Source organism: Bufo gargarizans, chromosome 2 (assembly GCF_014858855.1).
Source record: "Bufo gargarizans isolate SCDJY-AF-19 chromosome 2, ASM1485885v1, whole genome shotgun sequence".
NCBI lineage: Eukaryota > Metazoa > Chordata > Amphibia > Anura > Bufonidae > Bufo > Bufo gargarizans.
The window spans coordinates 307,197,268-307,269,356 of record NC_058081.1 but is presented as its reverse complement, the minus strand read 5'-3'; the positions used below and the strand labels follow the sequence as shown (position 1 = coordinate 307,269,356).

Below are 72,089 nucleotides of genomic sequence, written 5' to 3'. Positions count from 1 at the left end.
CCGGATATCAAAGAAATATGCGAATATAGCGTAGGTCGCTCCTTTCAGAGTCATTTATGGCTACCGAGTAAAAAAGCACAAAAAGGGAAAGAACTAGACCCCATGCTGAAGGAAATAGAGGAGACATTGAGGGACCTGAGCAAAGATCTAGCCCCTGTACCGTCCCCCCTGATGCCTGCAAGCCTAATTCCAGATTTATTGGGACTCACAAGGGAAAACATCCCCGAAATTTGGGCATCCATATCACATATCAGAGTAGGAGACCTAACATCAGACTTAGAGCAATCAATAAAAGAAGGGATACCCGAACCAATTAAACAATCCTCAGGATTCTTCCTAGCAGGATCACATATTAGAGCTGTGTGTGGGAGAGTGAAAGAAAGGTACGCTTTCCAGAGACCGCTGACCGAGTTTGAGAAACTGGTGACCACGCCATTACACAAGCAAAGGAAAGTCTTGATGCTCTACCCTTTGGTGGAAGGTCGGGGTGAGACCCTAAAACCACCATATTTACTAGAATGGGAAAGAGAACTGAAGACAGTTTTCACAGAACAGGAAGCACATGGCTTCTCATTATGTGTGCGCCTTCAGGAAAACCATTTTAAACTTTTCTCTCTGTGGCACAGAACCCCAGACTTCCTCTTTAATAGAGGATTGTCTCCTATTCGGCTGTGTTGGAGATGCGGGGGAGAAGTGGGATCACTGTCCAACATCTGGTGGTCGTGTCCTTTAATTACACCATATTGGGTGGGGATGAAGTGATAAAGAAGATGATTACCTCTGACTTTAAGATCACGGTAGAGATGGTGGTCCTATCTAAATCATCCAGCCAGTACTCCCTGTCAAAGCAAAATATAATAGCACATCTCATAGCACTGGTTGGATGTCAACCCCCCCCCCCCCCCCTCCCTCTGTACAAGAATGGAGAGCAAAAGTGAACCAGATATGCCAATTTGAAGAAATGACTAGTTGGCTGAACAGGAGCTATGATAAGTTCCTGAAGATATGGCAACCCTGGAAGTCCTTGGAGAGCAATGAGGGATAAATCCAGAACATATGGTGAAATTACACCAAGCATCACTGGCCACGACTTCAGATGCTTGCCCCCCCCCTCCTCCACTCTATACCTCTTTCTTTCGTCTTACCTGAAGAGGCAGTGGCCCTCTTTGGAACTACTGACACTTGAGTCAGGGCAATATCAGGAGAATGACACCCCCCCCATCTACTTCTCTTTTTATTTTTTATTTTATCATTTCTCTGAGTTTCTTGTTAATTGTTTGTTATGTATCAAGCATCGATCAATGGTGACATAGTGTCTATGTAAACCACATATGGGCCTGTAAGGCTTCGTTCACATCACCGTTCGGCTTCCCGTTATATTCTTCTGTCAGAGGATGAATAAAACGGAAAATAACGGCTCCGTTTAAAATCCCATTCACTTGTATTGATTGCATAAACTGTCCGTTACACTCCGTTTGGCACCATTCCGTCATCTGTACGTTAATTTAGATGGAAAAAAGAATCCTACATGCAGGACTTTTTCTCCCGTCTTAGGCTACTTTCACACCTTTTCTCCCGTCTTAGGTGCGGATCCGTCTGGTATCTGCACAGACGGATCCGCACCTATAATGCAAACGTTTAGATCCGTTCAGAACGGATCCGTTTGCATTACCATGAACAAAAAAAAAAATATATATTTTTATTTTTTTTCTGATCCGTTTTGACTTTACATTGAAAGTCAATGGGGGACGGATCCGTTTGAAAATTGAGCCATACTGTGTCAACGTCAAACGGATCCGTCCCCATTGACTTACATTGTAAGTCTGGACGGATCCGTTTGCCCCCGCACGGCCAGGCGGACAGCCGAACGCTGCAAGCAGCGTTCAGGTGTCCGCTTGCTGAGCGGAGCGGAGGACAAACGCTGCCAGACTGATGCATTCTGAGCGGATCCGCATCCACTCAGAATGCATTAGGGCTGGACGGAGCCGTTCGGGGCCGCTTGTGAGAGCCTTCAAACGGAACTCACAAGCGGAGCCCCGAACGCTAGTGTGAAAGTAGCCTAAAATAACGGATTCCTAACGTATCCGTTACTTTTTGCATTGTAGTCAATAAGTAACGGATTGAAACGGAGTACATTGAATGTGATCCTGTATGCACTCCGTTATTCTGTTCCGTTTTTAGTTCTGAGCATGCTCAAATGGAAAAGTCTTCTGTCTGCAAAAGTTCTCTAGTGACTGAAAAAAGGACATGTGACCGTCACCTGACCCTCCCAGCGACCATTTTAAAAGCTAGTAGATGAGATCACACTGCAGAAAGCATTTCTAGTCAAAAAAGTAAGTAAAAAGTTTAATGCAAGTTTAAAAAAGTGTAAAATCATGTTCCTCTCAAATGTATTGCAGGATAGCATGAAATATTTGCATATAGGAATGTCAGCCACATCTGTCCACATCCACAGCAATCCATTGAATACCATGGACATAGTACTTTGCTTTAATGCACAGTACTATGTTATGGCTCTGTGACCATACTGTGAACTGCACACGATGGGTTCACAATACATAAGAACAGAGCCCGTGCACTCCATTTTGCGCATGTTTACGTGCAATTTCTGATCAGTGCCTCCACTTTAAAAATGGTCGTATTGGGCATATAGCATACACATTCATGACAATCGCTATGCAGCCAGATGTTAGCTTGTCTGATGAATCTACACACCTAGTTTTCAGTTTGCAGGGATGCTCAACCTGCGGCCCTCCAGCTGTTGTAAAACTACAACTCCCACATCGCCCTACTGTAGGCTGATAGCTGTAGGCTGTTCGGGTATGCTGGGAGTTGTAGTTTTACAACAGCTGGAGGGCCGCAGGTTGAGCATACCTGATATACAGGCACGCTTATTGGAATCAATTGCCCAATGTGACAAAAGTTGTCCTGAATTTTTTTTTTCATGCCTACAATATAGCTTGCTATCCTGTATGTGCAATGTACGCAGTATGGGAACAGGTCTGTGTTCCTTCTTTGCCATCATGACACGTGTTGAATAATTGATGTCAATTTTTTTATTTATCTAATTACTAAAATCAATTCTGACGATTTTTTTCAGAAATGTCACAAACCAGCAGTGACCACACTACCCCTCCATTGGAGATTGTGGTAAGTAGACAGATTCTTTCTCTGTCTATCGGTCGTTTCTCTGTCTGTCTCTCTCTGTATATCGCGCTCTGTCTATCTATTTCTGTGTATATATATATGTGTATATATATATATATATATATATATATATATACATACACCTACATAATTAATTTTTGTCACACAATATTTCAGGAGCAATCATCATCTAGCGGGTCACAGGATGAAACGGAGAGGACACACTCCCAAATGGAGACAGTATGTATTTAGAAAATGGGGCATACTATACCCTAAAAATAGAGGTATAGTGGGCACTCAAATATCCGGATCTAAGTATTGGGTACAACAAATTTATTATGATAGACAAATTATCAATCTACTACATATATTAGAATAAAAATAAAAATAAAAATAAAATTTGCAGAATGTTCCCAAGTATATGACAGTAAGGTTTAAAAGTCATAAGATATTCCTAAAAATATATAAATAATAATAACAGTATAATACTCCTAGAGGTTATTAATATATATTCACATTCATAGAAATCCCTTTAAGATCTTGCCGCACTATTTGTGCAATTAATATATAATATAAACTGAGTTTTGGCAATGTTCTATCCGTATATATATCTGTAGGTCTCGCTTTTATGGAAGATTATGGTGGTGGTTATTCAGGGGTTAGTGCTATGCAGTATAGTAGTTTAATTTAACTCACTGCTTGATGTTCGTTGATTTCTCTAACTTTCGTGGCGTCCCACTACTGGTTAGATCACTCACCCCTCTTCTTATAAGCTGTCCATATAGTGCGCTTCCATTTAGCGGTAATCTTGAGATGTCCGCGAGGTTTCCTCTTGGTCTCTGTTAAGCGTCCCACGTGTAGATGGTTTGTCACGTGATCGGAGCTTCAGAGCGCTTGTCACGTGATCGGAGTTTCAGCACGTCACGTAACCTAGTTCCGGTGTAGTCAGCTTAGTTCAAATTCCGGAGGCGGTACCAACCTCCGTTTACACAGCTTTCTGGCGATATTCTTATTGCTTTTCCGCACAGGTTTATTGCTGGTTATAAATAAGAGACGTCTCGTTGCTTTAAGGATCTCATCCACTCCCGCTATACGCGTTTCGAGGTTACGAACCTCTTCCTCAAACCAGCTACTGAGGAAGAGGTTCGTAACCTCGAAACGCGTATAGCGGGAGTGGATGAGATCCTTAAAGCAACGAGACGTCTCTTATTTATAACCAGCAATAAACCTGTGCGGAAAAGCAATAAGAATATCGCCAGAAAGCTGTGTAAACGGAGGTTGGTACCGCCTCCGGAATTTGAACTAAGCTGACTACACCGGAACTAGGTTACGTGACGTGCTGAAACTCCGATCACGTGACAAGCGCTCTGAAGCTCCGATCACGTGACAAACCATCTACACGTGGGACGCTTAACAGAGACCAAGAGGAAACCTCGCGGACATCTCAAGATTACCGCTAAATGGAAGCGCACTATATGGACAACTTATAAGAAGAGGGGTGAGTGATCTAACCAGTAGTGGGACGCCACGAAAGTTAGAGAAATCAACGAACATCAAGCAGTGAGTTAAATTAAACTACTATACTGCATAGCACTAACCCCTGAATAACCACCACCATAATCTTCCATAAAAGCGAGACCTACAGATATATATACGGATAGAACATTGCCAAAACTCAGTTTATATTATATATTAATTGCACAAATAGTGCGGCAAGATCTTAAAGGGATTTCTATGAATGTGAATATATATTAATAACCTCTAGGAGTATTATACTGTTATTATTATTTATATATTTTTAGGAATATCTTATGACTTTTAAACCTTACTGTCATATACTTGGGAACATTCTGCAAATTTTATTTTTATTTTTATTTTTATTCTAATATATGTAGTAGATTGATAATTTGTCTATCATAATAAATTTGTTGTACCCAATACTTAGATCCGGATATTTGAGTGCCCACTATACCTCTATTTTTAATTTACCTATATTTCATATGTGGTTTGGGTGAACCACAACTTAGTGAGAGCACCAACCTATATTGGCAGGAGGGGTGAGCCACTATATATTTCCATACTATACCCTAATACTAAATACTACTTCAACACTAGATAACACTAGATAAAAAAAAAAATTTGATTGTTTTATAGGAATCCAGCCAAAGACAACATTCAACAGATTTGGGCAGTACTCGTACTGAGGAGCCAAGCCAGGTATACTTGAATAGCAATGGAAAGAGACGCTAATAAAGTTTACAGCACAATAATTTCGAACCATTTCTATTAACTTTAGGATGAGGCAGTCATTTCTCCTCCAACAACAATACCACGTGGCCCAGTACCTAGGGGTCGTGGAAGGAGATCTCTTTGTGGAGGTCATGCCCGTGGTCGCCGTGGGACTGTGAGTATATATTTGCTTCCGTTATTGATGTTCTATCTCTGCCACTCCCGTAGTGGTGAAACTACAACTCACACCATGTTCTATTCTTACATTTGATGTTCCCAGAACACATATGAAGTGTGCATCCTGGAAGAGTTTCACCACAGCTGGAGTGTTGGCGGTTTCACATCAAACTTCATTAATAATTATCACTGTCTATAGGGTTCCAGAAGCCAATCGGATGAGGATGTTCCAACAAACATCCATTTTGACCAGGAACTCCTCATCCATCTCGTGGAGGAGAGACCGGCACTATGGGACCAGTCCCAGCGGCTTCATGCGGACCACATAGCAACCCGGCGTCTGTGGTCGGAAATTTTCAAATCCCTATTGGAAAACTGGGAGAATCTGAGTGCCCGTCAACAACAGGCTTATGGTGAGTTGATTACAGTGCCAACAGAACCTCTGATGTTATTTGCATGTATAATAAATAAGCATTTTAATTCAATAGGGGAGATCATAGTGATTCGGTGGAGGTCCATGAGGGATCGATTTATCCGCGACCTCCACACCGAAAGAAATATTCAGAGCGGTCAAGGAACAGTCGGGCATACCACTACGCTCCCCTGCTACAGTTCCTGAGAAGGTCTGCAGAAATGAGGCAGTAAGTATTCCACTTGTAGTTTAATATTTTGTGATTACATTTTGCAAAGGGCCCAAAAATTTTTTTTGTTTTTTCTCTTTGTAGGACTCACTCAAGCACTCTTCGGCCCCTGGAAGAGGACACAGAACAGGCTGCTGGAGCTTCTGTCAGGGAAAATCCTATTCCAGAAACAGACGATCCCCTACCTGTTCCATCTGCCCCTATGGAAACTGCAGAACATCAATTAGACAGTGCTTTTGCAGGAGTACGTAGGAGGCGTGGAACAGGTAGGAGAATATTTACGGAGCTAGAAGACCTTGCAAAAATTGTAAGGGACAATTTGAAGAGAGTAGAGGAAAACATGTTTAGGAATAAGGAGGACGCTGGAGGGGGCGGGGCGGCCGGATCCCCTTACTCCTAATCCGAGTTTTCTTTTAACTCTTGCTCCGTGGATGGATCGTCTGTCTCTGGAACAGAATTTTCAATGTCGAATGGCATTGACGCAAACAATGTTCAATTTTGTGCACCACCCCCCAGCCCAGACATATCACCCACCACCCTCTTTTCCCACACCACAATTCTATGCCCCATCCCAATACTACGAACCTTCAAATACCTCCTTTAACAGACCGCAGTCTTATGGCCCATCGTATTATCCTCCTTCCACTTCTTTCACCACTTGCCAATCCAATCCCCCCTCTCGGTCCAGTACTCCAACCTATACTGCGGGTGGTGTTTCTCCATCTTTCTTTCCAACTCCTCACACTTTTACCACTCCATCTACTTCACATTCACCCCATTCATCTCAGGTGTCTGACAGTCATTCACTACACACTCCACGGCCCCCGACTCCTGCACAACATTCAACATCTGCCGATACTTTTATGAGTGCCTTGATGGAGTATCACGACACTGACAGAGGCTCCAGCAGTCCCCAAGGTCAATAAAGTGGATACCACAAAAAAAAATAACTCATGTTTGCACATGTTCATGTTTGCCCATGTTAGGCAGTTTCGACACTGTTTTCCCCATTTGGGGACTGTTATTTTATATATTTAATAATATATTACTGAAACCAAAGTTTTGAAAGAAATTTTATTATATGCAAAGAGTAAACATTTAACGTTATAAATATTTGAAGTTGTTTTTTTTATAAACTAACAAAACAAAATGGTATGTTAATATTATTTGAGATAGATAGGTATACACGTAACACCAAAACACTGTATTGCAAAGACATAATGGGGTAAAAAATGTTATAATCAAGTGATGCAGGCACACCCACACACAGCATCATAAACTTGTAGCATGGACGAGTAGTTTAGATCATTTGTTCCTGCCAAGGAACTGAACCAGCAGGGGACGTAAAATATTGAGCAAAGCTGTCCCGCAAACGGTTAACTGCCGTGGTTGAACGCGGAACAGTAGCGTTTTCTTGTGCATTGTCTGAGACTGAGGGCCCAGATTCAAAACTCAATGGTTCATGTGTTTGGCAATAGTTATGCAGAATCACACAGGCTTTTATAACATCGTCAATAGAGTCTGTTTTCAATTGAATAGGTCTGGTGAATATTCTCCATCGGTTGGTCAGTATACCAAATGCACATTCGACCATACGTCTTGCCCTTGTGAGTCTGTAATTAAAGATTATTTTACAATCATTTAGTCCACGGCTTGCATAAGGCTTCAACAGATTACATGACATTTGGAAGGCCTCATCGCCAATCAACACAAATGGCATGTTAGGTTCAGTTCCAGGCAAAGGACGAGGATTGGGGAAACTAAAGTTACCAGAGTATACTCTTTGTCCCATATTACAGTTCTTGAAGACTTTAGAGTCATTGGTCCGTCCGAAGGCCCCAATATCCACAGCCACAAATTTGTACTGCGCATCCGCAATAGCCATCAAAATTACAGAGAAGTATTTTTTATAGTTAAAAAACAATGAACCACTACCCAGAGGTTTTAAGATCCGAATGTGTTTCCCAACGACGGCTCCTAGGCAGTTGGGAAATTGAGTTATCTCATAAAATTTGGTCGCTATTTCTGTCCACTGTTGTGTTGTTGGGTGTGGAATATAATCCTCACCAAGCAGATCCCAGATTGCTTTACATGTGCCTTGTACTATGTAGGAAATGGTTGATTTACGCAGCCGAAACTGGAAGTGCAGACTTGATAGACTTTCACCAGTGGCAAGAAATCTAAAATGAAAGGAGAGACAATATTAAGGTTTCTGTTTGCTCCAGAAATCAATACCATATTTTAAAGTATTATTAGAACATCGCAACGTTAAACCACGGTCTCCCTAGCTCATGACAGTCTACTGTTAAAGTGGAGGGGTCACAGACACTTTTGCTTGAACATCATATTGAAGCTCATGAAAAAAAAAGTACAGTAAATAGGGAGTAAAAGTAAATTTACCTTAGGGTAACCATTAAGCGTTCTTCTGGTGACACGCTTCGCCTGAATTTGGTATTCCTTCGACGTAGACGTTGTTGAAGTTTCTGCACAAGATGGTCAAAGCTTGACACACTCATACGTAGATAATTAAAAAAAAAATCAGGGTGACGGCGAAGATCTTGATATAAAGTGGAGAATACTCCTCTTGTGTATCGTGCTGAGGTTATTGGATGAACCTAATATCTTCTTCTCTGTGATTGTAATTGCCTTTGTTTCCATTTCATCCTTAGGATAAAATAATCCAACGAAAAAAACAGATCAGCCGGCAGCATTTCAAGCTTATAATCCCTAAACAGCTAGAACAGAAATTGTACAAGGACATATCCATGTATATATACTGTCTGAAAGTGGGAGGAAACTAATGACAGATATAAAAAAAAAAAAAAAAAAAAAAAAAAAAATTATCCGTCAGAAATATATAAAAAACTGATAAGAACGGAATGCAAACGGATACATTATGTCCGTTTTATAACGGATCCGCCTGGTCTTTCCGTTAAATTAACGGAACATATGTTGTCAGTTAATGTCCGTTGGCTTTCCGTTATTGTAATCATTTCCGTTATTTAAAACGGATTACAAATAGAACGGAAAGCCAAACGGTGATGTGAACGAAGCCTAAAACAGTGTTTAATGTCTATACAATAATATGCTATAAGGTCATTTTTCTTTGTAACACAAGACACTAGTTTTCATGTTAAAGTTTTTTTTTGTATGAAAATTTAAAAATAAAGAATTTACAAAAAAAAAATGAGTCAATGGTGTCCATTTTCTATTGTGCCATATTGTGTCAGTGATCCGTTTGCCTCCGCTGCGTTTTGGTGTCCGCCTCCAGAGCGGAATGGTGACTGAACGGAGGCAAACTGATGTATTCTGAACGGATCCTTATACATTCAGAATGCATTGGGGCAAAACTGATCAATTTTGAACCGCTTGTGAGAGCCCTGAACGGATCTCACCAATGGAAAGTCAAAACAAGGAGTTGTAATTACACTCACTTCCGAGACAACGTGTAGTGTAATGAAGAGGATGTAGCGCTCGCATGGACAACTGGTCTGCGGGGGGGCAGGTGTCAGACAGATACGACATTGATAACCTATCCTGAGGATAGAAGACAAACGAGAACAAGCAACACAACGAACTGCCAAAATTGGTGCAGGCCGGAAATAGGTTATCCTGGTGCATTCAGTGAACTGCATCAAACATGGCAACGTTTCAACTATATCCATTCTTTATCAAGCCCTTGATAAAGACCGGATACAGTCAAAACGTTGCCGTGTTTGACGCAGTTCACTGTATAACCTACAAGTATTGGATGAGTGCTGGGGCTTTTTCCTATTATACTCTCCTGAGAATGGATCATCATTATAAAACCCCTGCACAACCCCTTTAACGGGTCATTTTTACTGCAAAGTGAACGCTGTAAAAATGAAACCCCAAAAACAATGCCGGCACTGCAACTGTCACGGATTTTGGTGGCTGTCCCATGGTCCCAGGGGGGCTGAGGTATGTCTTCATTTTAAATGTCTGCAGTGGTGAAGCAGGGAGCTGTCCGCTCCCTGCTTCACCATCCATTAGCCTGAGCTCTCCAGACCGTGTCTGCTGGGCTGTGCAGGAGGAGCGTGCAGACTGGAAATCATGGGGAATCGTGCTGTGCGCTCCTCCTACACAACCGAGCACCAGCAGACAGGATGCATCTGTAACCACTTCTTCACCCTGCTACTATCTCTAATGGGCTAACCTGAATGTCATCTGTGTATTTCTATCCAGGTCCTTTATATGGTGCAATGATAATATTTCTAGGCAACTATTTAATTAAATGTAATTTACCTGGTTCACCAGCAGGCAGCAGCAAATATGGCAGAGCTGTACTTAGGTAGAATGGAGCTTTCCATTCCATTCTAACCCCCTCTGTGGAGACGTGGGCTAGCCCTATTTCCTGCAGGAAGGGTGGGGACCAGTTAGTTCCAGTCTAGTTCACCCCCAGCTAAGGGAGGGGTGTGCAGGGGAACGTCTCTGCTAGACATGCCCACGCCAGCTAGAGCACCTTAAGCTCTGCTGGCCATAGAGGCCAAAACTTAAAGCCTCAGGAGCCAGGAGGAAAGTACTCTGGCATAACCTAGAGTCAGACTACAGAAGAAGCTGAGTTATACAGCCAGCCTGTCAGTACAGCAGAGTCAGAAAGAAACAGATGTAGCAGAGTGGAGTTTGCCTGCCAGTTTTTTTTAAAAAATAATTGTATATTTATTAAAGAGTGAAGAAATGACAAAGCATATCCACAACAGATCTATGCACATTAGTACAAGGCATGAGGCATAACATACGAAGCACCAAATTCACAGTAACCTAGGCAGTAATAACATTCAGTAATATTCCACAACAGAAAGAGGAATGTCAATCATTAATATGACAATAAAGGGCACAGAAGAAAAATATACTGCGTCTGTCTTTAATTAGTCCATTATAGGACCACTGAATAACAACAAGACAAGGGTAACGACAAGAACAAAGACACAAAAGGGAGGGGGGGGGGGAAGATACACTAATCTCAGCAGCTCTCTAAGGATGTCTCGTAGCCCAGTAAACGTCCCAGGGATCCCATATGGCATTGAAGAGAGCAATTTTGTTCTGAAACATAGCCGTAGAGTATTCCAGGGTTCGGACTTCCGTCACCTTAGCGTACAAATCAGAAACCCTGGGTGGTTCGGGGCTTTTCCAACATCGAGGTATTAGACAACGGGCTGCTGTAAGTATCATTAGTAGCAACTTAAGTGGGTGTTTTTTAACTTGACGAGGTACCACATTGAGCAGGAAGGACATAGGGTCAGGCTGGATCTCCAACGCAAAAATATCACTTAGAAGGGTGCCCACTCCAGTCCAGTAGGGGCGTATCTTGGGACAGTCCCAATAGATATGAGGCAGTGTACCCCTATGTAACCCACACCTCCAGCACTCACTCGGAACTACAGGATTCATTCTATGAAGGAGGTCAGGAGTGTGGTACCAATGCATCAAAATTTTATACTGGTTCTCCTGATGTAGTACCGCCATTGAGGATTTCCCTGCCCTCCTCCATATAAGGCGCCACAGTGTGTCCGGTAGAGTCATCCCCAGGTATTCCTCCCACCGAACCATGTAGGAGTGCCGTTGGACCCGATCAGGAAAGGGGTACAGTAACATGGAATAGATTTCAGAAATCAAACCCGTCGTGTGTACCCCTTCCCTACAAAGGCGTTCAAAGGCAGTCGGGAGGGAGACGGTAACCCCCGAGAAAATGGACCGGGCAAAATGACTGATTTGGATATGAAAGTAATTGGAGGAGGGGGGGAGACCATATTTAGTCTGGAGGGTCGAAAACGACAAAAGCTCCCTAGTGAAGGGATCCACAATATCTGCAAACCTAAACACCCCTCGTTGGAACCATGGTCTCGTCGTGGAAGATTAGCGGGGAGGTTAGGGTGATATAGAAAGGAGGTCATGGCGGAGTGGGTAGACACTAGAGGGAACCGACCACTACACAGGTGCCATATGGATCTAGTGCAGGCCATGGGTCCTAAAAGATCCCTATTTGGCAGGGCGCTATGAGATCCCGACCATAGCATAGAGTTGGGATGAATCGGGGCTAGCCAGAGTCTTTCTATCTGGACCCAGACAGAGTACGGGTGCAGAGAAGCCCAGGCCGTGACATAGCGTAGTTGGGCTGCCCAATAATATTTTGACAGATCAGGCACCCCTAACCCACCCTGTTGCTTACTTGATAGGAGGACTGACCTTGGGATTCTATGATGCTTCCCGGCCCAAATGAATCTAAGGAGCTGAGATTGGGTGGATCTCAGGTCCCTAAGGGGAACTGCAATCGGAAGAGTTTCAAAGAGGTATAGTAGCTTGGGCAAAATCGTCATTTTAGTCGCGGCAATGCGTCCCAAGAGAGATAGCGGGAGAAAGTGCCACTTATCCAGTAGACCCCTAATTTCTGCGTACATGCGAGGGAAGTTGGCTTTATAAAGATCCCCATATCGGGGTGTAAGATCAACACCCAGGTATCGCAAGGAATCCCTCTTCCATTGGAATGGGAAGTTCACCTTAAGAGAATTATGGGATTTTACTAAAGTATGACGTAAAGTCATGATTTTATTAAAGACACGGAGGCGAGTATTGCTTTAACCTTTCTTTACTTCTACCATAGCAGCAAAGAGAGAAAATGGTATACAAAAAAGAAACCATGGTAACAGACTCCTCCCCCTTATCCCAGTATATCCTTCCTTGTCTGTCTGAGCTCTTCCTCTTTCTTTGTGTCTCAAACAGCGCTGGTCAACCGGAACAACAGACGCCGAAACCACCGGGTAACGAAAAAACCCCTTGAACTCGTCGGCTTGGACCGCCACAACTGGACCTCCGACCGGAACTGTGTAACTCTAAAACATGAAGCCGTAAGCCTCTCAACCTAGGAAAAAGGAAATAAGAGAAAAACCTTCTAAGAGCATAATCCAGTGCATTAGAAACATAGGATCCACTAGTTGGAAACACAGTAACAACTTTAAAATTCTGACCATACGGTAAATCAACAAAACATACTTACGTCAAAAACCCCAAGGGGTGGGTCCAGGGAGGGCAATACTCGCCTCCGTGTCTTTAATAAAATCATGACTTTACGTCATACTTTAGTAAAATCCCATAATTTTATAACAAGACACGGAGGCTCCTATTGCTTGTTTAAAGCTGAGCCACTATAGAATCAAAAGCATGCGAAGCCGGTCGGAAATAAAACTCCCGGAAAGTGGAAGATCTGGACCAATCCGCCAATCTCATAACATCCTCCAAACGAGCCCCAGATAACGTCATGGACGTAGCTGTCGCACTGCGGACCGAATGTGCCGTGAAGATAGACGTATCAATCCCGGAAAGGGATAGAATCCACTTGACCCAGCGAGATAACGTAACACTGGTAACCGGAGCAAACGGGCTGCGAAACGAAATGAATAAGTGGGGGAGAGAAAGAGACCGCAGTGGACGGGTTCTGTCCTCATACTCGCGTAAGCACGCTACAGGACATAGCTGTGGAGAAGTCGGAAAACGGGGGTAAGAGACCGACCGGATACTGGTTTTCGTGCGACGGGAAATGTTAAAGTGGACCCCCTCCGGGGTGAAGGATCTGGCGTCCCAATCCAAAGCACGCACATCCGAAACTCTCTTACAGGAGATTAAACAGAATAAAGTGACCAATTTGGCCGATAACTGACGTAACGACAATAGCTCATTTGAGGGCCAACTGACTAGAAATTGCAAGACATCCGACACATCCCAGGTAGACGAAAACCGTGGCCGAGGTGGTCGGGCCAAACGTGAACCCTTGAGTAAACGACAGACCAGGGGGTGTTGACCCGCTGGACGGCCGTCGAAACCGTTGTGTCTGGAGGAAATTGCTGACCTAAAGACATTGATGGTGCGGTAAGCCTTCCCTGCCTCAAAAAGTGAGGATAAAAAGGCTAAGATGGAATTGACAGGGGCCGTACCGGGATCCAGAGTCCGGTCGACGCACCAGCGAGACCAAGAACCCCAGGCGGCTCGATAAGCCCGTCTCGTCCCGGGCGCCCAAGCGCAGTCCAATAAGAACCTAGCTGTTCCTGAAAGTCCAGCGCCTCCTCCTGGACTCCCGATATCTTGCAAGCTAGGAGGCGTAGCGACCCGTTCTGCAGGAGTGGGTGAACTTCTCCTGCAGGCCCTTGGAGTAGTGACACCTGAGTGGGAAGGAGAAACGGAAAGTCCACTAGAAGTTCCAGGATCTGAGGGAACCAGGACTGGGTTCTCCAAAACGGAACAATCAGAACCAGGTTCGCCAACTGCTGACAAACCTGAAGGAGCACTCGTGGAATGAGCGCGAAGGGAGGGAATGCGTACATCAACGCTCCTCCCCAATGTTGAAGCAGAGCGTCCACTGCCTCCGCCAAGGGATCCGGCCTCCAGCTGAAAAACCTGGGCAGTTGGGTATTCAAACGGGAAGCGAAGAGGTCGACTGCAAAGGGACCCCACAGAGAAGAAATAGCAGAAAAAACCGTCTCGTCTAACTTCCAGTCGCTGGAGTCCGATATGTAGCGAGAACTCCAGTCCGCCAGAGTGTTGTGAAGGCCTGGAAGGTACTCGGCCACCACAGAGATGTTCCTGTCGAGACAGAATTCCCAAAAATCCTTCGCCAAATGGGTCAGAACCACCGACCGTGTGCCACCCATACAATTGACGTACCTGACCGCAGATATATTGTCCATGCGGAGCCTGATGGCTGAGCTGACCACACCATTGGCAAAACTGCGAATGGCAAACGACCCTGCTAGGAGTTCCAGGGCGTTGATGTGAAGATGGGATTCTTCTGGAGACCATGGACCGCCCGTGGACACACCACTGCAATGTGCTCCCCATCCGTGCAGGCTCGCATTGGATTCTATGATCAGATCCGTTTGGGGACCCACGATCGCTCTGCCATTCCACACTGACAGGTTGTGGATCCACCATCTCATCTCGTCCGTCGTCTCGGCATCTAATGAGACCAAATCTGCGTAAGAGGCCCCCGACCGAAGGTGAGCAATTTTGAGGCGCTGCAACGCACGATAATGGAGGGGGGCTGGGAAAATGGCCTGTATTGAGGAGGCCAGAAGTCCGATTATCCTTGCCAAATGCCGCAACGACATCTGAGGTAGGCGTAGAGCATGCTTCAACTCCTTGCGGATAGCCTTGACTTTCGAGAGTGGAAGACTGAGGGATAATTCTTCCGAGTTCACCTGGAAACCCAAGAACTCTATGGATCTGGAGGGGGTCAAACAGGATTTCTCCTGGTTGACAATGAACCCCAAGTCGGAAACGAGCGTCACCGTCAAGTGGAGGTGTCTCAACAAGAGAGCCCGTGATTGGGCCATGATCAAGATATCGTCCAGGTAGACGATCAGACGAACACCTCTGCTGCGAAGCCAAGCCACCACTGGGCGCATGATCTTGGTAAAGCACCAGGGGGCGGAGGACAGGCCGAACGGAAGGCAGGTGAAGCGCCAGGCCTGACCGTTCCACAGGAACCGCAGCAGGTCTCTTGAAGAGGGGGACACTGGGACCGTGAGATAGGCGTCTTGGAGATCTATCTTGGCCAACCAATCGCCTGGAAGGAGCAGATCCCTCAAAAGATGGATGCCCTCCATCTTGAAATGTCGGTATTGTACAAAATTGTTCAGGGCTTTCAAATTGATCACCGGGCGCATCTGGCCCCCTTTCTTTTGCACCAGGAAAATACTGCTGATGACACCCCCACGATTCTCCGGTGCGCGTTCGATCGCGCCTTTCTGCAGAAGATCCGACAATTCCCTCTGAAATTGGGACCGTGCCGCATAGGACAGTGGTACCGTAGGGGGGGCTGGGATGGAGCTCGGATCGGCAATCAGATCTATTGTGAACCCCTGCACAGTAGAAAGGACCCATTGGTCTGAGGTTATGCCTGACCACACATGAGAAAAGAATCGGAGTCTGCCCCCGACTAAATGGTCTAAAAAAGGAGGGGGACGAAGAACATAACTTACCGAATGGTCGACGGGAGCCTGGATTCCCTCGGAAACCTCGTGACCTGAAGGGAGCGCCTCGTGAGGGAAAAAAGGACGGCTGATGTCTCTGATCCTGGAGGGATGCTCTATAATTAAAGGAGCCTCTGCCGGAACCTCTGGCATGAAAGTTGGAACGGCCGGACAGTCGGCCCCTAGCACTGCCGGCCCTGTTGGAAAAACGCCCTTGAAAGACTCGACGCATCGAAGTCTGGGCTTTATCAAGAGCCGTAAAAGCTCCTACATATTTCCCTAGCTCTTTAATAAAAGAGTCGCCAAAGAGCAACCCCTGGGCGTCCTTGCCCGCTTCAGTCAATGCCAAGTTCGAGAGCTTTGGCTGGATCTTAATTAGTATTGCCTTCCGCCTTTCAATGGCGAGCGAGGTATTGGTATTACCCGCTACGCATATGGCTCGCTGGGCCCAACCTCTCAATTCTATAGGGTCTACCTGGTTACCTGCCGCGATAGCGGACTCAGCCAAATCGAAAATCTTTGCTAAAGGACCTGTAATGTCCAGTAGCTTGTCTTGGACAGCCTTCAAGGCCGCGTCTAGCCCTTTACGGGGGTTAAACCCCGTCTTCGCCAGAAACTGGACCATCTTTGGATCCACTGATGGCGTCTCGCACACTTTGTGTGGTATTAAAGGACGAGGGCACTCCGCCCGCAACTTATTACGCGATTCCTTACTAAGCGGATTGCGTATGCGAGCCTCCATATACTGCGCCACATGTGTGGCGGGCATCCATTCCGCGGAGCGGGGATGATGCAGCTCCTCGGGGTTAAACAGCGGTTCCCCAGACGGATCCAATAAGAGATCCTCTGCTGATCCCTGTTGTAGTAACGGGGCTTCCGGGTCTAGATTACGAACCGGATCCACAGCAATATCCGCCAAATCGTCCTCCACCTCATCCGTCAATTCATAGACGTTGTCATGAGTCTCCTCCTCTGACTCCCTATCAGAGTCTGACCTAGGCTCAGGTAGAGACCTGGCAGTCTTCCATGCCCGCGTTTTTTCTGCCTGGCGGGTACAAGCTCGTTTACGCGACTGAAGCGCGTTGTCTTGGGATGGGGATGGCCCATCAATCTGAGGTGTTCTGGAGACAATAGGAGGTGGTCCTGGAGGTGGGACCAAAACCTGGGTAGTAGTAGCAGGGCGCGCCATAAGGGCCTGAGATATAGACTGGGTCAATGCAGATGACATCGAACCCATGGCGGTTATAATGGCATTAGATATGGATCTTTGCAGTGCCACCTCATGGTCGTCCGGGTGGATCACCTCGGACCTCCTATCCTGCGCAGGGGAACCCTGATCTACTTGGGGGGCTTCACTAGGGGCCACAGAGGCAACGGAATTCTTTCTGACAGACATGGTGAAGTAGCAAAAGGCAGGGGTTAGTCACCCCGACCGGAGCAGCAAAAATAGCACTAGAGGAGAAAAAGAGAAAAGGGGATAATGAAGCCAGGAATCATAGCCAGCTAGTGGGTAGACGAAATGGAATAAAACAGAACTTACAAGGCTCAAGAGCAGTGGAAAAAGACCGCCAGGAGATGCGCTGTGCAGAGCGGGATGTCCGGTGTGTGCAGAGCGGGGAAACGCACAGGGACGGCGAAATCTCGCGAGATCTCGCCGTCAGTAGCAGCCGAATGCGAAAAAATGCGAAAATATGCGAAAATATGCGAAAAACGCGCGCGAAATCTCGAACTCGCGAGACTTCGGGCGAGAAGGAGAGGAAGAAGAAGCAGAAAGCGCGCGCAATGGCGGCGCAGTCTGAGGTAACGAGGGACAAGGATGACAGGGCAGAGAAACGGATCACACGGGGGAAAAGCGGGGAAGCCGCAAAAACTGTTATAAGGACAAACCCCTAGGCAGAACGGCCACAGAAGTACCTGAACGAAAAAACATATACATATATATACGTACCCTAGATAAATAAATATATATATATACAGGAGAGAAATATGTATCTACGATAAGAGTCTAATCAGAATCTAATAAAGAAACCGAACGAACCGATAATCCAAGCACATAAAAATACAAATATACCAGACCCTGAGCAATGCCACAGAGCTGGAGAGTACTTATCTGCCTGGTAGCAGCAAAGAAAGAGGAAGAGCTCAGACAGACAAGGAAGGATATACTGGGATAAGGGGGAGGAGTCTGTTACCATGGTTTCTTTTTTGTATACCATTTTCTCTCTTTGCTGCTATGGTAGAAGTAAAGAAAGGTTAAAGCAATACTCGCCTCCGTGTCTTGTTATAAAATTCAGGACCGCCTGAGGAACATTGAGGGGGAGAGCCTCAGTTTTATGGGTGTTGACCTTATACCCCGAGAGCCGACTGAATTCCTGTAGAATGGAGTGGAGATTTGATAAGGAAACATGAAGTTTGGTGAGTGTAAGGAGGATGTCGTCTGCGTAAAGGGACAATTTGAATTCCTTGTCCCTAACCTGAACCCCTCTAACATCCGGGCAGGATCTGATTTTGGCCGCCAGGGGCTCAATACACATAGCAAATAATAGAGGGGACAAGGGGCACCCTTGTCTCGTCCCGTTGCCAATGCGTATAGGGCGAGAGTGGGCATGAGAAAGTTTGATTGTCGCTGTGGGGGAGGAGTATAAGCTACGTATGGCGTGAATGAAGGGGCCAGAAAGACCGTATGCTTGCAGCGTAGCAAAGAGGAATGGCCAGCTCAAACGGTAAAAAAGCTTTTTCAGCATCTAAACTAAGGAGTGCCTCCTCCCCCGAGCGAGATACAACATCTATCAGGTCAATGCTTCTGCGGGTGTTATCAGCTCCCTGGCGGCCTGGGACAAACCCTACCTGGTCTTTATGGATCAGGGCGGGGAGGAAAACATTTAGTCGGGAAGCCAAGACTTTGGTATAGATCTTAAGGTCTGAGTTAAGCAGGGCAATAGGCCTGTAATTTTGGCATTCGTGGGGATCTTTCCCAGGTTTCGGGATCATCGTGAGATAAGAGTGGGACATCTGCGCAGGAACCGCATTGCCGGATAGGAAATGGTTACAAAGGGTCACTAAGTGAGGGGTTAGTTCGGTCTTGAAAGTCTTATAATATTTATATGAAAAGCCGTCAGGTCCTGGGGATTTACCTTCAGGCAATTGGTCTACTACTTCCCCTATCTCTTCAGGAGTGACCGGACCATTAAGGGTGGAGAGATCGGAGGCTGTCAGGGTAGGAAGGTGACAGGAGGCTAGATACGACTGGAGTGTACTGTCTCCGATTCCCTCATCTGAGGGGAGGTCAGAGGGTAAATTGTACAGGGCGGTGTAGTAGGACGAGAACTTCTCCGTGCCTGCCAATTTTAATGCTAAAGCCTGCTAGAACCAAGACCAAGCCTGTAAACCGTTTTGGAGAACGTTTATGCAGAGTAAAGCTGCCATTGAACTTCATCTCAAGGTCTGGACTCCAGTTATTCTTTTATCCCTCAATTATTCGCTCTATTTATTGTTTCAGAGCCAAAGCCTGGGGTCCAGCGGTATCCAGGTAGGAGCACCGTGACCCACATAAAGATACATTTTAGACCGCACTATACCACTCAGCATTCCTACACCTGGGACGCGTTATAGAGGGCCCTAGGGGGAGGTGTCTGTTGCACATCACCCAATGGTGCCTGCTGGGGAGCACAGGGTGTTCTTCGATCATTGGGGGCATGGAGCCAGGTGAGTATTTTTTATTAGGCTACTTTCACACTTGCGGCAGGACGGATCCGACAAGCTCTTCACCATGTCAGATCCGTCCTGCGGCTATTTCGCCGTGCCGCCGCTCTGTCCCCATTGACTATAATGGGGGCGGGGCGGAGCTCCGGCACAGCACGGAGAAAGCCGCCGGACTAAAAAGCCTGACATGCAGTAATTTTAGTCCCGCGGCCTTTCGCCGTGCTGCGCCGGAGCTCCGCCCCCATTATAGTCAATGGGGACGGAGCGGCGGTCCGGCGAAATAGCCGCAGGACACATCCGACATGGTGAACAGCCTGTCGGATCCGTCCTGCCGCAAGTGTGAAAGTAGCCTTAATTAGCAGTACAGCTAGGTCACTGCTACGTGGGGGCACAGAGAAGGCATAACTGATGTGTGGTGGGCACAAGAGGCGTAATAATTACTGTGTGGGGGCGCTAATTGGATTGGGGGTGAACATATAGGCATTGGGCAGTTAGGGGTAGCTTAGTATTAAATAATTGCAGTAGCCTTCTCCTCTTTTGGTTTTTCAAAAGTTGGGAGGTATGCTATTCTACCCCACAAACAACGTTTCTAAACTTTTCCAATATATTCTATGTACGCCAAAAGGATGCCATTAAAAATCCAATTCGTCCTGCAAAAAAACAAGCTCTGGCGGAAAATTAAAGTCTTGGCAGGCAGGGGTGATAAAGCGAGAACTGGCGGTGATGGGAAGGGGTTGCAGTGACATGGCATTGCAGGGACACCGGGCGGTACTGTATCTTTAAGAAACTTGGCGCAGGCTGTCCCTCGTCGCGCCTTCTCTCGCCTGGTGACGTCACAATGCAGGCGCGCGCCCCCGCGTCGTTCTCAGCTGGTGTGCGCGCGCGTCCCCGCGGTCGGTATTCTTGTGACCCGGAAGCAGTAGCTTTCGGAATCTGCGCACAGTGAGCAGCTTCGGTCCAGCTGGCGGCCTGGAGCCCGGGGAGCGAGTCCGGACTGTGAGCGGAGCCTCCCCGGTCCCCCATGGAGAGCCGTAAGTAGCTTTGGGATGAAGAAGGTGCGGGGCGGGATGTCTTCCCAAATAGTGCAGCCAGGCTGGGTAGACCCCGCGGGGAGGGGAACATGGCTGCTCTCTGCACTCCTGCCTGGACCAGTGCAGTGCTGGCAGCAGGGTGGCTCGCTGTGCTGCCAGCTGCGGCTCCCTGCACTGCACACGCCGGCACTGCATGCTGCCCCGTCATGACGTCATCGCCGTTACTACTACGTCACTGTTGCGGTAGCCCGGCAGTTTCCAGTGACGTTGTACACAGTTGATGGAAGTTTGACATGTTTGCAGTCTCCCAGTGACATCTCAGGTATTTGCATGGGACTGCAGCCATAGAGGTGATTTGTGTCAGATGTATGGCTGGAGGACACTGGTGACGTTCATGTGGTTGTGTATTTGGCGACCATTCAGTGGAAACGGTCTACCTGTATGTCTAATCTCTTAGCAGTGGGGTTTCTATTCACTTTTCACTACCTCTGCTCACTGTCTTGGAATGGCACACTACAGTTGTATGCAGCCTTAGACAGGGTTTTCTACTTGGTCTTAGGACATCTGTCAGCAGATTTGTACCTATGACACTGGCTGACCTGTTACATGTGCGCTTGGAGCTGAAGGCATTTGTGTTGGTCCCATGTTCATATGTGCCCGCATTGCTGAGAAAAATATATGCAAATGAGCCTCTAGGAGCAACAGGGGCGTTGTCATTACTCCTAGAGTCTCTGCTCTCTCTGCTACTGCTGTACCGTGTCCTCTCTGCTTGACAGGGCCAGGCAGGTGTGGTAGTGTTTTCACTGCCTGGTCCTTTCAATCAAGTTTCAGAGAGCAGAGCCTCTAGGTGTAATGACAACGCCCCTGTTGCTCCTAGAGGCTCATTTGCATATATTTTTCTCAGCAATGCGGGCGCATATGAACATGGGACCAACACAGATGCCTTCAGCTGCCAAGCGCACATGTAACAGGTCAGCCAGTGTCATAGGTACAAATCTGCTGACAGATGTGCTTTATGGAAAAATTCAGAAACCTAACGCCCTGTGTGTGTCAGCTCCTTTCCGTGGATCTGTTTGCTGTCAGTGAATGGCCTTGTTTCTTTTCAGTGGTGAGCCCCTGTGCAGCGTATATCCAGTCGCCTGGCCGCTGCAGTGAGTTTTGTGCTGTTGGTATGTTACTTTGCAGAGGATTGAGTAGTCTGAATGTGGTTTTAGCAATCCCTCAGGGTATGTTCACATGTTGGATTCATGGCACGGGTTTCAGTGCGGATTCAGTGTTGAAAACCGCTCTGTAATCTTCTCCCAGGCCGCACCGCACTTCATATAGGTAAGGATTTTTTCCATGCGGTTTTCCAAACCATGCGGACACCTCGGAAAGCCCTCTCGTTGGTTTAGCGCCATTTGGTGGAGAGTGGAATACACAACGGGTGTTGACATGGTCATAATCCGTCATGTGAACCCACCCTCGGCTGTGCATTAGGTTTGTGCATGGCAGTGTTCACGTTCACAGACATCAAGCGGAGATATAATTATTGATGACACCTTTCTCTTTTCTTTGACATGGTGGAAACCACAGCTTGTAGACATACGTGGATTTATTCTCGCTGAATGGGGTGTTCCATATGAAACTGCAAAGCTGTGGTGGAAATTCGGGGCAGCTGCAGATTTCTTCTGCCGTTCCGCTTTCAAAATCCATAGTGTGAACAAGCTCTAAGTGTATCTGTTTATGTGCAGTATCCTTTTGGCCCTTTCTCTCTTTCCTGGGAATGTGTGGGCTGTAGTGAATCGTACCGACGGTATTATGTGTTACAGGAGCAGCGCTCCCACGTGCAGCATGTTTCCAGGAGTAAATACGCTCGTCTGAATCAATTTTGCGGAACTGGTGCGGACCCGTTAATTTCAATGGGGCCGCAAAAGATGCTGTGTGCTGTCCGCATCCATAGTTCCGTTCCCCGGCCCGGCGACAAAATCTAGAGCATGTCCTATTCTTGTCCGCAATCACACAGTGGTGTGAACGTTCCCTTAGGGCGATGAAACAAACGTACAACCAAAGTAAACTTTAATGGAATGGTGGGTGCATTCTGAACTGCACTTCATGTTTCCAGTATGATCTCAGCCTCATGTAATGCCGTCAGTACAATGTCGGGCAGGGACACACAGCATTGTAATACTGTGAGGTCCTGTTATAGGAGCAGAGTTCAGGCTGGGATATAATGCACCCGTCTGAAACTGGCCCATACAAATCTGATGGTTGTCAGATGACAGGCTGGGTCGGCCAACAGCTATGGGTGCCCTCCCATGTGCCCAAAAATTCTCCACATTCTCCAAGACTTTCCCCATGCTATCCTAGGGGACTGAAAAATGTCAATCCCTGAAGAATAGCGATTTATGGAAATTTGCGTAGGCCATCTGCATGTTGACTTGCACCCTTAGTATTACAGTACTAGAGTATTACAGTGCCAGATTTTTTTTCTGTGCGGAAATTGACCTGCATTGTGGATTTGAAAATCTGCAGCATGTCAGTTATGTTTGCGTCTTCAGCTGCAGGTTTTCCCCCTATTCAATGAAAGGGTGAGATCTGCGGCAAAACCGTATCAAACGGCACCAAACATTTATAATTTTTCATGCAGATATGCACATAGATCCACATGGAAATTTGAAATGTTCTGCGGCGTAAATAGTCATATGTTTCAGATTTTCTGGAGCTGTATGCCTCCATTCATTTCAATAAGGGATGTGATCTGCACAGGAATCCGCATCCAAAATCGCCAAGAAATCTTCCTGACCTGCAACAAAACTTTGTTTTTGCACCTCGTGTGCAGGCACCCTGTCTCTCCTGATCCCCCCTCATACACATGCCTGCTCACCCCTGGCAGTGGCTTAGGCTCGTTTCACACTAGCGTTTGGCTGTCCGCTCGTGAGCTCCGTTTGAAGGGGCTCACGAGCGGACCCGAACGCTTCCGTCCAGCCCTGATGCAGTCTGAATGGATGCGGATCCGCTCAGACTGCATCAGTCTGGCGGCGTTCAGCCTCCGCTCAGCAGGCGGACACCTGAACGCTGCTTGCAGCGTTCGGGTGTCCGCCTGGGCGTGCGGATCCGTCCAGACTTACAATGTAAGTCAATGGGGACGGATCCGTTTGAAGATGCCACACTATGGCTCAATCTTCAAGCGGATCCGTCCCCCATTGACTTTACATTGAAAGTCTGGACGGATCCGCTCAGGCTAATTTCACACTTAGCTTTTTTTTGCTAATATAATGCAGACGGATCCGTTCTGAACGGAGCCTCCGTCTGCATTATTATGATCGGATCCGTTCAGAACGGATCCAATCGAACGCTAGTGTGAAAGTAGCCTTATCTTACCAAAAATGAAAATTCTTAAAATGCCCAATCCTTAACTCCTCCTCTGCCGTCGGGGGTAAAGTTGGGGCTGCCCCCATACACATCAGATGGTCAGCAGGTCCCACTGAAATTGGTGTGTTGTCCTGACATACATGTTGGGGTGCATTCACATGACTGTATGTGTTTTGCGATCTGCAAGAAATACGGATGACATTGGTGTTGCACACATTTTTTTTTTTTTTTGCGGATCCTTTGTAACAATGCTTATCCTTGTCCACAAAACAAACAAGAATAGGACATGTTCTATCCTTTTTGCGGAATGGAGATGCGGATGTGGACAGTACACGGTGTGTTGTCTGCAATTTTTGCAGAGCCATTGAAATGAATCAATTCAAAAAATGCAGATCGGGTGCGGGCCAAAAATACCGTTGTGTGAATGGCCCTAAAGCCTCATTCGCACATCAGTGTTTGGTCAGTGATGTCCATCAGTAATTGGGAGCCAAAACCAGGACTGGAGCCTCCACAGAGATAACATATAAGGGAAAGATCTGCCCCTGTTCTGTGTTTTTGACCCACTATGGGTTTTGGCTCACAATAACTGAAGTGTGAACTCAGCCTAATATGTGTGGCCAGACATGACTGCTGAGCATTTGGCCATGTTCACATGCCAGAATTGTGCTGTGGTGTTTGCAAACCAAAAAACAGGAGTGGGCTCAAAAGATAGAAGAAGCACAAATCTTTCCCTTCTGTTTGTTCCACTCCTGGTTTTGGCTTACAAATACTGATGTGCGATACTTAATAGTGTGAATAACGCCTAAGGCTACTTTCACATTAGCGTTAGTTTTTTCGATATTGAGTTCCGTCCTAGGGCTCAATACCTGGGGAAAAAAAAAAGCTTCAGTTTTATCCCCATGCATTCTGAATGGAGAGCAATCCGTTCAGTATGCATCAGGATGTCTTCTGTTCAGTCCCTTTTACGGTATTTGGCCGGAGAAAATACTGCAGCATGCTGCGTTTTTTTTTAACGGTAGTGTGAAAGTACGCTAAGGCTGCATTCAGCTTTTGTCGGGAGAAGTGAGGTCCACGTGTGTGTATTATGGATGCTTTATGTATCTATTACAGACATGGGAACCAGCTTGACCACGTGTTTTGCTGGTTCCTATCATGCCGTGGGTTCGGGTCTGTTAACATTAGAGATGAGCCAATTTCATATTTTGAAATTAGTTTGCAATTCGTTTACTGGTAAAAGGTGAATTGCTTTATGGATTCCGTTACCATTTAGCATTACAATTCTATGACGGAATGCCTTTAGAGGCAGGAGGGGACTCCCCTGCATAACGGAAACGAGGCTGATCCATTTTGCAGCCCATAGACTTCTGTTATGACGGAATGCCTCTAAAGGCACTCCGTCATAGAATTGCGTTATGGTCCGTGGTAACGGAATCCTTAACGCAATTTGTCTTTTACCAGTAAACGAATTGCAAACTAATTAAAAAATATGAAATTCGCTTATCTCTAGTTGATATCTATAACATGACAGCGACAGGCTGTCTATGATGAGCTGTTTTCACACACAAACTGGAAAATTTCCGGGTTATCGGGTCCAGAGATTTACTGGAGTTTGCCTTTCACACCTGTAGCTATCAGCCCGGTGATGTTCTGACAGGTCCGTTCTCACTACAGGGGAAATGTTCAGGGTTCTTCAACACCCCACTGTGATTTTATGAAACATTCATGCTGTTTTCACACATGCGCTCACGCGGGGAAAATCTGGATTTAGTACAAGGGAACTGGAGGGAAAGTCTTGGTAAAGTTCGGGACAAATTTTGCGGATGTGTGCGTTCACAGTTCACACATACAGCCCCTCCGGGTAAACTCCAGAAAATGTCTGGATTCCACTGTAAGTGTGAATGGGACTTTAAGACTGTGGCACAGTCTAAGGGCTCACGCACACAACCGTATGTATTTTGCAGTCTGCAAAAGACGGGTGATGTCCGTATGCATTCCGTATTTTGTGGAATGGAACAGCTGGCCCCTAATGGAACTAATATCATTGTCCGTAACGCGGACAATAATAGGTCATGTTCTATTTTTTGCGGAATAAATGGACATATGGAAACAGAATGCACACGGAGCAACTTCCGTTATTGAAATAAATGGTTCCGCATACGATCTGCAAACATTTTTTTTAAAAATAGAATGGATACAGAAATAAAATATGTTCACGTTCATGAGCCCTAATAGGCACAGTGTCTATGACAGGCACCCTGCACTTGCATTCTCTGAGGGGTAATGGTGAGATGCTTAGCAACCAAGAGATTTTAGGGTTAAATGGTCAGTGCCTGGGTCCTGCAGTGTTTGGAAGCCTGATATTAGTGCCGCCTGCAGGGGTCGGGGCTAATGTTGATTTCACAATTTTGCTGTTTTCGCAATCGTGTGGTATTGAAATGGTGATTAATTGCCCAACCCTAACCTAGGGGGTCACACACAGCAGACTTGTTCTAGAGAACTCTGTGACTCAGAAATCATAGGTCATAGGTGCAGAGGAGTTTTTTTTTTTTGATTAACAAACCCTGTAACGGAAAAGATTAAAAAAAAATCTGCAACTTATTTGCAATGTGTGCAATAAGTGTAATTGTCAAGGGAGCGCTCCATGATGTCGCCAACAGTAGATGACAAATGAAACCACATGTGCCCTGCGATCCGAAGCTATCAGGAGGTGTGTTATTGGAGTAAGTAACGTGATTGAAGAGCTGTCCACGTCTCTCCAGCTTGAAGTGGCTGCTTACAGGGAGCAATAAGGGCTTGTTCACACAACAGGCTGTGCTGCGTAAGTTTTGCACGGACAGCCATGCCAAAATTTTATCAAAAGCCCACCGGCAGCCACATCTTTTCTGCCTCCCATTCATTTCAATGGGAAGATCGCAGAGCGGCATCTTAAAGGGAACCTGTCACCAGGATTTTGTGTTTAGAGCTGAGGACATGGGCTGCTAGATGGCCGCTAGCACATCCGCAATAACCAGTCCCCATAGCTCTGTGTGCTTTTATTGTGGGGGAAAAAAGCTGATTTGATACATATGCAAATTAACGTGAGATGAGTCAGGGACAAGACTCATCTCAGGTTAATTTGCATATGTATCAAATCTGTTTTTTTACACAATAAAAGCACGCAGAGCTATGGGGACTGGATATTGCGGACATGCTAGTGGCCATCTAGCGACCCATGTCCTCAGCTCTATACACAAAATCCAGGTTCCCTTTAAAGTCATGGTCACCCTTAGAATGGACGTCCCTTCTTGGTGCGGTCATTACTCCTACCTCCCACTGAGATGTATAGGAGGCAGAAAGGATGCAGCCGTAAAACCCGCCGTGTGAATATCCCCTGGGTTTACATGGAATTTTTTGGAGGAGGATTTGAGGCACATTTTTCCTGTAGGTTTTTCTAAAGTAATCAGAAATCTAAAGGAAGGACTTGAGGTGGATTTAGACAAGCAGATAATCGTTTAAGCGATCAAACTACAGGCTGAACGTTCTAGCATTTAGATGAAAGGATTATCATGTAAAAAAATTATTTTTTTTATCGTATGATCGTTGATACGCCTGCCTCTATCTTCAAGAATGCACATAATGAATTGTGTTATGTAAATGTGCATCAACGCCAAACAATGGCTGTACTTGCGTGCAGCAACGTTTTTCACATTTGGTCAGATCGCTCAATCGTTAGAAACGTTTACATGCCGCGATTTTCGTCCATCTGCTCGTCTAAATCCACCTTTTATACTGGATCCATTTCTGGCCTTGGCTGAAAAACCAGCAGGAAAATCTGCCTCAAAACCGGCTCCAAAAACCTGCCCAAACAGACATAACGTATAATCAGATACACCATGGCTGATTATAGGCTGCTATACAATGAAGCCTGTAATCGGTGAGATATGGGAACTCTTCTGCTGGCAGTTCATTAAAGGGAGTCCAACATTGTAGCTCATTAACTTTATTAAGCCTCTTGCACACGAATGTGTGTCCTCCATGGCAATATTACGGCCCGCGTATGGCGGGTCCACAATACACGGGACACTGGCCTTGTGCATTCCGCATCACGGATGTGGACCCATTCAAGTGAATGGGTCCCCGATCCGCATGCGTCTGGCCCACGGTCGGTGCCTGTGCATTGTGGACCGTGATTTGTGGTTCGCAGCATGGCCGCGTTCATGTGCAAGAGGCCTTAGGGTAAGCATGCAAGTGCCCCCCATTTCTAGTAGGCAGGCTTCTTCTGGAGGCAGCTCCTACTGGTGCATATGGACATCCCAGAGGGACGCCCACTGAGCTGGACCAGAGAAATGCTCTATTAGGTTGAAGGGCACTGATTTTTAACCTTTTTAAGCTAGAGTTGTATTCAATCTTGTGGACCCCAGCAGACTGGATAAAATGTCTGAGTAGTCCAGGGGTAGACAACCTGCGGTACTCCAGCTGTTTTGAAACTACAACTCCCAGCATGCATACTTACTCTGCTTTTGTAAGAACTGCTGGGAATTGTAGTTTCACAACAGCTGCAATGTCGAAGTTTAGCGACGCCTGGTGTAGTTCAGGGCTGAAGGCCTCCGTACATAGATTCTTGTTGTCTGAGCTCTGTTTTTGGCAGGACCACCTGACCATCTAAATGTGTGTGATGGTGTTGGCGAGAGAAGCTGGTTACCGTGGCTCGGTCCCTCTTGTGATGACACATAACACAGGGTTGCTCATGGGCTCCACTGCTCTTGAGTTGTCTCTTTATGCTATGGACCTGGCCCTGACCAGACCATCTGTTTGCCAGGAGAGTCGGGAGCAGGATCTGCGGTGATCAATTGCTATGGAGCAGTAGGATGAAGAAAGGAGCTGAGAACAAACAGTCCTGTTTTATGTTGTGATCCTGCGTGGTCTAAACTGGGCACTGATGCATTGTAGCAAACTACAGGTCAACGTAGAGCAGGGCAAGCCAGCTGTGGCTGAAACTATGACTCCCAGTATGCACACTTCCTTGGAACCTCCCATAGAAATGAATGTAGCATGCTGGGAGTTGTAGTTTTAAAACAGCTAGCGTGCTGACCCCTGATGTAGAGGTGATATTTATGTATCTAGGTCACAAAGGGTTGCCTGGTTATGTGAAAAGTATTACGTTCAATCATTGATGGCAGGTACCCCAAGTATACTGGAAACAGAAAATCTTTCCTAAAATCACTGGCGGGGTTTATTAAACATTTTGGGGTGAATTTTAATTCCCCACACTACACTTTTCAGCTTAAAAAAGTGGTGATCGCTGTGTTTCCAACTTTTTAATTGCCACTTGCAGCAAATTCTTGTTGTAAATGGCATTTCCACGCCACTTTTCCAAAAAGGGGACATTTTGAGGGAGGAGGCCTGACGAATTTATTCCAGGCTGCCATAGATTTCTATTTTGGTGAGCGGGCTGCTCTAAGATGTGCCTGACTTATGGCAAGACTTAAGACAACAGTCTTTTATAAATCTCCTCCTTTATGTAACGCACAATCCCCAAAATTTGCATGTAAACTAGATTGCGCCAAATTTATCCCATGCCTTTGTTTATTTTCACTCCATAAAGGATTCACGCCAAAAGAGAAATCTGCAGACAATAAAGTGGGGTCACATTTATGAATGTTATCAGAGAGAAGGCGCAAATATAGGCGATGTTGGAAGCCTACCCCAGACACGTGTAAACTCAGGAAAAGTCACAACTTTTTGTTAAAATGTCAGAGGTATTGAGAAGATCCCGCACACTACTCACTCGTGAGAGCTTAGTACCATCATGCTGCATTATTAAATAATATAAAATACTGGGGAAAAAGGTTGAACTTGCCCCTACCAGCCTGGAGGAGAGGAAGGAAGAGTTCAAGTTTTTATCATATTTTACCAGCCCTGTGAAATCTTGAGATCCGTTACTGTTACAGCCATGTACTGCTACAGAGTCGCCGTTGGTTTGGAAAAGTAGCTCACGTTGTGCTGCTAAATTTGACTTGAGGCTCCCCTCCCTGTGGTCTGGGTGGCACTGCAGTGCGCCATACTTAGGGCATATTTAATTGCCATTTCTGAGGTCACGACAAGGCTGCCATGTAGGCAGTTTAAGGGTACGGTCGCACAGGTTTCCTGCTGCAGTTTTGGAAGCTAAAATCAGGAGTGGATCATAAGAGGAGTGAACGTATATAGGACAGATAAAACTTGATAACTTGCCGTCCTGAGTGGAGCACTTGACCCAACATCGCTATAAGCATGGCTGTGGCTTGGGTCACAGCGCTGGGCATAGCCATCTGTTACTAGATTAAAGGGTGAGTCTTTTACCTAGAAGCGCACTTACCTCGTCTGACTGATGGAAGCACTCATTGTTTTTTTTTCACTCACTAGTAGGCTCTTCCACCAATGTGTTCCTTCAGAGTGGGGTGGACCCCTACAATGCTGAACAGATGCCATCATGAGTCCTTTCTCCTCAGGTTGATGGCATGCGTCCCCTGCTTCAGTTGCCTCAATGTCCCTTCTGCTCCCACAAACTGGTAAAAATGTCGCAGTTGACGTCAAAATGTTACAAATTTACTCTACAGCTCATTTATTATGCTCTATAAGACACTTGAAAATTTTTATCTTAAAGGGAACCTGTCATGTGTTTATCACCCCATGAACAAACAAGCCCTTATTATAATTACTAATTTCAATAGTATATTCCTCCCCCTTTTTTTCACATTAGTAATATAGTACCTTTGCATTCCTCGTTGTTCATTTTCCCGCCAATTTATTAAAATGAACGAATGACGTCACAAATCACGCCCCATTTTTTTCATCATCTTATTATCTACAGCTCTTTTTTTTTTATTGTGGCGCCGAAGTCTCGTTTCAAATTCTGCGCATGCGCGCAGTAACGCCACTTTCCCGGCCTTCTTTCTTATACAGCGTGCATGCGTCCTGCCGCTAGTTCACGTGTGCCCCCGGACTGCAGCTCTGTCCCCATTGACTATAATGGGGGCCGGGGTGGAGTTCCGGCGGCAGCGCGTGCCGGGAGGCAGCCGGACTAAAAGTACTGCATGCAGTACTTTTAGTCCGGCCGCCTCTCTGCGTGCGCTTCCGGAACTCAGCCCCCATTACAGTCAATGGGGACGGAGCGACAGTCCGGGGGGCACATGTGAACTTGTGGCAGGACGGATCCGAAAGGCTGTTCACCCGCTGGAACAGCCTGCCGGACACACCTGCCGCTAGTGTGAAACTAGCCTTACTTTGATGTTTGCATGGGAGTCATTACACTAGTCAGACAGCGCGCATACGTGGGATTTTGAGTGTCTGAACAAGTGAATAGGGGAGTGGCTACAGTGCTAAATAGAAAAACCGCTGGACTAAAAACAGAGTTATGCGTCACGCTGGACTCAAATCGGCTCATTAGCATGCGGCGCGTGGCTTCTTTACGTGTATATCATGAGGCTAATCGGTTGTAACACCACTGAGTGAATAAATCTAAGGTACTTTTTAACCGTTAATAATTGTATATAATGAGTTATATTATAATCAAATACCCAAATGACCGGTTTCCTTTAACTTTCACTACTCTCCTTTCCAGCAGTAAGGCCACCTGCACGCAATATCCGCACAAATTTCCATGTGGATTTCTTTCTGCAGCATATCACCATCAAAATCTGCAGGTTCTAATTACAGATTTGATATGGTTTTGCCTCAGATCTCACCCTTAGGCCTCTTTCACACGGGTGACTTTTCCGCGTGGGTGCAATACGTGAGGTGAACCTAATGCACCTGCACTGAATCCGGACCCATTAATTTCTATAGGGCTGTGCACATGAGCTGTGATTTTCACGCATCACTTGTGCGTTGCGTGAAAATCGCAGCATGCTCTATATTGTGCGTTTTTCACGCAACGCAGGCCCCATAGAAGTGAATGGGGCTGTGTGAAAATCACAAGCATCCGCAATCAAGTGCGGATGCGGTGCGATTTTTCACGCAATGTTGCTAGGAGATCGGGATGGAGACCTGATCACTATTATTTTTCCTTATAACATGGTTATAAGGGAAAACAATAGCATTCTTAATACAGAATGCTAAGTAAATTAGGGATGGAGGGGTTAAAAAAAATAAAAATAATTAAACTCCCCTCATCCACTTGTTCGCGCAGCCTGGCTTGTCGTCTTTCTTCTTCTTTGAGGAAAAGGACCTGTGGTGACGTCACTGCGCTAATCACATGGTCCGTCACATGATCCATTTGGTGATGGATCATGTGATGAGCACAGTGACATCACCAAAGGTCTTTTTCCTCCCAGGTCATCAAAGAAGACAGAAGAGAAGCCGGGCTGCGCGAACAAGTGGATGAGGCGAGTTAAATTTTTATTTTATTTTTTAAGTATTCTGTATTAAGAATGCTATTATTTTCTCTTATAACCATGTTATAAGGGAAAATAATAAAATCTACAGAACACCTAACCCGAACTTCTGTGACGAAGTCTGGGCACCAAACATGCTGATTTTTCTAACGCGCTTGCAAAACACATTAAAACGCTTTGTACTCGCGCTGAAAAATCACTAATTTTCCCGCGCTGCATCCTATCTGCCCCTCACACCCGACGCCTGTGTGGAAGAGGCCTTAGAGTCGCCGTGCTTGGGCCTCTTTCACACTTGCGTTGTCCGGATCCGGCGGGTACTCCACTTGCCGGAATTACACGCCGGATCCGGAAAAACGCAAGTGTACTGAAAGCATTTGAAGACGGATCCGTCTTCAAAATGCTTTCAGTGTTACTATGGCAGCCAGGACGCTATTAAAGTCCTGGTTGCCATAGTAGGAGCGGGGAGTGGGGGAGCGGTATACTTACAGTCCGTGCGGCTCCCGGGGCGCTCCAGAATGACGTCAGAGCGCCCCATGCGCATGGATGACGTGTCCATGCGATCACGTCATCCATGCGCGTGGGGCGCCCTGACGTCACTCTGGAGCTCCTCGGTAGCCGCACGGACGGTAAGTATACTGCTGCCCCGCTCCCCACTACACTTTACCATGGCTGCCAGGACTTTAGCGTCCCGGCAGCCATTGTAACCACTCTAAAAAAGCTAAACGTCGGATCCGGCAATGCGCCGAAACGACGTTTAGCTTAAGGCCGGATCCGGATCAATGCCTTTCAATGGGCATTCATTCCGGATCAGGCCTTGCGGCAAGTCTTCAGAATTTTTGGCCGGAGCAAAAAGCGCAGCATGCTGCGGTATTTTCTCCGGCCAAAAAACGTTCCGTTCCGGAACTGAAGACTTCCTGATTTCACTCCATTCAGAATGCATTAGGATAAAACTGATCAGGATTCTTCCGGCATAGAGCCCCGACGACGGAACTCTATGCCGGAAGAAAAGAACGCAGGTGTGAAAGAGCCCTTATCTTGGCATCAGCCGTGTGAATCTCGTATTGTGGTGCGGACCCTTTGACTTGAATGGGCCCACGATCCGCAAAAGAGAAGGACATGTCCTATATTTTGCAGTGCGGAAGCACAGCCCCAAAAGCTCATGGAGATGCTTCCGAGTGTTTCTGTGGGCTTCTGATCCATGCCTCCGCTCTGCGTAAGATGGGACTCTCCCTATCTTTTACTGCATTTTGCAGATCAATGACCCGTTCAAGTCAATGGGTCTGCACACCACAATATAGGATTCACACAGCCAGTGCATTGCGGATCGAATGTGAACAATTTCCGAACAGAAAAAAAAATCTGCGCAGTGTACATGAGGTTTGTGTAATCTCATACACTTTCCTGGTTCTGTACTATGCTGTGGTTTTTCCGCACAGGAATCTACTCAGAAAAAACGTGCGTATTCTGCAACGTGTGCAGGTGTCCTAACTATACCTGCACACAAGTGCAGATTTCAAAAGAGAAAATCTGCGTTTCTGTTCAGTTTTCACCCAAAAACGAATTTGTTACTTGGGGGTTTTAGTGCAGATTTGATGCATTTTCGCTGTAGATCTCACTTTCTTTTGAAAAGTGGGAAAACTTCACCAAAAGCCTCCTTAGCATCACCCCCGATGCTAGGGAGGCTCGTCCCCATCGCCGCCTGCCGTTGGCTGCTCCCACCACCGCCTGCGGGGTGCGGGGACCAGGAACAGCACCGGGAGCCAGGTAAGTAGATTTAGTGTGAAGGGCCCAGCATATGGGGGAGCATTTGTAGGTCTCGGATAACCCCTTTTAAGGGCCCTTTTATGACCCTACTGGATTGTTTAGTCACACTGCCTGCTTTACTGTTATTATATAACTATTATATTAGGAGTTTTTCAGCATTTTGTATTGTTTGCGTTTTTTTTTTTTTTTTTTTGGCAAGCAAACCTGTGTTCAGGCTGTGTGTGGTTTCTTAATATGCAGGGACGCATTGCCTTTTGTGCCTATTGGAATGTCTTTGTTATGTGGACTGTCTGATCTGGAGCTTGCGTTAATCCCTTGATTTACATTACAGTAGTTTTGAGACATATTGTTGTGAAGATGGTTTCTGTCTGACTCTATTCCAGCATAAATCTCTTCTCCACAGATAAGGATAGAGAGTCTACCGGGACCCATACACGGCTCCTCGATTTGGTGACAATTTTGCTAATATCAGATCCTCACCAGATACCATAAATTACACATGCGATTTTGGGTGCTGAAATGCACGTAAATTTCTGTAGGACAGCCCAAGCCCATTTGTAGGTAGTTTAAGGCCCCTTGCAGACGAGCATGTCCAGATTAGGTCCGGATGCGTTGCGAATGCGTTCAGTGAAAAATGTGCGATTTCGAAGGCAGCCATTCGGTTTTGCCTGCGATCTCGTTCAGTTTTTATCATGCGGGTGCAATGCGATTTAGTGCGTTTTTCATGCGCGTGATGATAAACTGAAGGTATACAAACAACATCTCTTAGCAACCGTCCGTGAAAAACGCATCGCATCCGCAGAATATAGAACCTGCTGTGATTTTCACGCAACGCAAGTGATGTGTGAAAACCAATGCACATGTACACAGCCCCATTGAAATGAATGGATCTGGATTCCGTGTGGGCGCAACGCGTTCGCATCATGCATTGCACCTGCGTGGAAAACTCGCTTGTGTGAAAGGGGCCTAAAGGTGACTTCACACATGGCTTTTTTGGTTGCAGAAAATTTTCTGTGACTGAAAAACTGATTTTGTTCACCTGAATGGGTTTTGCAGAAATCCATGTGTTTCACACCAAAACAACCTATTCAGATGAATGGAACAGATTTTCAGTCTTTCCTAAAGGACATGAAGGCACCCTTAGGCCCCTTTCACATGAGCGTGACGGATCGTCTCCGGATGCGTTCAGGGTGCGCTCAGTGAAACTCGCACCGTTTTGCAAGCAAGTTCAGTCAGTTTTGTCTGCGATTGCGTTCAGTTTTTTTCCGCGCAGGTGCAATGCGTTTTTCACGCGCGTGATAAAAAACGGAAGGTTTACAAACAACATCTCTTAGCAACCATCAGTGAAAAACACATCGCACCCGCACTTGCTTTTGGATACAATGTGTTTTTCACTGAAGCCCCATTCACTTCTAGAGGGCCAGGACTGCGTGAAATGAATGGGTCTGGATTCAGTGCAGGTGCTATGCGTTCACGTTGCGCATTGCACCCGCACGTAAAACTCGCTCGTGTGAAAGAGGCCTTGGACTACCTGCACACGGTGCAGAGTTGCATGTAAAAACCGCACATAAATCCGCACTATTTATCACAGTTTTTCTGTGGATTTTGGTGCTGATTTTCTGAAGTCTATGGGGGAAATCACTGTACAGAAGATGCAGGCTCACACAAACAATTTGTGGGTTTTAGGCCCCATGCACACGGCCGTTGTTCACAGGCCGTGTGCGGGCCGTGGAACCGCGGCCTGGATCCCTCCTGAGAGCAGGAGCGCACGGCGTCACTGGTTGCTATGACGCCGTGCGCTCCCTGCTGCCGCCGCAATACAGTAATACACTGGTATGATCTATACCAGTGTATTACTGTACTGTGCCGGCAGCAGGGAGCGCACGGCGTCACAGCAACCAGTGACGCCGTGCGCTCCTGCTCTCAGGAGGGATCCAGGCCGCGGTTCCACGGCCCGCACACGGCCGTGAACAACGGCCGTGTGCATGGGGCCTTAGAGTACTTTCACACTTGCGATAGAGGATTCCGGCAGGCAATTCCGTTGCCGTAACTGCCTGCCGGATCCGTTGAAATGTATGCAAACTGATGCCATTTGTCAGATCCTGATCCGTATGACAAATGCATTGAAATGCTGAGAGAGTAGTGGATGCATGGAATAGCCTTCCTGCAGAAGTGGTAGCTGCAAATACAGTGGAGGAGTTTAGGCATGCATGGGATAGGCATAAGGCCATATTGGGCAGACTAGATGGGCCAAATGGTTCTTATCTGCCGACACATTCTATGTTTCTATGCCGAAAAACGGATCTGGCATTTATTTTAATTTTTTATTTTTTGCGGTCTGAGCATGCGCAGACTTCAATGCCGGATCCGTTTTGCCGGAAGACTCGGCATTAATGCATTTCAACAGGAAAAATGCTGTGTTCCGGAATTTTGGCCGGAGATAAAACCGTAGCATGCTGCGGTATTATCTCCGTCCTGAAAAGTCAAAAAGACTGAACTGAAAACATCCTGATGCATCCTGAACGGATTACTGTCAATTCAGAATGCATGGGGATATGCCTGATCAGTTCTTTTCCGGCATTGAGCCCCTAGGACGGAACTCGGTGCCGGAAAAGAAAAACACTAGTGTGAAAGTACCCTTACAATCCGCACGGCATGTACATAATACGCAATATGTACATGAGATTTGGTGGTGTATTAGGGCTCATACACACGACCGTATTCCCGTGAGCAGGGCCATATGTCTCGGAGCAGCATACATCGAGCGCACAGCATCGTAGGTTACTATGATACTGTGTGCATCGGGCCACCCGCGGGACTATTGTCCTACTCTCATATGATCATCTTATAACTAGAAGTACACTTTGATTTAATTTGAAGTACGACAAAGCATCCCCCACTGATTGAGGTGTAGAAATCTAGACATGGTGGCTATATGAAGGCAGTGCCTCTATTAGGCCTCTTTCACACAACCTTTTTTCTTTTTTCCGTTTACGGGCCGTTTTTTGCGTTCCGTATACAGGACCATTCATTTCAATGGTTCCGCAAAAAAAAGGAATGTACTCCGTATGCATTCCATTTCCGTATTTCCATTTTTCCGTTCCGTTTAAAGATAGAACATGTCTTATTATTCACCGCAAATCACTGTTCCGTGGCTCCATTCAAGTCAATGGGTCTGCAAAAAAAAACTGGACACATACGGAAATGCATCCGTATGTCTTCCGTATTCCCAGCCCAATTTTTTCTATGTAATTACTGTGTTCTGTATATGCCATACGGAAAAATGGAACAGAAACACAATGGAAACAAAAAACGGAACAACGGATCCGGTGAAATCGGACCGCAAAACACTGAAAAAGCCATACGGTCGTGTGCAGCAGGCCTTAGGCCCCTTGTAGACGAGCGTGTCCGGATGCGTTGCGACAAACCCGCGCGAGTAGGTACGCAATTGCAGTCAGTTTTGACTGCGATTGCGTTCCGTTTTTATCACGTGGGTGCAATGTGTTTTGCACGCGCGTGATAAAAAACTGAATGTGGTACCCAGACCCGAACCCGGACTTCTTCACAGAAGTTCAGGTTTGGGTTAGGTGTTGTGTAGATTGTATTATTTCCCCTTATAACAAAGTTATAATGGGGGAAAAAAATAGCATTCTGAATACAGAATGCATAGTACAATGGGGCTGGAGGGGTTAAAAAAATAAAATATAAAATTTAACTCTCCTTAATCCACTTGTTCGCGCAGCCGGCTTCTCTTCTGTCTTCTTCTTTGAGGAATAGGACCTTTGATGATGTCACTGCGCTCATCACATGGTCCATCACATGATTTTTTACCATGATGATGGATCATGTGATGAGCGCAGTGACGTCATCAAAAAAGACAGAAGAGAAGCCGGTCTGTGCGATCAAGTGGATTAAGGTGATTTTTTTTATATTATTTTTTATTTTATTTTTTTAACCCCTCCATCACTATTGTACTGTGCATTCTGTATTAAGAATACTATTATTTTCCCTTATAACCATGTTATAAGGAAAAATAATAATGATCGGGCCCCCATCCTTATCGTCTCCTAGCAACCGTGCGTAAAAATTGCACCGCATCCGCACTTGCTTGCAGATACTTGCGATTTTCACGCAGCCCCATTCACTTCTATGGGGCCTGCTTTGCGTGAAAAACGCAGAATATAGAACATGCTGCGATTTTCGCACAAGTGATGCGTGAAAATCACAGCTCATGTGCACAGCCCCATAGAAATGAATGGGTCCGGATTCAGTGCGGGTGCAATGCGTTCACCTCACCCATTGCACCCGCGCGAAAAATGTCGCCCGTGTGAAAGGGGCCTTAGGCTTTCATTCCTGTACCGAGCAGAGGTGTGAAGGTAGATCTCTCTATTAGTAGCCTACACATAGGAAGAGCAGGCTTGTAGTTGGCCATGCTGACTTTTAGTTTTCATGATGCGATGAATGGAAGCTAGCTAGGCGGCCCCCCGGACAATGGGCTCCCCTGCAGAGTGCCATAGTGCTTTTCTGTAAAGCTGTGGAATGCATCACTGAGCAGGAGCTTCAAGAGGAGTTTATCAAAAGTGGTTCACGCACCAAGTGTTTCCTAACTGTTCCAGAGGACTTCTCAGCATTGCTAATCAATAGCTCCAATAATCAGCCATGCATAATTTATTAGACCCGCGCTCATTAACTGGCAATAAATCTCAGTGCAAAATGATTTCTTTTCAGCTTGGCCTCCACCATGTACAGTCCCCCTTTTTCTGGCTTGGACTGTTAGATGTTGGCTGCATGCTAGTCTTACATAGACATTGTAATAATAACTCAGGTTCTAATTCTCTCAGTTAAAGGGGTTCTCCAGGATTCTCATATTGATGGCTCACCTTCAGGACCAGTTATCAACATGAGATGGGAGTAGGTCCTACACCCAGCACCCCACTGATCAGCTGTTTGAGGAAGCCGCACCGCTCGCTGGAGCGCTATTGAGCAACGCAGCCTCCTCACCGCTTAGTCTAGTTTCACACTAGCCTGCCGGAGTTCAGCACATCTGGCATAGCCAGGTACTGCCTGTCCCTGCCGGATGCCATTGACTATAATGGGATCCGACCTGTTTCTAGCATTAGTGCTGGGATTCGGCTGGCCAAACAAACACTGCAAGCACTGGTTTTCAATGCCAGAAACAAGCCGGGTCCTTGCTAAGTCCCATTATAGTCAATGGGGTCTGGCAGTGTTCTGGCCGTACCTGGCTGTGCCGGATACGATGTTAAAGAGGACCTTTCACTAGAATAAAACATCTAAACTAACTATACAAACATGGAGCGGCGCCCAGGGATCTTACTGTTATAACTGAGCGCCGCTCCGTTCTCCCGGTATCTTCATAGTTAGGCTCCACCCAGGGGAACCTGCTGGCGTCTTTTTCCTATGCTGTAACGCTGCGATTGACCAGCACTACAGCATGGGAGAATGAGACGCCGGCAGGTTCCCCTGGGTGGAGCCTAACTATGAAGATACCGGAGGCAATAACGGGAGAACGGAGCTGCGCCCAGGTATAACAGTAAGTGCAGGGAGATCCCTGGGCGCCGCTCTCCATGTCTGTATAATTAGTTTAGATGTTTTATTCTAGTTAAAGGTCCTCTTTAACTCTGGCAGTCTGTTCTTCTGCCAGAAGATTTGAATGCGAGTGTGAAACTAGCCTTGACCAGCACAGTGGCGTCCATTGGATAGCGCTTGTGCTTGGTACTGCAGTTCAGCCACAGTTACTTGAATGGGATTGATCTCCGCTTAGGCCATATTACCTATGAATGTGACATCCCTGGCCTAGGAAGCGGTCGAGGTACACTGAGCGCCTCGGCCTCTTTATACTGCTGATCAGTGAGGGTGCCGGGAGTCAGATCCCCACCTGTCAGATATTGATGACCTACCCTGAGAATAGGCAATCAATATCAAAATCTCAGAAAACTCCTTTAAGGGGGGGGTCCAGCCTAAAATAAGTCTAGGTAAGTAATTTTCAGATGAATTATCATTTTGTAATGTATAAATTGTTTTTCTATTTACAGCACAATAAATATTTTAGTTTGACTAGTTCAGATATTTTCACAAAGGCATTTTACTATGGCAAGCCTCGGAGCCTTCACAAGGCCCCAGGTTACCATAGCAACTGATTGGAACCCTGTGATTTAGCTAATCGGAGGACAGAGGGAGCCTACACCCTCTAACTATCAAATTATATGACCCCTAATAGCTTGTGGATAGGCATTTTATGGCACATTTTATTTACATTAGTCCTTTTGGACCAAAAATTGCCTTTTTTCCACATGCTAATATAACTTTTAATCTTTAATATTTTAATATGTCGTCTTAATGAGGAGATATTTAAAAGTATTAGTAGGCGGCACAGTTTCGTGACACTATATTTGGCGTCCTGCTTAATGTCTCTGTGGCAGGAGCTAAGATTAGTCTGCTGTGTCTGTGGATGGCAGACACACCAATCTCTCTATGCCCAGCATATGTTGGTGTTTTATTATTGGTCTGTGCTCCTAACTGGTATTAAAAGTTTTATTAGCATGTGAAACAAGGCAATGTTTGGTCCAAAAGGACTATATGTAAACGCATCCTCTAACCGCCCAGATGCCACGGTCACTATTGACTGCAGGCATTTGAGGAGTTAAAGGGGTTATCCAGTGTTTAAAACGTGTCCCCAAATGTCCAAGCCCCTCATATAGATTATACTCCCTGGCACCCGAGTCATTCCCTTCACGGCCGCCACTGCATCTCTGTGTCACCTGTGATGCTAGGGAGGCTCGTCCCCGTTGTGGCCTTCTATTGGCTGCTCCCACTGTCGCCGGATGTTTTGATTCGTGCAACACAGAGATGCAATAGCCGTGCGGGGATCAGGAGGGACACGTGCCGTGGAGCGGGGTAAATATTATCTATATAAGGGTCCTAGGCATTTGGGGACATGTTTTAGACATTGGATAACACCTTTGAAATGAGTTGTTTCCAATCCCAGTCGATGTGGACAGGTGTGAGCTGTATTACACATCACCGCATATGGAGCCGAATCAACCTGTGATCCTGCTCTATACACCCATTGTGCACCGCTGATCTACAGTTATATCACGGGCATGAAGAGGTTAAAGAGTACTTTTCACCACCCCTGACATGCCTATTTTAATAGCTACATGCGTTTCCCACCTACTAACAATTCTGGCGCATCTATTATTATTACTCTGTTATGCCGTTCCTTTATTTCTACTAGAAGTTATGAATGAATTGCTAGCAGTCTGCAGTAAGGGTATCCAGAAAAAAAAAGACTTATCAGCTATCCACTGTAACATATACTGTATGTTAGGTGTTGGTCTCAGCCCTTGGACCCACGCTAATCTTTGAAAGGTCTCTGTGGCAGCAGGCATACTCTGTGGTGAGCAGCTGAGTAAAGCTGATGCCCCCTCATATTGGGACCTACACGGTCCCAGTTTACAGTTCAGTTGGCTCATGTTAAGCACTGTGGTTAGAATCTGCATAATATAATAATACCACTCTATCTCCTGGAATGTTTAATGTGTTTTACAGCAATGGCTGGCACATATTTAACATACCTCTTCTATTATTTCACATTAGCAAAGTAAATATCATTTTGGGTTTTACACAAACATGTGTTGCCTGAACCTGCCCCTACTTTCACAATGATTTATATTCTAAATTAGCTAATGGTGCTCATGACAAACTTGCTCTACAATCCATAGCAGCAGAGTTCTGTAGCCTTATAGGCTTTAGTGGTGTCTAGTCTATATACCATATTCGCTTCTTGGCCTTTGTCTATGATCAAGTGTAGTATCTGTTATCAGGTCCTGGTGGTCCAGAGCCGCTGCCAGGATGTAGAACAGAGAACCAGACGGTCATCCCTAGGGTGTACACGTTAGACCATTATGTCTTATGGTAGGTGACCAAGGGACCGCCGGATCAAAGCCAATGGTGTAGATGTGCTTGAAAGCCCAAGGTGCAGAAGTGCCTCAGGAGTAGTGACCCTGGGGTGTCTGATCTCACTGGGGATGGGATCCCACTAACTAATGGTACAATTGTACGTGTGTGGCCATATTGGTTTCTCACCCGCATGCAAAACCACTTGGCTTCTTCCTTCGGGGAGAAGCCAGACTTTTGGCTCTTGGCCAACACCTGGGGTAGAAGCAAGAGCAGGATTGGCATTTATCCAGTTTCAACTGTGGGGTGGCCCTAGTCCTGGTCTCTTGCAGAAGCCTTTTGGCCCAGAGGGACCAGGATTAGTTTATGGAGAGGATCTGCGATGGACCCTGACCCAATGCATGTTTTTGTGTGGCATGCTGCACAATTTTGATGCACAGGTGTAGAAAGCATGTACTTCGGGCTTTAAAAAAAAAAAGTCTATATACGATAAAATAGTCTGATTAGTGCAATCTGACCACTACCAAGAAAGGGGTGTCTGGTCCCTGTTCCTGGAGTAGAATCAACCACGCTTGTTTGGTTATTAATGGGGCTTTTTCCTGGACACCTTTTCTACAGATCCCCCAGCGTGGCCAGACCCACAGTGGGAATCGTGCTGATCCCAGCTGCTGGGTTCCAGCTCATTCACTCCCCCAGCTTGGCTGCAGCTCATGGGTCTCACTGCATCAACATCTACTTTGACGCTGGTCACGTGGCTGCTGAAGTCAATGACTTGTCACAGTGGTGTCACCTAGGGCTGAAACAATTACTTTATTGAATCGAGTAATTTGACACCCCCAAAAATGTTCGATGCAAATTTTTTGCATTGAGGAATTGTTTGTGTCATGTGATTACGGAGTGTGAGTGAAGCGCTTGCTATTACTTACCGCTCAGTGGTCACCTGCTGTCTTGCACCACACTGCACTTTCCTCCTGACACATCGTCAGGACATGGTGCGCGTAAGTATGCACTACGACCTGACGCTGTGTGACATCAGGACCACAGTTCAGCCTGTGGAGAAGATGGACGAGCTGTGGACCGGCGCCCCTACAGGAGAGGTAAGTATTTTATTTCACTGGCGCTGGGAACATGGTTAGGGGGGGGGGGAGCTGATGAGTTTTTAAAAAGAAAAACGTTCTTTTAATTTTTTGTTATTAGAGTACTCGATTAATCATTGGATTAATCGATAGAATACTTGATTACAAAAATAGTCGATAGCTGCAGCCCTAGTGTCACCGGGTAACATCTTGCATGGGTGAAATGTCAAACCGAATGTTGACTCTTGAAGACCCAGCAGCTGCATCTGAGCTTCTGGAGTGAAGGAGCTGGAACTCAGCAGCAGGGATCACTTAAGTTTAGTTTCTACCACAGGTCCAGGGAGGTCTGCAGAAAAGGTCCCCATGGTTAAACAACCTCTTTGAAAGCTATGGACACCTTTTGTCTTCAGGAAAAAACAAGATTTTTACATAGGTTAGTAGCTACACTGAGTTTGTTTGTGGTCTTCATGCTTGGGTTCATTTTCGGATCGTCATGGAGGTTGAGGAGTGTGTGATTCCCCTTCCCCCTGCAGAGTCTGTCCTGGATGCTCTGCTTTCGTGTTCAACTTATGGCCAGCCTATGTGATTCTCCCCCCTCCAATCTGCCTTGTGTCTGCTTTTATACCTGTCTACAGCTTGTATAAGCTGCCCTTCTTGGATGCCCTCCCCTCCTCGACATATGTCTGCCATGTAAAAACTCCTACTGCTTTCTAAATGCTGAGCGAAGGGAGGAGGAGAGCGAGGGGCCACAAGTAGTATGACAAATTAATGCCATATTCTGTAGGACAGTTAGATAGTTGAAGGACTTGTACACATCCTACAGAAGAAAAATGGTAAGACGTTTTTAATGACTTTTGCATTTAGGAAGCAAATGGACAATAAAGATGAAAGTTAGAGCAGGTGCCCATATGCTTTCAAGAGGTTCTTTAAGCTTTTATATTGATGACCTATTTTCAGGGTAGGCCAGCAATATCTGATTGGTATGGGTCCAACATCTTGCACCCCCGTCAGTCAGCTGTTTTGGAGTAGCTCCTAAGCAACCTCAGCATCTAGGCTTCAGATCAAGAGGGCTTCTTCTGCCATGATCAGCCATAGCAACCAATGGCCGAAAAAAGGCCCCCAGGCCTGCCATAACTGTTGGTCTATTAGGCCTTTTTCACACGAGTGATATGGATTGTGTCATGATGTATTCAGAAAAAACTCATGGTTTAGCACACAAGTTAACTCCATTTTGTCTGCGATTATGTTGTGTCTTTATTTATTTTTTTAAATGTCCTGATTGCATGCGTTTTTCATGTGTGTAAAGAAAAACTGAAGAATAACGCTACATCTCCTAGCATCCATCCGTGAAAACTGCATTGCATCCGGATGCCTTCCGTTTTTCATACAATCCCCATTCACATCTGTGGGGCCAGTGGAGCATTAAAAACGCACAATATAGAACAACCACATCCAGCTACAGCAGTGGAAAAATGAATGAGATCTGGCTCTTGGAATGAGGCAACGTAAAGACATGCTATTGTACAAAAGTAGTTTAAAAAAACACACCATAAAACTATACATATTTGGTATCACTATAGTCATACTGGCCCATAGAATAACTAATGCAAGTTATGCTGCACATAAATTTAAAGTGCCAAAAACAGTGGCAGAATTTTTTTCCCATTACCGCCCCCAAAAAGGTAATAAATATTCATAAGTTATATGTACCCCAACATGGTGTTACCAAAAAAATAGAAAATGACCTGCAAAATAAAAAAAACCTCATATAGCTACATTGACAGAAAAATAAAAGTTTTACCAGAAAAATAACAACCACCCGGTGCTTTATTGTGTAATCCTCCTTAGCTAAAAATAGTCCTCACAAATACTACAGGAAATGCATACAGAAAAAAAAAAGTAGTGCCATCTCCGGCCTCGTAAAATCGCCCTGAAGGTGCCCATACACCTTCAATACCTGTTGGCTGAACACTCTTTCGGCTATCAGCTTTCTCTCCCCTCTCACATACACACATACGCTTGGCCGAGCGTGTTTGTGTTTTTATTATGGAGAAAGGAGAAACCATCTGCCAGACACCTCTGACGGCGAGAACAAAGGGATCCCAGTCCTTTTCTGCCTGACATCATCTGTCGGGAAAGTCAGGCCCCTTTTAGATTGTCCGATGTTCGGGCAGATTATCGCTTACAATCATTCATATGAATGGGTGTTGGCCATGATTTGCCAGTGTAAAATCCCATTCACACATTCGTGTTCCACAGACATGTGCTGTATGTGTTCTCCACGGACAGCACACGTCCCTATTCATTTTAATGTGTGTATTCAGCTGTGAGCGGTCCGTGGAACCACGGGCTGGATTCCTGCAGAGAGCAGGAGCGCACAGCGTCATTGGTTGCTAGGACGCCGTGCGCTCCCTGCTGCCGCCGCAATACAGTAATACACTGGTATGATCTCTCAAACCTGCTTGCAATGAGGGGCTCTTCATTGACAGGATTATTTGTCAATAAGCTTTTTTTGATATCGAGCAGAATGCTTTTGGTGGTTTTTGAGCCAGCATCAGAGCTTTATGTGAGAAATCTAGGCTCGAGTGTATCAAGCTTCGAATCATATATCCAAAGTCAATTTGTTAAAAAATACTTATGGGGTCATTTATCAAACTGTTGAAAAGTAGAACTGGCTTAGTTGCCCATAGCAACCAATCAGATTCCACCTTTCCTTTTCCAAAGGAGGTGTCAAAAATAAAAGGTGGCATCTGGTTGCTTTGGGCAACTCAGCCAGTTCTACTTTACGCCAGTTTGATAAATGACCCCATTCGTTTTTAATGCTGTTTCCATATAGCATAAGGCTCTATTCACACATCCGCAATTCCGTTCTGCATTTTGCCGAACGGAATTGCGGACCCATTCATTTCTATAGGGCCGCACGATTTCCGTTCCCGAAAAAAATAGAACATGCCCAATTGCGGACAAGAATAGGCATTAGTGCCGGCGATGTGCAGTCCGCAAAATGCGGAAAGCACGTTGCCGGTGTTTGTGTTTTGCAGATCTTGCCTGAAGTTGGGCAGAATCCGAAGTGGGCTTTGGTACTGGCCGGTACCTCTGTGCCAAAACCCACTTTGGATTCCTAGTTTAAAATGTTTTTAAAGATGCAGATAGGAATACCGTAGTAACTCGCTGACGTCTCAAGTGACACAAACTTTGCCTACTCGGAGCCAATACATTTTAATGCTGTACAGAAACTGCCACAAAAACGTTTTTGAACGAAACTACTTCAGATCTATGATCCAATGCTCGATTCGCTGAAGCTTATTAGATTTTCCTGTCCAATCCAGTCTTTTTCAGCCTTCCTCCAAGGAAATAATTTTCTGTAATGTAAAACAAGCCGCTGTGCCCCGGTGCATTCTTTCTGTTCACATTATACCAACTGCTTCAGGAATCTGAAGCAAGGAGCCATTTCACAAATGTTTTTTGCACATGATGTCTTGATGTCGGTTAAACACATTGAGCTATGTCTTGAAGAGCCTTTATTTATTCACATTACCTCATAGGCTTTCAGCTCTGTCAGCTGTATATTTGTCTTGAACGCAGCCACGCAGGTCGGCGTATATCTGAGGGGCTGATAAGTGAAAATGGGCCTCATACCTGCCCCTTCCATCTGTAACACGCACGGCTCCTTCAAAATGTCAGGGTTTGGACATATCCCAGGAGCAGCGAAGAATGCAAGCTTTTCATATGGCATGTGATGTGAAACCTTCCCAACGGCCGGGGGGATAAGCGAGACTCTGTCTTTTCTGGGCTTATTTAAACACTCGACCCTTAGACTCGCTCAGTGCCAAATGGGTTTCTCAAGTGCCGCAGAGCTGGAACAATTCACAAATTGTAAGTGCCAGAAGCCGCTGGCTCTCGTGACCTTTTTGGTGTGAGTTCTAGGAATAAACATAAACGAGAGGTAAAGAAGCCTTGGGGGTGAAGAAGTAATTAACTGGCAGATAGACCTAAGTCATGGGCTCCTAACTAGGAGTCATTTCTAAAGCTGCTTTTCAGCATTTTTTTTTTTTTTTTTTTTTTTTTTTACTTTACCTTTTATATATTTCTGTCTACAGAGCTGTGAGACGGCTTTTTTTTTTTTTTGCGCAGGACTGCCTGTAGTTTTTATTGGTACCTTTTTGGGGTTCATATGACTTTTTTTTTTTTTTATCACTTTTTATTCAAGTTTTTACTGTAATTTTTGGTCTCCTTAGATAACTTGAATATGATCCTCTAATCGTTTGTACCATAGATTGCAAAAGAACACTATTGCAGTATGTGGGATTTGTGCTGGCTACCTGTCATGCCCTCTTGCAAGTATGACTTAGGCCTCATGCACACGACCGTTCTGTTTTTGGTGGTCCGCAAATTGCGGATCTGCAAAAAACGGAAGCTGCCAGTGTACAGACAAGAATAGGACTTTTTTTTTTTTTTTTTTGCGGGGCTACGGAACGGGGCAACAGATGAGTGCTGTTTGCATCTTTTGTGGCCCTATTGAAGTAAATGGGTCCGCACTCGAGCCGCAGAAACTGCGTCTCTGATGCGGACCAGAATAACAGTCGTGTGCTCGAGGCCTTAACAGGCAGTTTCCTATGGCCCCCATGTTATATTGCAGCAATTGGAGCCATGGCAGGGGTCCCGTCCCACTGTCTAACTGATCAGATGCCGCGGTCGCTATTGACCACAGCATTTCAGGGGTTATATAAGTGGCATCAGTCCTCTCTGATCTTGGTCTTGCTCTCGCCTGTGGAGTCTTTCTCATTAGCCTGCTCCATACACTTGCAGTGCGCCAACGATGTACAGTTATGTCGTGGTGTAAAGACCCATCTGGTTTTCTAAAGTTTAATATTGATGACCTATGCTCAGTATATGTCATCAGTATCTAATTGGTGGGAGGCCAGCCCCATGGGACCTCCTGCGAACAGTTTGAGATGGCACCTGTGAACGCTGTGGCCTTTTCTGTGCTTACCAAGCATAGCGCCGTACATTATATAGCAGCTGTGCTTGGTAAAACAGCACATTCACTTCTATGGGGCTGACCTGCGCCCATGCCATGTGACCGATGAACATGTTGTCACTTGGCCTAGGAAAAAGCTGTGAGACGGCCGCAGTGCTGCTATGAGCCCGGCTGCCTTCTCGAACAGAAAACTCCCAACGGAAAAACTCTTTAATACTGATTAGACAGTCTTGCATAAGTCCTAAGAGCATGATATGCCAGAACCTAATGGAGAAAGCCACGTTTAAAATTGGAAATACAGTAGTTCAATGTATACTTCTGAGTGCCCAATTACAGTTGTGTGAAATTCAGAGGCTGACACAGCTGTAATACGGGCTGTGCACAAGGCCCTATTGTCTGTTCTGTAGAAGTGTCTGTTACCAACCACAGCAAATCCGCAGCAAAATCGGAGAGGTCTGCATGTATCACAACAAAATACAATCTGGCAATCAAGCTGTCCAGAGATGATTCTGGATACCCTGAATAGCACATGGTGTAGCATGGACAGTGTGTGGGCAGCCGTTATCTTGTTGGAACACCAACTCTCATGCAGCCATTATTAGTACCAAGGTAGACTCTGCATTTATCACTGAACACTATTGATTGCCATTGATGACCAGCGCCATGATGTGGGGTGCCTTAAGCTACCTTGTTGGCCATTCCCATCTGTTATTTGTGGAGGGAACATTTACTAGCCCTCATTATATCTGGGGCATTGTGAAACCAGTCCTACTGCCTTTTTTGACTCTGGAGAAGTGGTGTTCCAACAAGATAACGCCCTCATACACACTACCTGAAATACTCAACATGCTTTTCAGGGTATCCAGCAACTCCTTTGTCCAGCTCGATTGCCAGATCGCTCACCCATAAAGAAGGTCTGAGACTGGATGGGGCGATGGATCTCTCTTGCACAGCAGTCAACAACCACCTTGGCTGAACTACGGGTCCAAGTTTAAAGAGCTTGGATTGACCAACCACAGGAGGATATCCACCATCTGTATAATTGCTAACATGCCAGAGTGGCAGCCTGTATCGCAGCAAGGAGAAATGCCACCCAGTATGCCTCAACATTTACCCTGCTGAAGAAACCAAAATTAAGGGTCCACCACCTTGCTTCTGTGATCATTGACCAAGCACCACTAGCAGTTTATGCTTTGTTAGTCTCAGCAAAATCGCATTAAAGGGGTTCTGCAGTTTGTTTTAAGTGATGATCTATCCTCTGGATAGATCATCAGCATCTGACCGGCGGAGGTCAGACACCCGGGACCCCCGCCGATCAGCTGTTTGAGAAGGCAGCGGCTCTCCATCAGCGCCGCGGCCTTCTCACTGTTTACCGCTGGCCCAGTGACGTCAAGACTAGTATCACTGGCCTAGGTGCGGCTAAGCTCTGTTCACTTGAATGGAGCTTAGCCACGCCCAGACCAGTTGATACAAGTCGTGGCGTCACTTGGCCAGCAGTAAACAGTGAGAAGGCCGTGGCGCTGCTGGAGAGCTGCTGCCTTCTCAAACAGCTGATCGGCGGGGGTCCCGGGTGTCTGACCTCCGCCGGTCAGATGCTGATAATCTATCCAGAGGATAGATCATCAGTTAAAACAAACTGTAGAACCCCTTTAAGTTTTCCAAATGTTTTCTTCATTTTCTGGTGTATTTTGTAGCCTGTTGATCTGCACTTTGAGAGTATGGAAGGTTTGTTTGGCACATTTCAACCACCTTGTTGGTTACCTGTAAGGATGTATTTCAGTAAATGGGTCAGACCCAGGTTCTTTACCAGTATAATTATACTAATGTTTCATGGAGCAGTCTCCTACCCCAAGTAAATGGGTATATGTTGTTCTTTTTCCACATCTTGGATGGTAAAATACATAATTTTTTTTTTTTCTAAATCTCAAACCTGGGATTTTTTTGTAGAGCCGTAGTATTCTGTTTCAGTTGGAAAACTACCCAGTGCTCCACTTGATATGTGCTATGGCTGATATTATCTTTTACCTTGGCCCAGGATAACTGATCCTATGTGCTTCATATTCTTTTTGTTAAAGGGAACCTGTCACCGGGATTTTGTGTATAGAGCTGAGGACATGGGTTGCTAGATGGCCGCTAGCACATCCGCAATACCCAGTCCCCATAGCTCTGTGTGCTTTTATTGTGTCAAAAAATCGATTTGATACATATGCAAATTAACCTTAGATGAGTCCTGTATGCGAGATGAGTCAGGGACAGGACTCATCTCCGGTTAATTTGCATATGTATCAAATCGTTTTTTTGACACAATAAAAGCACACAGAGCTATGGGGACTGGGTATTGCGGATGTGCTAGCGGCTATCTAGCAACCCATGTCCTCAGCTCTATACCCAAAATCCCGGTGACAGGTTCCCTTTAACTGTCTGCAGAGTACAGCTAGATGCATGGACCTGTATCATAGGGCAAGCTGGTTGTTTTTTATGCTTGCATTTTACAGAAGTGGTACACTGATGTACAGCAGAAATCTGGTTTGCTTATAGCAAAATAGTTTTGGTTTGTTTTTTGTCCCAAATAGATGTGTACTTCAGCATTGGGCCTCATGCACTTGGCCATATTTTTGGTCTGTGTTCGATTCCCTGGCTCGCAAGTGGACCCATTTACTTCTATGGGCCTTCAAAAAAAGAAAAGCGTACAGATCCGTGTGCTGTCCGCATCCGTGCAGCCGGGCTCGCAAATGATAGAAAATGACCTATTCTTGGCTGTTTTGCAGACACGAGTTAGGCTTTTTTACAGTGGGTCCCGCGAAAACTGCTGGATGCACAAATACCGCATCTGTATCTAGCTAATCCACGATTAGCGGACTGCAGAATGGATATAGTTGTGTGCAGAAGGCCTTAGATTGCACCTTTTTTTACTTTTTATATTCTGAGTCAGCCATCAGTTATAGTTTGCATATATACTGCATTTGCCTCAGTTCTCATTTGAATCTCTCCATGGTTTCTTGGCAGAAGATTGACATTGATGCATTAAAAACAATTGCACTGTGTGTGGGTGTGCGAAAGCTTTAATTGTTAAGCCTGTATTACACTGGCCAGTTGTCGGCCAGATTATAGGTAACAAGCGTTTGCGATGATCTGGCAGTGTAATACTGCCGCCATTTACACATTTGTTCATCGGGCAATCCAGATTTTTGAGCAGGCTTTATTATTTGCCGGGGGCAGATTTGTGCTGTCTAATCACCATCTGAAGCCGGCAAACAACTAGGCAATATGGGGACAAGCAATGCCATAACTATCGTTCCTCTCCATACTGTGGAGGAGATCGCTACAGAAACGCCACTATGGGGATCTGATAATCAGAATGACCTCTGTGGCATAAAGAGGGCACTACAAGGCCCAATATACCTTCACGGTGTTTTATAGTGGTAGATTTATTACAGCACGTACATCGGATATTACTAAGAAATGTCAGTCTTGTCTGTGAGGAAATCTGAAGGACTTGAGTGTATTGTCAGCTAGTGAAACTTGCTATTGGTATAGAGGCTTCTGCTGTTCAATCTGCTTCAGATGAGCTGGCTTTTCACTGTGACTTCAGACTCGGCACTGTGCAGTGTCTTGGCGGCTCTTAAGACATTGTACGGAGGGGTTGGTACAAGTTTGCTGCACTGAATGAGGCCTGAATAGCCCACAGTTCTCCTTTCTTGTGCTTGCAGTAGCAGTTCCTTTCCCTCATGGACAAGAGCTGTGTGGTCTTCTTTGTGCGGTGGGTGGTCAGAGAACACTTTGTAAATGCATAATTTGGCCCAATCATAGAAACATAGAATGTGTCGGCAGATAAGAACCATTTGGCCCATCTAGTCTGCCCAATATACTAAGTACTATGGATAGCCCCTGGCCCTATCTTATATGAAGGATGGCCTTATGCCTATCCCATGCATGCTTAAACTCCTTCACTGTATTTGCAGCTACCACTTCTGCAGGAAGGCTATTCCATGCATCCTCTACTCTCTCAGTAAAGTAATACTTCCTGATACTACTTTTAAACCTTTGCCCCTCTAATGTAAAACAATGTCCTCTTGTAGCAGTTTTTCTTCTTTTAAATATTCTCTCCTCTTTTAGGCTACTTTCACACTTGCGTTCATAACGGATCCGTCTGGTGTCTGCACAGACGGATCCGCTCCTATAATGCAGACGATAGGATCTGTTCAGAACGGATTTATTTTTAGTTTTTATTTTATGTATTTTATATAGCGCTACTATATTCCGCAGCGCTTTACAGACATTATCATCCAACTGTCCCCAATGGGGCTCACAATCTAAGGTCCCTATCAGTATGTCTTTCGAGTGTGGGAGGAAACCGGAGTAGCCGGAGTAAACCCACGCAAACACAGGGAGAACGTACAAACTCGATGCAGATGTTGCCCTTGGTCGGATTCGAACCTAGGACTCCAGCGCTGCAAGGCAACAGTGCTAACCACTGAACCACCATGCTGCATTATGGTTTAGAAAAAATTCTAAGTGTGAAAATTTGCACAGACGGATCCATCCAGACTTTACATTGAAAGTCAATGGGGGGCGGATCCGTTTGAAAATCGAGCCATATTGTGTCAACTTCAAACGGATCCGTCCCCATTGACTTACATTGTAAGTCTGGACGGATCCGTTTGCCTCCGCACGGCCAGGCGGAGGACAAACGGTGCCAGACTGATGCATTCTGAGCGGATCCGCATCCACTCAGAATGCATTAGGGCAGTACGGATGCGTTCGGGGCCGCTTGTGAGAGCCTTCAAACGGAACTCACAAGCGGAGCCCCGAACGCTAGTGTGAAAGTAGCCTTGACCTTGTTGATTCCCTTTATGTATTTAAAAGTTTCTATCATATCCCCTCTGTCTCGTCTTTCTTCCAAGCTATACATGTTAAGGTCCTTTAATCTTTCCTGGTAAGTTTTATCCTGCAATCCATGTACTAGTTTAGTAGCTCTTCTCTGAACTCTCTCCAAAGTATCAATATCCTTCTGGAGATATGGTCTCCAGTACTGAGCACAATACTCCAAATGAGGTCTCACTAGTGCTCTGTAGAGCGGCATGAGCACCTCACTCTTTCTACTGGTAATGCCTCTCCCTATACACCCAAGCATTCTGCTAGCATTTCCTGCTGCTCTATGACATTGTCTGCCTACCTTTATGTCTTCTGAAATAATGACCCCTAAATCCCTTTCTTCAGATACTGAGGTTAGGACTGTATCACTGATTTTATATTCTGCTCTTGGGTTTTTATTGCACTTATTAACATAAAATTTTAGTTGCCAGATTTTTGACCATTCCTCTAGTTTTCCTAAATTCTTTTCCATTTGGTGTATTCCTCCAGGAACATCAACCCTGTTACAAATCTTTGTGTCATCAGCAAAAAGACACACCTTACCATTGAGGCCTTCTGCAATTTCGCTGATAAAGATATTAAACAATATCGGTCCCAGAACAGATCCCTGAGGTACCCCACTGGTAACAAGACCTTGGTCTGAATATACTCCATTGACTACAACCCTCTGTTGTCTGTCCCTCAGCCACTGCCTAATCCATTCAACAATATGGGAGTCCATGCCCAAAGACTGCACTTTATTGATAAGCCTTCTATGAGGGACAGTATCAAAAGCCTTACTAAAGTCTAGATAAGTGATGTCTACTGCACCTCCGCCATCTATTATTTTAGTCACCCAATCAAAAAAATCAATAAGATTAGTTTGACATGATCTCCCTGAAGTAAACCCATGCTGTTTTTCATCTTTCAATCCATGGGATTTTAGATGTTCCACAATCCTCACCTTAAGTATGGCTTCCATTAATTTCCCCACTATTGATGTCAGGCTTACTGGCCTATAGTTGCCCGATTCCTCCCTACTACCTTTCTTGTGAATGGGCACAACATTTGCTAATTTCCAATCTTCTGGGACGACTCCTGTTGCCAGTGATTGGTTAAATAAATCTGTTAGGCTGCGTTCACACGGGCGAGATTTCCGCGCGGGTGCAATGCAGTAGGTGAACGTATTGCACCCGCACTTAATCCTGACCCATTCATTTCAATGGGGCTGTGTACATGAGCTTTTTTTTTCACGCATCACTTCTGCAATGCTTTAAAATCGCAGCATGTTCTATATTCTGCGTTTTTCACGCAGCCCTGGCTCCATAGAAGTGAATGGGGCTGCGTGAATAACGCATTGCATCCGCAAGCAAGTGCGGGTGCAATGCGTTTTTCACTGATGGTTGCTAAGAGATGTTTGTAAACCTTCAGTTTTTTATCACGCATGTGAAAAACGCATCAAAACGCATTGCACCCGCGCGGAAAAAAACTGAACAACTAAACGCAATTGCAGACAAAACTGACTGAACTTGTTTGCAAAATGGTGCGAGTTTAACTGAACGCACCCTGAACGCATCCGGACCAAATCTGTCACGCTCGTGTGAACTCAGCCTTAATGGTTTTGCTAGTTCACCGCTGAGCTCTTTTAATAGCTTTGGGTGTATCCCATCAGGCCCCTGTGACTTATTTGTATTAATTTTAGACAGCAAACTTAGAACCTCTTCCTCTGTAAAGACACATGCATCAACAGATTCATTAGCCTTCTTTCCTAACTGAAGTCCTTTTCCTTAATTTTCCTTTGTAAAAACTGAAATCATTGTGGGAGTGTGCCCCAAGTTAATGTAATGTGCTGCTGTGGACTGTGCAGTGTGATATTGTGGAACAAATGTAAACAATTTATCCCACTAGAGAAGATGCTACATTATGATTTTTATTTTTTTTCCCCCCTAAAAACTGAATTTCTTGTTTTTCCCCATCTACAAACCTACCTAAACCTGATATTTCAATTTCAGTCTGGCGGTACTGCTATAACAGCGGAACAGCATGTCCACTTTCTTGGGGTTATGTTTGACTCGGATCGTTCCTTTGCTTCCTATATTTAGTCATTGGCATGCTCATGTCATCTGCACCTCAAACATCTCCTGAATTGGCCCCTTTCTTATGGTGGAAAGGAAACGGCCAAGACTCTTGTTGCTTTGAATATTTCTCGTCTTGACTACTGCAACTAATAACTGACCGGTCTTCCCCTAACTAAACTCTCTCCCCTGTTCAGTCTGTCCTCAATGCAGCATCCAGGCTCATCTATCTCTCCACCCACTACACCGATGTCTCTAGTCTGTGCCACTCCACTGGTTGACCATCCACCACAGAATACCTGGACGATCAGGATATTCCCAACTTCCTTAGCTTCAAACCTGCCTTAAAAACACATCTTTTCACATAGGCTTATGATGTTTCCTTATCTGACTCTTCCCTACCCACACCCTTCATTCTTCATAACCAAACGCCATCTTCCGAAAGTAACCCCTACTAGGCTAAAATTCAAAATGGCGTCTGATTAGAAGCAGAGAAGAGTGCACAAAATGCATGAAATCCCAGAGTATTATAGTCCAAAATGGGGTGGGGGGGGGGGGGGGTGTGTGCAGAGAAATAACTGTGTTCTTAGAGACTTCAAGTGTGCCATGTTCATTAAAAAAATGTAATTCATTATTTTAGAATGTCTTTAGTACAGAAGGTAAAAACAACGAAGGTTAGCGGGAGGACCCGCAACATAAGGGACTAGTATTCAGCTAAAAGGCTGAAAATGGAACTGTGAAGGGGCTCACAGGCACGTTACGTATGTGGTACAAAAGTACCAGTGGAGCCATTGTCCACAGCCACTAAGCTTTTGATGGCTTTTTTTTTTTTTCTATAAATGCTGCAGCCTTAGTGGTTGCTTTGGGCAGCCGCTCTTGCTCGGCTTGGCGAACTGAGCCTTTAGGGACTTTGACATACTTGACATTGAATAACTGTAATGGAAATCCCCTTTAAGGATAACGTTATGTAATGGTGACTGAGATTACTTGTAAGCCATGTAACCTTGTTTCTGTTTTGCACTGTAAGATGTACCTGCAGCCATTTGCACACAGCAGATAAAGCTGCTACTTTATTCAAGGTTATAAAAAAAAAAAACGCGTAGGCACTGATTCTCTCTCCCCCCAAGGTGTTAAAAGCCTTCCATTTTCCTGTAAACCAGCACTTGTGCTTTATGCAGTTACACAGGTGAGCTGTAAAGAAGCAGTCCCATGTATGGAGTGGGGGCAGACCTTTGGCATAAAGAGTGGCTCATTTTATGCGGCACCAAGTAAGTTATGTGGTATTCATCGATGGCATGCCTGTCGGAAACTGTGCATGAAGCAGCAATGGAAATTTAATGTTGATAAATTTCAGTTTAGGAGAATATCTTAAAAGGTTCATTTTTCTTTCTTCTCCTTTCAGTTTGGTCTGCTTAGTGACAGTTATTCCCAGCTACAGGCAGCTGTTAGAACTTTTTGTCCAGAATTAAAGGGGTTGTCTGGTTCTTAAAGGGAAAAGGAGTCTCAGGTGTTGTAGAATAACAAAACTTCTCTTCAATCCCCTGCCGATCCAGCTGCCAGCAATGAGTGGAGGTGCCCATAGTACGCCAGTGGCCACTAAGACCATTGATTGAATGGTGTTCATGTTCTAGATTGCTGTGCTGGGTATTCATTTTGTAGTCTTTTCAAGACAACATTTGTGCTGTATTCAATGAGGTCTCTAAGCACTCATCTCTAGGACAGTGGCTCCAATGAATTTTCCTTAAAGGGATTCTGTCACCAGATTTAACCCTATTAAGCTAGCTGACGTGCTAATGTCAGCTAAACCTAACTAGCCTATTCCTACTTTTATCTATGCCCCCGTTACGCCAGAAATCTAACTTTTATAATATGCTAATTAGCCTCTAGGAGCAGGGAGGCGTTGTTCCTGCTCCTAGAAGCTCCGTTCTCCCACTTTTGTCGTTTCCTCCAAGTCCTGATTGACGGAGACAGGCAGCGCTCTCATCTGTCTGCCAGCCCTGTGCTCTGGTGAAATCTCACGCCGTTCAGTATTCGGTGCGGTGAGAAAGCTGGCAGCCTGCGAGTGTCTTTCCCTCACTGCGCTTGCGCTGAATGCTGAACGGCTAGTTAGGTTTAGCTGACGTTAGCACATCGCTAATGTCAGCTTGCTTAATAGGGTTAAATCTGGTGACAAACCCTTTAAAGGGGTCGCTGATTGAAGTGAATTGGAGCAGTGCTACAGATCTACTGCAGATCTGTGGGTGCAGTGTGTTGGATCCCTGCCAATCAGATAGTGATGGCCTATCCTGAAGATAGGCCATCGTTTGTAAGTGGTTGGGGAAAAAAACCCTTTCAAGGGAGTCTGTCACCTCTAATATCTGTTTAAAATAAGCAGGTGCCTCGAAATATGGCCATACCTTTCTTGTGAAAATCCAGTCCTCTAATCCAGAGAGATGCTTTGATTTATCTTTCTGCAAATAATGTTTTCAGTGCAGCTGACCCTGTCATCACTGGCGGCTCTAAAATATGATGGGCCTGCGAGTGAAACGTGGTACACGGTGCAGCAGGACATCCAACGAAAGCGATACTTGAACAACTTTTTTTTTTTTTTCTTTTTTTCCCCCAGGAATGAAAAACATATTTCAGGGATAGAACATCCCTTTCGTCAGATTTACTGGTCACTAGTGAACCTGACAAATGGGAAGTTCCGTCCCCCGAAACGCATAGTTCCTACCCGGAAAACAAGTTGTTCACGTATTGCTTTTGTTGGATGTCCTGCAGCGCAATATATATTTTAAATTACTGTATCCTACGCTGTGCAGCCGCAGACCCAACTCGCTTGCTTGTATAGGCCCGGAGAGGTGTTGTGTTCTCAGCCCAACACCGGAAGGTTAGCACTCTCTGTGCGCCTCTCCAACCTCCCTAATAAAGCGCACCCCTTCTCCTTTGTATACAGAGACTCTGGGCGATAAAACTGTCAGGGAGAGATGGTGCACCAAATGCAGTGGCCCCGCCCACGGTACACCGAAAACCTTATTTGCATAAAAAGGAGGTATTTCTGAGGATTAGAGGACCAGCTTTTCACAAGAAAGGTATGGTTATGTTTGAGGGCACTATATATATATATATATATATACGGACAGCACTCCAAATAAAAAGCAATGGTGTTTATTCACCCATGTGGAAGGCCTTCCACATGGGTGAATAAACACCATTGCTTTTTATTTGGAGTGCTGTCCGTTTTTCATCTTATTAATCTCTATCCATTTGGGGTAAGCAGCTTTATCCCTGGACCTAGCACCCGCCAGTATTTTACTCCAGTGCCACCATGATTTTCTTATTTTTTTTTTTTTTTGATAGATATATAGAAATTATATATAATTTATTTTGGACTCCCTTCAAATGGGTGTAATTCTGATCGGGATACGTGCGTAGATCCCTAGATGTGGTGAGATGACCCATCTTGTTACAGAAACTATTGGTTAGTACAAAGAATAAGTGATGAGCAGTAGTTGATCCGAGTCCGTTCTGAAATCACAGTATTAGTTTCTCTACCATGATTGCTTTGGGGGTTTTACATGAAAGGATGAATCAGACATAAGCATTTGTTTCCTTTTTCCTGTTCGTTGCTTTTGGAAAAAGTTAATTTAGAGTTTAGGGGGGAAAAAAGTTCTTCTTTTGCTGGTGGTACATAATAAATCTGGGGTTTGCTGGACGCTCAGCGTTTTGCTCTGGTATCAAGCTAGTTGTGCTGATTGTTACTTCATTCTTTGTGTCTTTGATGTGGACCTTCTGTCCCTCTCGCTCCACCCTGCACAAATGTTGCTGGAAGTTTGACATAAGTAGTGTGGGAGTTGCACCCAGAGACCTTTCCCACTTTAAAAAGAGAGGGAGAAATTTCAGTTGCCAAGGAACCTCTTAAGCGGACTTGCTGCCCATAGAAAAAGCAACGCGTTGCCAGGGTTATTTGGGATGTCGGGTGAAGAATTTGGGAAGGGCTTTTAGAACATGAGGCACAGCAGCCATGTAATCCACTTGGCAGAGTATCCAACATTTAATATTGTGCCACACATCATGGGCATCAGATTTTTTTTTTTTTTTTTTTAAAGTTTTAAATATTTTCATTCTGTATTAGTTTTATTGCCCAGCTCAGGAGCACAGCACTCAGCTGTCTCTGGGGTGACATGCATGACCCGCCGCGTCATCAGGTTGGGGGAGCAGGACCCCCCTCTACTCATGATCAGTGGGGGTCCCAGCAGTCGGACCCCCAGGGATCGGCTAAATCTGCATTATTTCCCTTGTTCTGTCTTAGGAGCAAAATAATGGAAGTGCCGAATCCCTAACATGACTGACACCAGCAGCGCCTGAAAGATAGACCCAGTTAATTTACCCCTGTTGTCAGAATCTCCATAAGAGCCTTTAACATAGATGTGAACAAAGCCTAAAGAACATTTTAGGGGGTCATTTATGAAGCTGAAAGACTCCTATATTAGCTGTATTTCAGGCGAGGCCCATTGCCCCTCAATCTGCGACTTTTCCCTGCTCACGCCAGGTCTAAAATGTGGGCGGGGAAGGGGAGAGGCCGGCAGGCCCGTCTCATTTACCATTGTATATGCCTGTTTTAGGTTTAGAAAAAGGTCTAAATGTAAGACAGCTCAGCATAAGTTATGGAGAGGCCTACACAGCTTTATAACTCCAGCAGATCGAGCGCAGGTTTTTATTTTATTTAATTTTTTAAGACTGACGTTTAAAACGCAGATCTTAATATATGTGCATCAGTGACTTACCAGTATACGTTGATTGACTTACCTTTGCAACAGTAAAGTCCCCCATACAAATTAGTGGTGTTGTCCGAACCCTCTGAGAGCAGTGGGTTCAGCTGACAGTCTGTGTGTGAGGGGGCTCCTAACCTCCCAACCTCCCCCGACAGATGATGTCAGGGGAGAGAAGGATGGGGCAAAGTAAAATCCTTATATTCTCCTGAGACAGAAGCCACCTTCAGAAGTCTCTGAAGGCTTCTTTCTTCCCTGTCCCCACTGAATGCTCAAACTGAACATGGATGACTGTGGGGGGTCGGGGGAGAGAGCGGCCGGCCAAACTTTCGTTCTGCCAGCAGCTATTGAATGGCCGCCTTAAGAGTTAATATTCCTTTTTCATATACAGTTGCATGTTATTGCTCTTTTTATTTAGTTGCCAACATATTCTTCTGACTTACTGGCACTGGTGTAATGAGTGTGCTGCTTTATAATATTTACACAGGCGGCACTCTGACTTGGCATTCAGCTTGATTCTTTGTATATCAGATTTTAAAGGTTTCGGGTTTAGGCGTGCCAGTCTCTTTATGTAGTGCTATGTTTGTATATAGTAGAACAATGTTAGAGATGTCGCCAAAGCAATTGCAATAAATCGCAATCGCCAATTGGCCGACCCAAAAAGGTTGCAATTATATTACCATATTTTTCGCTTTATAAGACAAACTTTTTTGGGGGGGAAATGGCAGTGTGCCTTATAAAGCGATGGTTGACTTTTTACGTGGTTGACACGGATGTATCGCCGGCCGCTATGCTGCACAGCGCGGCCGGCGATACATCAGTTACTGTGCGGGGAGGAAGGAGGGGCTGGTGGCAAGTCGTTATTTTAATGAACAAATGTTCTTCTAGTTATTCTATTTAATGTATCTGTTCTGTGCAGTGCTATTAAGAAAATGGCAAGTTTTGTATTTTGTACTTTTGCAGTAAAGCAAATGTTATTTAATTTTGTAAAATATGTTTTATTTTGAAAAACACTGTGCATTTCAGTTCTGAAGTTAAGCATAACTACATTTCAGCATGAGGCCTCATGCACACGACCATATTTTGTTTCAGTGTCCGATCCGTTTTTTTTGCGGATAGGATGCGGACCCATTCATTTCAATGGGTCCGCAAAAATCACGGACAGCACGTCCGCATCAGTATGTCCGTTCTGTTGCTCCGCAAAAAAAATAGTGCATGTCCTATTTTTTTTTTCTAGTTTGCGGACAAGGATGGGCATTAGTACAATGGATCTGCAAAACACATACGTTCGTGTGCATGTAGCCTTATCCTTACCAGTAATTTCTGTGTGCTTTTGCCTTGAAAATCCAAGCAAATAGACAGCTAGCACAATTCCCTTAAAATATTGCATCGCATATCGTTATCGTAATTTTTAGGGCCCTAATCGCAATCGCACAAAATTCCCATATCGTGCAGCTCTAAAATATATATAATATATATTCTAGTGATATGTCAGAGCCGTGTATGTTGCATTATATTTTTCCCTGGGTAATACGGGGTATGAGAAGCAGCCTTTCAGTGCTAATAGTGATGAAATGCACATGTACAGTACATATAAATAATCTAATATTGGTGTTGTGCAATACCTCTTTAAGCCGGGTGAACAGACAAGCCAGTGTGTGGCTCTCGGCGGTGTCCCGGGGAATGTTTACTCGTGTGTAGGTGGATGAATTTTTTCTTGCGGAGTGATTTCATGCACAGGACGACCAGGTTTAGTTTTGATTTCACTTATCGTGAATCTATACTTTCTGATAGTTTTCCACTCGTCATGTTTCTTTGTCTTTTCACGATGACCATAACTTTTCTGTCTGTGTTGCCCACTAACCAAATATCTTTCACCTGTAAAAGCGATGCTGCTGTGAGTCTGTTAAACGTTTCTTTGGGAGGCCTGTGCTGCACATAGGGTTTGTGAGCACTTGAAGAGCCTGGGAATTTCTGTGTGGGTTGGCAGGGAGATGGCGGGGAAGTGACATGCAGAAGATATTTGGAACATGCCACTAAATGCTTCCTTGGATCATGTTTAATGTGAAGCGTGTTGCCAGCAAGCAGCGTGCAAATCACTGATTTTCTTGTGTTTTCTCTCTTTTTAAGGTTAGAAAGCTGCTTAAGAACTGATACGGCATGCTGTCATGGTACGAGACTGACGCCCTAATGCTGCAGCAGAGGCTAGGGAGATTAATGGCCAGGTCTATGTAAGTTGCCCGTGATTGGTTGATGTCTGCTAATGTCTTTTTGCTGGAAACAGTTGAGACTCCATATACTGTCATCTTTAAGAGATGTTTAACATGTCGGATCCCCCCCCCCCCCCACTGCAGTATCTGTTTGCCGCATGCGCCGGGAAAGCTCCTGGTGCCTACGTCAGACATAGACATATTCCCTCATTCTTTTTTCGCCTCTGTTGTGCTAGTATACCTTCCTTTCAGCTGTATGGAATAGTCTGCAGCACCTGTAAGCGGGAGAAAAAAAATAGGGTAACCAGAAAAAGCACCAAAAACACGACCCCAGCGCTGCAGGGTAACTGCTGACCTAATTCATACTCCTGCATGGGCTGCAATCAGCAAATGATTTCACATTTAAAAGACCACTCAAGTCTCCTATGTAAGCAGAGTAAAAAAAATGGTCTCCCCTGGTGAATATGGTGCACATAACCGTCTGCAGCTTTTTAGGGCCATTTTCTATCCGTATAGGGCTGCGTTTAAAGGTCTGATTACCATGTAGACCCCCATACAACAGAAGGATCTGAAAGCCCGTGCTTTTGGTTTGCAGTGGTCAGGTATATGTCAGTATACCTTATTCTCTGCTGCATGTAACCGTGCAGTCTGCTGTGCTTTACCAAACAGAGGCATCTTTTAATATGTATGCATATAGGCAACAGATGCTACTGTATGCCCATACAAAAAAAATATAGACCTCTTTGAAAGTTTGTACATTGGGAAATTTTCCTGCCATATACCTTTTGGAGACTGAAAAAACATTGTCTGCCGCTGTACTTTAAGGGCTCTTTACACGGGCCGAGAATTGAAAAGATCATCGCTAAAGAGCCTTCATATTAACGCTTGTTCACAATGATCTGGCGGTGTAAATGTAGTACCGATTACCTGATAACCGTTAGTGAGCACAAAAATCTTTGTTTCCAGACAATCAGCTTGTACATCTTCCCGTGTAAAGGGACCTTTAAGCACTGTACAGAGAAAATAAAGTACATACTAACATAAGAGTGCATTAATGTGTCATTTCTTTTTCTCTTTGTCTTTCTAGTGATCCCATGGTCTTCTAAAGAAGCAATGGGTAGCTGCTGTAGCTGTCCAGATAAAGAAACTTTCCCAGATAACCACCAGAACAGGTTTAAGGTAATTGTACATTACACGCTGGTTGTAGAGCACCCGTTTCACATCAAATATTCTTCACCATTTATTGTATGTACTAGATTACAGGGAATAGGAGTCCTCCATTCTAATGATTGCTGGGAATCCCAGTAGTTGGACTTGGCTAATGCTATGCTGATTACATGAAGCCTCTTGAATGTCAGAGAAGGGTTCGGCAGCGGTACATTGACCAGGCAGGTTATGGACTCTGCGCTGGTTAATGTATGCTTGGCCCTGCCAGATGGCTTATGTGGTGAATGTAGGCAGGGCTAATAATTCTTTGTTGCTTCCCACAGGTTATTAATGTGGATGATGATGGTAATGAGCTGGGCACTGGAGTAATGGAGCTAACGGAAAATGAGCTCATCTTGTATACACGCAAGCGGGACTCTGTTAAATGGCCTTACCTTTGCCTGCGCCGTTATGGATACGATTCAAATCTTTTCTCTTTTGAAAGTGGGCGACGCTGTCAGACTGGACAAGGTTAGTATTGGGCTGAATTGTCTTTTAACCCTTTATGAATTTGCGACATTATAATCTGTATTATGGCAGTAGGACTCCACAGTTATGTTAGTTTGTGGAATGTAGCAGCTGCTTTTAAAGGTAATATGTCATCAGAAAATGACATATTGATAAAAACATATTTTCATGCTAAACACATTTTTCTTTTATTTAAAAATGTTTCATGTTGCTTACTATATAAAAAATGCGGTCTGCAAAAAATACAGATGACGCCTGTGTGCATTCCGTATTTTACAGAACGGCTGGCCCCCAATAAAACAGTAGTATCCTAGTCTGTAATGCGGACAATAATGGGACATGTATTTTTTTTTTTTGTGGAACGGACATACAGAAACGGAATGCACACAGAGTAACTTCTGTGTTGTTTTTTTATTTTTTTTTTATTTTATTTTTTTTCTTCTGTGTACCCATTGAAATGAATGGTTCCGCATACCATTTGCAAAAAAAAAACGACAGGACATGGAAAGGCCACGGACATCGGCCATGTGCGTTCCGCATATACAGACTGCACGTGGCCGACACTATGATAGAAATGCCTATTCTTGTCCATGGCTGTGGACAAGAATAGGACATGCTCTATCTTTTTTGCGGGGCCACGGAACGGAAGTACGGATGCAGACAGCACACGGTGTGCTGTCCCCATCTTTTGCACCCCTCTTGAAATGAATGGGTCTACATCCATTCCTCAAAATTGTGGAACGGATGCGGACGTGTGAATGGACCCTAAGTCTGTAGGGTCAGCTCCTGTACACTGTCTATGGCCCATGTAGCTGCTCTAAAAAAAAAAAATTTAAAAAAAAACAGGCAGTCTTACCATATTTTAGTCCTACTGGCAAGTGTGAAAAGTGTAGGATTTTTTTTTTTTTTTTAAATAATCATAGTGACCTGAAAAAAATAATCGCCAAAAATTCTTAAGATGTGCTTAACATAAAAATGTAATTTAAACGATTAGGTAGCTTTTTTTTTACATTCACTTTAAGATCCTGTTAAACTATAGCCCCCTTTGCAAACGTCTGTGTATCATGGGCTACTGCAGACTGAGTGTAAATAAAGTATTCTATGCTGATTGAGATACTAAAATGTATTCTGTGTAAGTCTACTTACAGACTAGTGTTTTGTCTTTCTGTTTGTGAGATCCGTTCAGGGCTCTCAGAAGCGGTCCAAAACGGATCAGTTTTGCCCTAATGCATTCTGAATGGAAAAGGATCCACTCAGAATGCATCAGTTTGCCTCCGATCAGTCTCCATTCCGCTCTGTAGGCACAATCTGACACAATAGAAAATTGATCCGTCCCCCATTGACTTTTAATGGTGTTCAAGACAGATCCGTCATGGCTCTAGAAGACATAATACAACAAGATCAGTTCATGACTGATGCATGCAGTTGTATTATTGTAACGGAAGTGTTTTTGCAGATCCATGACGGATCCGCAAAAAACGCTTGTGTGAAAGTAGCCTTAGGATTTATTTGTGTATGTCTGCAGTGGTAAATCTAATTGACCCGATATAGAACAACAAAATCCTTGTTTGTGCTTAGACACGGAGCACTAAAAACAAAGTCAAGGCCCCTATTGTCCCACAAAACACTGTTAGTAATATGAATGTTAATTTTAATTTAATGCTTGCAAAAGGAAGAGCAATCCAGTGCTGGGACCTCAATTGGTTGTCTTTGCTGGTACTGGTAAGTTGGGCTCCCTCTGCTGGCCAAAGAGGCAATGTACATCAGTATCAATGCCTCCTTTGTACTGTCTGTCTTTTCCTCTCCCATCATTCCTAGAGGCCTTCTCAAAGAGGGCAGTTGCATTTTTCCACTATGTTTAGAGTTAAAAATAAATAAAATATTTTTTTTTGTACAAAATTGCTGCTGCTCAATTGTCCTTGAAAGGCCTAAAAGTCTCCCACTAGTTTTTGCATCCTCATGTACTGGACAAATCTGTACCTTGTGTTAGTGCTTTCCTAATGCAGAACAGTTTAGTACTTTTTTTCCTCTTGTGACATTTAACGGGCAGTAGTGTTGTGGATAATTCCCTAATATTTCATGTAACTTCCCATTTAATTAATTTGGTTGTGTGTTTATTTTTTAAAGGAATATTTGCTTTTAAATGTGCCCGTGCCGAAGAGCTGTTCAATATGTTGCAAGAAATCATGCAGAATAATAGTATAAGTGTTGTTGAAGAACCAGTGGTGGAAAGAAATCCTCAAACCGAGCTTGATGTGCCAAGGACCCCACGCACTCCAACAAGTAGGTTTCTTGACTTGGTATTTTCCATTGGCATGTGTCCCAGGCAGTGGACAGGTTAACATCAGTTTTGTTAGGGTATAGGAAATGCACATATCGGTGTATAAGGGTGTTGCTAAGAGTTCTTGAAGTACTTTGTGTGATATTGTATGATGTAGTTGCCCATTCATTTGAATGGATGCCAAGTAACGCTACATTTGTAAATTTCTCCTGGGCATTTCTTCTCCAATATCTGTGTATAGATTTAATAACTGCTTATTTAAAAGAGTTGTCTGACCTCAGGCTAAATAAATTAAAAGGGTTCTGAAGTGGCGTAATATTGATGACCCATTCTTAGGATAGGTGATCAATATCAGATCCGCAGAGGTCCGACTGCTGGCACCCCCACCGATCAGTTTACTTGAAGGCATAGCGCCCTGAAGTGTGTGTGTATAAAAAAATAAATATATAATTACTTTATCAATGGTGCTCCAGTCCAGCACCAATGGGTCCCTTGGTCGCTGGACTGGAGCATCTTTGAACAGGTGAGTGGCTTTCTTTATTTTAAACACTTACAGGACTATATTTGATTTAAAGAGGACCTTTCACAGTTTTTATTTTTTATTCTAGATAAATACCTTTACTTGCGGGGTACCTCCCGCTGATGCGGTCATCCTGAATGTGTGTTTTTTTTTGTTTTTATATATACACGTCGCTCCTGCGCCCCACTGTGGCCCCCTGTAGTGTTCCCGCTCAGCATGTTGATACTGAGCATCGGTACAGGGAGGAGACTCCAGGGTTTCTCGATTGGATAGCGGCACAGCCAGACGCCCATCACAGTAAGAAGGTGAACTTTTTCTCTCCCTGGCTGTGACACTCTCCACTGTGATTGGATCGCGGCACAGCCAGGGAGAAGGAGACTCCCACTGAGAAACCCTGGTGTCTCCTCCTCCCTGTACCTATGCTCAGTATTAACATGCTGAGCGGGAACACTACAGGGGGCCACAGCGGGGCGCAGGAGCCATGTTTAAAAAAAAAAAAAAAACCATTCAGGGTGGCAGCATCAGAGGGGGTACTCTGCAAGTAAAGATATTTATCTAGAATAAAACAAAGCTGCGAAAGGTCCTCTTTAAGCTTAGGGGTCATGAAACCCCTTTTAACCATGATTGTAGGACACACATGCATCTATTAAGGGTTAATCTTCTAAAAAAAAAAAACTTCCCCCTCTTTTAGCTCCTGGCTTTAGTGGTTCAAATTTACCCAATGGATATCCACGTTACCCATCCTTTGGTGATGCATCTTCTCACCCGTCTAGTAGACATCCATCAGTGGGTAGCACACGCCTTCCTTCTGTAGGAGAGGAGTCTACCCACCCTCTACTTGTTCCTGAAGACCATGTAAGTGAATTGACAATATATTTGTATTTTTAATAGACATTACTGATGTTTAGAAGGAATCTTCAAATGCCTGTATGATCGTGTGGACCAGGAACTTTATCTGTGTCTAAAGTGAGAAACACAAGGCCATTCTAAGACTACTTTCACACTGGCGTTTTGGCTTTCCGTTTGTGAGAGCCCTGAACGGATCTCACAATCGGTCCAAATGCATTCTGAATGGAAAAGGATCAGCTCAGAATGCATCAGTTTCCCTCCGATCAGTCACCATTCAGCTCTGGGGGCTGACACCAAAACGCTGCCTGCCTGACGAAGCAGAGCAAAACGGATCCGTCCTGGCACATAATGTAAGTCAATGGGGACGGATCCGTTTTCTCTGACACAATCTGGCACAATAGAAAACTGATCCGTCCTCCATTGACTTTCAATGGAGTTCAAGACTGATCCATCATGGCTATAGAAGACACAATACAACCGGATCTGTTCATGACGGATGCATGCGGTTCCGCAAAAACCGCTAGTGTGGAAGTAGCCTTAGATATGAACCAGTAGCTGTTTGCATTGACTGGTAGTCCTAGTCTGTTTATCAACAGCTTTTAGACAAACCTTCTTCTGATGTCTGTGTCATTTATGATGATCCTCTAGTCAGATTACCATGCTGCAGAAAGTAATCTTCATGTATTAACAGTTTTCATCCATTGCATTACAATTAATGAAATTCACTGGCTTGAAACACAAAGGTCCCTTTCACACGGGCGTTGCGGAAACACCCGCAATTTTTTTCCGCACGAGTGCAAAACATTGTCTTGCGTTTTACACTCGCGTGAGAAAAATCGCGCATATTTGGTACCTAAACCTGAACTTCTTCACAGAAGTTCAGGCTTGGGATCTTTATTCTGCAGATTGTATTATTTTCCCTTATAACATGGTTATAAGGGAAAATAATATCATTCTGAATACAGAATGCATAGTAAAATAGCGCTGGAGGGGTTAAAAAAATAAATATTAAACTTAACTCAGCTTTAGTCCACTTGTTCGAGTAGCCTGCATCTCCTTCTGTCTTCATCTTTGCTTTGTGTAGCAACAAGGACCTGTGGTGACGTCACTCCGGTCATCACATGATCCATCACTATGGTAAAAGATCATGTGATGGATCATGTGATGACTGTGACGTCACCAAAGGTCCTTGTTGCTACATAAAGCTAAGATGAAGAAAGAAGGAGATGGTGGCTACACAAACAAGTGGACTAAGGTGAGTTAAATTCTTTATTTATTTTTTAACCCCTCCAGCGCTATTTTACTATGCATTCTGTATTCAGAATGCTATTATTTTCCCTTATAACCATGTTATAAGGGAAAATAATAATGATCGGGTCTCCATCCCGATCGTCTCCTAGCAACCGTGCGTGAAAATCGCACCGCATACGCACTTGCTTGCGGATGCTTGCGATTTTCACGCAACCCCAATTTATTTCTATGGGGCCTGCTTTACGTGATAAACGCAGAATATAGAGCATGCTGCGATGTTCACCCAACGCACAAGTGATGCGTGAAAATCACCGCTCATGTGAACAGCCCCATAGAAATGAATGGGTCGGTATTCAGTGTGGGTGCAATGCGTTCAACTCGCGCATCGCATCTGCGCGGAATACTCGCCCGTGTAAAAGGGGCCAAAATCTTTCACAAATAGGGAGGTATTGAATGGCGAAAAGCACCCAAGGTCAATATTTAAAGATTTCCTACTTTGTTTTAGGTGCACACGTATGTAAACACAACTGGTGTACAAGAAGACCCAAGGCCCAACGCACCAGTGCCACTTGAGCAACGCCTTTCCAATGCAGAGGGAAGCGCAGTCCATGCAGATTCCATTTCCATTCCTGATCATGACTCCCATGTCATCCTAGAGCCCGAAGGTGTGAAGTTTGTTTTAGGACCAACCCCTGTTCAGAGACAATTAATGGAAAAAAAGCAACTGGAGAAACTTGAGGAGCAACAAAGCAGTGGAAAAGGTGGCTGCAGTAGCTGTCCTAATAGCACAGAGTGGGACACTGGTTATGACAGTGACGAACGCCGAGATACGCCTTCTGGCAATAAAATGGTATATGAAAACGTTAATGGTTTGTCAATTCCTCCATCTGGGGCAAGAAGAGGACGTGTTCCACCACCTACACCTATCTCGACAGAGGTGCAAAACATCAACAACTCTGCCCAGAGGAGGACTGCATTAATAAACTATGAAAACTTACCATCTCTCCCTCCTGTTTGGGAAGCCCGAAAGCCCAGTAAGGAGGATGATGACCCTTTAGGACCAAAGACACCAGCTCTTAATGGTTTTCACAATAACCTAGACCCAATGCATAACTATGTGAACACAGAGAATGTGACTGTTCCATTAAGTGCTCACAAAGTTGAGTTTTCTAGGCGTCGGGACTGTACACCAACAGTTTTTAATTTTGATATAAGACGCCCGAGTTTAGAACACAGGCAGCTTAATTATATACAGGTTGATTTAGAAGGTGGTAGTGACTCTGACAACCCTCAGACACCTAAGACCCCAACCACTCCACTCCCTCAAACTCCTACTAGACGCACGGAGCTGTATGCTGTAATAGACATTGAAAGAACTGCTGCTATGTCCAACCTGCAGAAAGCACTGCCACGCGATGACGGTACTTCTAGAAAGACTAGGCACAACAGTACTGATCTACCCATGTGAGCCTCAATTCATTTGCACCTTTTGCATATTTCTCTAAAACCGACAAAAGAAAAATGCAGAAAAAAGTATCACATCTTAAACACTAACACGTTTTTCATAGATTTTTTTTTTTCATGTGCTTTTCTAAAGGGAATTTATGTAGAGCAGGTACTCCTAAAATAACCTTCACTCTACAGTAGTAATAGGTACTGTATAGTTGTGGAGCTGTATTACCTCTTTATACCTATTTAATTGGTTTGCAGTGACATGCCAGTTTTACTTTTACCAACATACTAAACTTTCGCTGATGTTTTGCATCTTGACTGTTGCCATTTGAAGCTACAGAGATTTTTATTTTTGGGATGTATTTTACAGTACGAATGTGTGATGTTATATACGAGTATGTATTTTTATACTAACTTTTTATGATTCCTGAAATTTGCCAAATTTTTTGTCGCACCAGCATTTTGAATTGGGGGACATTGGTACGACTGTTTTGACTGTGTTAAAGTGTGCTGGATTACAGCCTTACAACGTGCTACACCCACATTGGCATGTTGCATTTTGCACATTAAGCACTATTCAGGCTATTTTTCCCAAAATGGCTGCCTGCATTTTACTTTCCACTGCAGGCGATTGGTTATAAATAGTCCTGTGCGTGGGGTTTTGGTGTTTTAAGTTACAATATGTCAGGGTTGCATTTATTGAATGCAGACATAAGCGGTATATATATACACATTTGTATAAAGGCCAAAAACAATTTTCCCTTTTTATCACCTTGTATTATATTGTAAGATTATTGTACGTTCCTAATTTGCATTATAAATTTAAATTTTCATACTTAAAAGTATATAAATAGTAACTTTGTATAAAGGTAGTGTAGACAATTTGGAATTATTTCCTTTTTTATTTTTAAAGAAGTTATGTAGATGTTCATTGCCAAACTTTTCATGACTTTTTATTTTTTTTTATTTTTTATGATACCTTAGATTTATATGTGCACTAAACATTCCATGATACTGTCTTGAACTGTGACCCTTCTAATGCTCGAAAGTGTGTAGCATGGTACCGGCCAGCCTGTGTTGTATCGCCTCTTACTGACGTTCCATGACACTAAAGCTACTTTCACACTCACGTTTTGGCTTTCCGTTTCTGAGATCCGTTCAGGGCTCTCACAAGCGGTCCAAAACGGATCAGTTTTGCCCTAATGCATTCTGAATTGAAAAGGATCCATTCAGAATGCATCAGTTTGCCTCCGTTCCGTCTCCATTCCTCTTTGGAGGCGGACACCAAAACTGAGCAAAACAGATCCATTCTGACACACAATGTAAGTCAATGGAGGACGGATCCGTTTTCTCTGACACAATCTGGCACAATAGAAAACGGATCCGTCCTCCATTGACTTTCAATGGTGTTCAAGACGGTTGTATTATCATGACTGATCCGCATCAAACGCGGGTGTGAAAGTAGCCTAAGCTATCCGATCGCTGAAGGTTGGCCACCCTCTGGCATAACACAGTGCAGGGCTGTGGTGCAGCTCCCTTTTCTTGCACTGAAGGGTTAAGCAAAGTGATACTATGCAGAAAACATTGTTTTGACGTAAGATAAAACTGCTCCATTCTGAATACTAGTGTTTAATTTAAATCTTGGTGTGCACCAGGTACTGTGTGAGGTACTGATATTGCTTATCAGATGTTCATTAAAATATATATTTTTTGATATTGACAGCATTGTCATTTCATCGGTGCCAACATCATTTGTAGCATGGCAATAAAATACTGATTACACACGGTTTGTTTGTCAATTTTATTTACTGGAGAATAA

At 44.8% G+C, this 72,089-nt stretch overlaps 2 protein-coding genes across 2 annotated transcripts; one reads left to right on the top strand and one right to left on the bottom strand.

The window, feature by feature from the left end:
• Positions 1 to 12,782: 12,782 nt before the first annotated feature.
• Positions 12,783 to 18,330, bottom strand: LOC122928007. The gene is made up of 2 exons (XM_044280445.1): positions 15,885 to 18,330; positions 12,783 to 15,842 (listed from the first exon to the last, which is right to left on the bottom strand). The coding sequence occupies exons 1-2, from the start codon at positions 16,328 to 16,330 to the stop codon at positions 14,117 to 14,119; spliced, it is 2,172 nt and encodes a 723-aa protein (XP_044136380.1). The 5' UTR covers positions 16,331 to 18,330; the 3' UTR covers positions 12,783 to 14,116.
• A 2,451-nt stretch (positions 18,331 to 20,781) lies between these two features.
• Positions 20,782 to 71,502, top strand: FRS2 (fibroblast growth factor receptor substrate 2). Its single transcript, XM_044277161.1, has 7 exons — positions 20,782 to 20,910; positions 62,164 to 62,264; positions 63,331 to 63,422; positions 63,734 to 63,920; positions 66,045 to 66,200; positions 67,410 to 67,573; positions 69,324 to 71,502. Exons 3-7 carry the CDS (start codon positions 63,357 to 63,359, stop codon positions 70,284 to 70,286), a joined length of 1,536 nt encoding a protein of 511 aa, XP_044133096.1. The 5' UTR covers positions 20,782 to 20,910; positions 62,164 to 62,264; positions 63,331 to 63,356; the 3' UTR covers positions 70,287 to 71,502.
• The last annotated feature ends 587 nt before the right edge of the window (positions 71,503 to 72,089 follow it).

What these genes read in the sequence shown, in the direction of transcription:
- FRS2 (XM_044277161.1), top strand. Translation starts at nt 63,357, where the DNA reads ATGGGTAGCTGCTGTAGCTGTCCAGATAAAGAAACTTTCCCAGATAAC. An exon ending in ACGCTGTCAGACTGGACAAG is followed by an intron (nt 63,921 to 66,044) that starts GTTAGTATTGGG and finishes TATTTTTTAAAG; the next exon opens with GAATATTTGCTTTTAAATGT. An exon ending in TACTTGTTCCTGAAGACCAT is followed by an intron (nt 67,574 to 69,323) that starts GTAAGTGAATTG and finishes ACTTTGTTTTAG; the next exon opens with GTGCACACGTATGTAAACAC.
- LOC122928007 (XM_044280445.1), bottom strand. Translation starts at nt 16,330, where the DNA reads ATGCCAGAGGTTCCGGCAGAGGCTCCTTTAATTATAGAGCATCCCTCC. An exon ending in AGTATTTTCCTGGTGCAAAA is followed by an intron (nt 15,843 to 15,884) that starts GAAAGGGGGCCA and finishes TTTGAAAGCCCT; the next exon opens with GAACAATTTTGTACAATACC.